General features: G+C 35.9%; 6 protein-coding genes and 1 long non-coding RNA gene across 7 annotated transcripts in view; 4 read left to right on the top strand and 3 right to left on the bottom strand.

Moving 5' to 3' along the window:
- LOC100252113 (probable methyltransferase PMT7) overlaps window positions 1-1,270 on the top strand; it is a 16,199-nt gene extending 14,929 nt beyond the window's left edge. Inside the window, exons 5-7 of the mRNA XM_002274247.5 lie at window positions 128-374; window positions 513-651; window positions 803-1,270. Of these exons, the coding sequence (XP_002274283.2) occupies window positions 128-374; window positions 513-651; window positions 803-961 (545 nt within the window). The 3' untranslated portion in view covers window positions 962-1,270. The remainder of the gene's footprint in view (window positions 1-127; window positions 375-512; window positions 652-802) is intronic.
- Window positions 1,271-14,633: 13,363 nt separating this feature from the next.
- LOC100241869 (BTB/POZ domain and ankyrin repeat-containing protein NOOT2) lies at window positions 14,634-17,401 on the top strand. The gene is made up of 2 exons (XM_002275944.4): window positions 14,634-15,431; window positions 16,294-17,401. Exons 1-2 carry the CDS (start codon window positions 14,949-14,951, stop codon window positions 17,281-17,283), a joined length of 1,473 nt encoding a protein of 490 aa, XP_002275980.1. The 5' UTR covers window positions 14,634-14,948; the 3' UTR covers window positions 17,284-17,401.
- A 7,645-nt stretch (window positions 17,402-25,046) lies between these two features.
- LOC100855149 (uncharacterized) lies at window positions 25,047-26,073 on the top strand. Its single transcript, XR_786463.3, has 3 exons — window positions 25,047-25,338; window positions 25,433-25,517; window positions 25,765-26,073. It is a non-coding gene; the product is annotated as an uncharacterized LOC100855149 (long non-coding RNA).
- A 712-nt stretch (window positions 26,074-26,785) lies between these two features.
- LOC100233005 (L-galactono-1,4-lactone dehydrogenase, mitochondrial) lies at window positions 26,786-40,170 on the bottom strand. The gene is made up of 6 exons (NM_001423320.1): window positions 39,138-40,170; window positions 38,330-38,580; window positions 36,629-36,814; window positions 35,590-36,010; window positions 27,631-27,771; window positions 26,786-27,162 (listed from the first exon to the last, which is right to left on the bottom strand). Exons 1-6 carry the CDS (start codon window positions 39,807-39,809, stop codon window positions 27,004-27,006), a joined length of 1,830 nt encoding a protein of 609 aa, NP_001410249.1. The 5' UTR covers window positions 39,810-40,170; the 3' UTR covers window positions 26,786-27,003.
- Window positions 40,171-40,679: 509 nt separating this feature from the next.
- On the bottom strand, window positions 40,680-50,339 carry LOC100246998 (uncharacterized). Its single transcript, XM_002275757.5, has 3 exons — window positions 49,835-50,339; window positions 41,949-42,213; window positions 40,680-41,118 (listed from the first exon to the last, which is right to left on the bottom strand). The coding sequence occupies exons 1-3, from the start codon at window positions 50,076-50,078 to the stop codon at window positions 40,884-40,886; spliced, it is 744 nt and encodes a 247-aa protein (XP_002275793.1). The 5' UTR covers window positions 50,079-50,339; the 3' UTR covers window positions 40,680-40,883.
- A 4,630-nt stretch (window positions 50,340-54,969) lies between these two features.
- LOC100252133 (lycopene beta cyclase, chloroplastic) lies at window positions 54,970-57,072 on the top strand. Its single transcript, XM_002275733.4, has 2 exons — window positions 54,970-55,153; window positions 55,308-57,072. Exon 2 carries the CDS (start codon window positions 55,453-55,455, stop codon window positions 56,965-56,967), a length of 1,515 nt encoding a protein of 504 aa, XP_002275769.1. The 5' UTR covers window positions 54,970-55,153; window positions 55,308-55,452; the 3' UTR covers window positions 56,968-57,072.
- An 8,981-nt stretch (window positions 57,073-66,053) lies between these two features.
- LOC104880179 (UPF0481 protein At3g47200-like) lies at window positions 66,054-69,252 on the bottom strand. The gene is made up of 3 exons (XM_010656025.2): window positions 68,987-69,252; window positions 66,304-67,672; window positions 66,054-66,212 (listed from the first exon to the last, which is right to left on the bottom strand). Exons 1-2 carry the CDS (start codon window positions 69,250-69,252, stop codon window positions 66,340-66,342), a joined length of 1,599 nt encoding a protein of 532 aa, XP_010654327.2. The 3' UTR covers window positions 66,054-66,212; window positions 66,304-66,339.
- Between the last annotated feature and the right edge of the window lie 2,676 nt (window positions 69,253-71,928).

Here is a 71,928-nt window from a genome sequence, read left to right as displayed (position 1 = left end):
TCTATCACTAGTATTGCTTAGAAATATGCAAATTATGTTAGTTTTTGTCAGTTTGGTTTGTCAACTCAATAATATTTTTAGTTTTTGTCAGTTTGGTTTGTCAACTCAATAATATTTTTTATGACAGGTATCGATCAAGAGAGATTTATTTCGGATACCATCTTTTGGCAAGATCAAGTTAGCCATTACTACAGGTTGATGAATGTTAATAAAACTGATATACGAAATGTCATGGACATGAATGCCTTGATTGGGGGATTCGCTGTGGCTTTGAATACATTTCCTGTTTGGGTGATGAATGTCGTTCCTGCAAGCATGAACAATTCCTTGTCTGCTATTTATGATCGGGGTCTTATTGGTTCTTTTCATGACTGGTAAGCAATCAGCAAGCTATTGCATTTGCTTATTGTGTGCTAACTTTACATTGACCAGTATATTATTGATCTTATTACAGTGGTAATTGTACCCAAATAAATATGTTATCCACTATTAATATTAATGCCTTACCTTAGGTGCGAACCATTCTCTACATATCCACGCACATATGATTTGTTACATGCCAACCATCTCTTCTCTCACTATCAAAACCATGGAGAAGGTTGTTTACTTGAAGATATTATGCTGGAGATGGACCGCATTCTGCGACCCCAGGTAATGATTCTTATTAAACTCATCTTTTATGCATGTATACGGTCAAAAACTGAAATTTAATTTCCATGGTCATTGCAAAGCAGAGTCTGTAATTACCTACGAGTGAGTTGCTTTATGAATTCAAGATTTTATTAAGAATATTAATGTGCAGGGATTTATCATCATTAGAGACAATGAACAAATCACATCGAGAATCAGAGATATTGCTCCCAAGTTTCTATGGGAGGTTGAATCACATTTGCTGGAAAATGAACAGAAAAAGATGGATTCTGTGCTAATCGCTAGAAAGAAGTTTTGGGCAATAGTATGAGGCATACTAGGTAGGGTAGTGAGCTTACCGGAGTACATATTTTGTTCCAACCAACCGAGAGGCTGCTTGTATCTTTGAGGCTGGTGGATGTCTGTTTATTTTCGTGGTGTATCTGCATAGATGCTTATTGACCTTGTGCAATGAGACAAGGTTGCAAGTCTTCCTAATTATTCATTTCTCTGGGATCAATTTATTTGTACATGTTTTAGAGAGAATTTTCTTACACTAAGGCACTCGTCTTATATGTTGTAAACAGAGAGTGTTAATACTTTGTTTCTAATATTTCCAACAAAAATTTTAAAATTCCAACTGGTTCTTTGTGTGTGCGTTTTCGCATATGCGTGTGTGCAGGCGTCTGTCTATACATGCAATGAAGTATCTGGGATTTATTCTAGCACGACTCATGGGCGTTATCAGGATAATTATAACGATGTCATAGCTTATATTCTTGATTACACCTTACAACTATTAATTGCAAGTTTTTTGGAAATGGGACTTGTGCATGTACTGCTTAATACCCATAAGCATAAGTCACCTTATCTTGGGGCAGCCTTCTCAGGGTGGGCTTGGCCGATTCTTTATCTGGGTTGGGCCAACTATAGAAAAAGTAATACACGCCCAAGCCAACTATAGAAACCATAGAAAAAGTAGGCCCCATATATATACATACATATCAAAAGATAATAAAAAATAATGGTTTCCACTTAAAACTCCGAGGTCTTTGGGAATTGTTTGATCCTCTTTCTCCGAGGAAGAGGCAGCTAGAAAATACCAATAGAAGAGGAGTTCATCTCTTTTTTGAGAAACAAGTAGGCTATCTGGTTGAGAGAATGGGATTGGAGCAACAAGTGGGGCTATTTCTACACAAAATTGTGCTTTGGGAGCAAGTAATTGAGACATAAAAAAATAATAGAGAAAACACACGTGCCGATTGCAATTAAGGAGAGTGGATGATAGTTGATAGTAATAATGGAGGGGAGCGGCGAACCCCTGGCTGGTGAAAAATGAAATAAGAAAAGAGGAGTGGTGGGGGACAACCTGAAATAGAATAATAAGAGAGAGTAATGGGATGTGGTTATTCAAGCGGGGGTATGATTAAAGTAAAATGGTGTGTCAAGTATTAGGGGAGAACAGTTGAAGTTAAAAAAAATTTGGAATGTAGCAATTGAATCAGAGCCCATGCATGAGGGGATTGGCAACAAAGGACAATGATGTAAATTTAAAGGAAGCACCAGAGAGAAGTCTCTCCCTTGGAATGTGTCAAAAGAGAGAGGCCACTAAAAAGGAAAGACGCTGATATGACAAGACAGCCCCACGCTTGTCGGCCTAGCCCCCACACTCAGAGCCACAGGGCCACCACCACCACCTCCTCCCACCACCACCCCCCACCCCCACCTCCTCCACCTTCCCCACCCACCCATTATTTCATTTGCAGAGAGTTGCTGCACTTCCTGCCCCCACCCGGCCCCCTCATCCCTCTTCCTCCTCCTTCTCCCATTCAATTCAAGCTTTGGATTAGGTCTCTTTTCATGTCCCCTAGTACCATTCGGATTGATATTCGATAAGTTAAAGATTTCTCTCTCTCTCTCTCTCCATATATGTAGATATATTTATTTATTTTACCTAAATTCAAAAGCAAAGATTTACCCTAAATGCATCCCATTTAGTATTTATTTGAAGAATTTGATTAAAAAAAAGTCATATGGTCCTAAGAAAAATTACGATGACAGTGGGTCTTTAGTTCAATTTTCAGCCTCCATGATGTCAAATAATGTCAAGAAAGAAAGGAAAAAAATATACATATAGACAGACCCACTTCCTTTTGAGATGGGATTGAGTCTCTGGCTTGAGCCCACAACCCCCAACAATACATTGAAGACTGATGCACTTTCGATCAGTTGAAGTTAGGGCCATCATGTACACGTAGGTGGGCTCGCATTAATATAACCTTGACACCACTGGGGACAAGTGGATGATGACCCCACGTATGAGCCCAACTGGGCAAGAAAAAAAAAGAGAAAGAGGAAGGATGGCCTTCCCTTCATTGATTAGTATTAAGGTGAATTATATAAAATGACAAATGGTTCACGTGATGGCGGATTTGTAGGAACAAAAAAAAAAAAGAAAAAAGAAAAAAGAAAAAAAAGAAGAGGAATATTGAGGTGTTGGAATATTATGTCATGGTCATAGAAACAGATGTTATCACCATTATTTTGGGAGAATTCCTTACGCTACCAATTGAAGTCTGTGATTGAAACCAACTTCAAAGGAAAAGAAAAGGTTTGAGTGATTGAAACCAAGAACAAAGTTAATAAAACTTACTAGTTTTCAAGACAGGTTTCAATCATTTCCAAAAGAAAAATTAAAAAAATAAAAGACAAATTTCAAGTGGGCATTCATCTATGAAGAAAGTTAGTGTCTATTGGATTTCTAAAATGAAGCAACTCATTCTTCTTTATGCAAACTCACCTTACTGGAAATTTAAAACTGGGAATTCTCTTGGCAGACATAATTATGTAAAGTTGATTAGATGTGTCTGGGTTCTGAAGAAAGTAATTGGAGAATTCAAAAGTAGGGCAGTTTTTCCTCTCATTGCAAGCTGCTAATGCTTCATGAAAGAAACTCCCCATCTCTCTCTCTCTCTCTCTCTCTCCTCTCAAAACACAATTAGTTGTTTTGTTTCTAGAAGATTTTGTATCACTTAATGCCCCTCTGGCTAATAAGTGGGAAGAGTTTGATGTTTTCTGGGTGCTTTTTTAGCAAACCCTAAATATATTCAAAACTTGATAACTAGCTAGTCCTTTTCTCCTTGCTTCTTTGACACTAAATGGCAATGTTTTGACTTATGCTTTCAGCCATAAAAGGTGCGCACTTTCATGAAAGTAAAGGTCGAGATTTCTGGTAAACCATAATTTAGCTTTTTTTGTAGTTGGATTATGCAATACTGGAGGCAATTCAAGAGCTGGTTTTGTAGTGTTTCTGAAAAGAAGTTTTTCAAATCAATTTTTTGTGTTCCAAAAATAAGTTTTTGAAAATCCATTTTGATCTGGTAAATATGTTTTTAAAACCCTAAATGACTTACCCATCCTCCATATTTCGGATTGTAAAGAATATCTGATGGGCCACATGCACTAGCATATATTACTACTGATTCTATATTTTATTAAAATATCTGTACAATAATATAAAAGCATACGTGACAGGAGAAAGCAACATTTACAAAATTTGAAGGGATAAGTATACATATTTAATCTATGGCCCGCTTGACTATAAACATTAACATTATAGATGATAAGCTACCTTGACTATATTATATTTGAATAAAAGCAAAAAAAGAAAGTAGAATAGTGGAGATGATGTGATGACAAGGGCATCCAAAAGTATAAAATATTTGATAAAGTTTTGTCGTCACTGAATATCCATGATTTTTATTAATACATCCTTCTCAAGATGTGGGTTCAAAGGCAAGGTACCATTTTTGTCTAACATGGGTTGCGGACAAGAACATTCCTAGGGGCTGGAGGAGTAGCCCCGTGGGATCTCTCTTATAGAAATTGCAGAAATGGGGTTGCTGTATTCACATGTCTCCATTCACCCTAGCTCACCTCCTTTTTCACCTGTCAGTACCGCCTGTGAGGCTGTGACCAACTCTGTATTTTTGTACCCCAATTCAATTTTACTTTGAATTTGAACACCCATCAAGCATATGGGGCTATTTATTTATTTTTAAATCAAAATGTGGTGCTCTATTTAAAAACAAAAAATACAAATTCGACTGCAGTGGAACTGGTAAAGGTGTTAAAGAGGGCAGAGTTGAGGAAGAAAGACGGATCAATGCGAAAAAGAGGGCAAAAGGAATGAGAGAGACTGAAAGAAGCGACGTAAGAGATCTGAGAGAGAGAGAGATGGGGGGAGACTGGTGACTGGTGAGGTGTGTCAGAAGGGGGTCACGGATGGCACGTGGGAGTCAGTGCCCAATACACACCTGGAACCTTCTCAGTCCAAGAACCTCAGTGTACACACCACACATGTGGGTGTGTAAGAGGAAGAGGAAGGGGAGGAGTCACTGATGGAAAAATCATGGGTCACCGACACGTGTCGGGTTGGATGGACTCTTGATGGGGACCGTTTCTACGTGATCGTACGGTTGATAACCCATTTTATTTTTATGGGAAAAAAGGCTGAGGCTTGGTGATGATACTGAGAAGGAAAGGTCAGTTCATATGTCTATATCACATCCCTCACATGCACTGCCTGTCTTGTCACATCACTTAAGAATCAAAACATCCATCACCATTACCGCTCTCTGCATTTCTCATACGGATTTTACTGTATTTTCAACTGTATACACCTATACTTTTCTACTTTTTGACTTCCAATTTTTAATAATCGCATCTCACAACTCCCCTCTCTTTTATCTCTTGCTTTTTTTATTCAAAATTATTTCTTCAAACCTTATATAACCACATCTACCCTAGTGGGTTCCTGTTTAGTTATGAACTATACTCCTACTTCATTAGGTCGATTAGGGCTTCTAAAATTTTAGTTCTAAATTTAGTTTAAGATTAAGTTTCGGCCACATTTGAATCAGTCTAATGCTGCTTCAAATAGACTGTTAAGCACACAAAGAATGGAGTTCATTAAGCAAAGCTTTATGAACAATACATAATATACAGCTGCAGATCATGGTTCTTGTCGGCTTTGTCAGGTTCATGGCTAGTCACAGGCGCCCTAGTTATTCTTGCTAATCATCCCAATTGCGGGCTAAATTTATATGCAAAAGCTTTAATGGTGGAGGACTAAAGAGGGTCGATCCATAGCTTAATATGCCCCATTTATATAAAAAAAACCATTATAACTGTCCCCTTTTGTGGAGAGTAGTGGTATATGTGGAACATAATTACTTTAGCAGTCATCCAAAGGCATAGCCTCTTTAATATCTTTATGGCTTTATATTATATTCATCGGCCTGTTTTTGGCTAGTGAACTACCTTAAATAAGCTCACCAATTCACTGTTTCCAGCAATTTCATGCCCAAACTCAATATAATCTACTTGTTTTTATTTTTTTAATATGGAAAGCGAGGTGGAGTACTGCATGCAAAGACAAGCCTTTACCGTCCAATCCATCCATATACATAAAAAGAAGAAGTAAAGAAAAGCAAAGAAAAGAAAGAAGATAGAATCATATAACACAAACAATAAGGAGGTGGGTCACTAGCTTTATCTCTAAAGCACAAGGTTGATTATTCTCCTGAGGTAGGATGATAGATAGCTATGTAAACCACATTCAGTAGACTACCCCTTCTTGCCAAAAAGAAGGGAAGGCAAATGATGCAAGCCAATTAATGGATCTTATGCATGCATGCATGGATGTATAATGTACATATAAAAGCAAGGGAAGGGTGGGGGGGAACCATATAACATAACGGTATGTGTGAGGAAGCTTTTAGTAATAAAAAAGATTCTGGATTCAAAAGATGTGTAATGCTGGTGCAAGTGAAACCTTAACTGAAAGTCACTGTACTTAATGAGAGTCTGATATAAAAACAAAGTCGATTGATTGGTGGAAAAGCAAAGGGTTTGAAAAGCATGCTTTAAGTGGTTGGAGACAGCCTTTCTAAACCAGATTTTTTAGAATGATAACATGTTGAGGCAATCTCATAAAGCGTGTACAGTTTCCACACAACTTTAGCTGCCATCCTTAACAAACACTGCTGTAATGGACTGAGAGTAGTAGTTACATCGGCTGATTGGCATGGGATCCTTTAAGGGGCAGTTTGGGAAAGGCAAAAGAACATGACCCAGTGCAGTGACCGTAGCTGAGCAGTGGGGTCTTAGTTTTTTTGGGGTCCCTTTGCCTATTTAGGTTTTTGAGTTTTTCATCTCCAAGGAGCAGCTGGTTACATGCCGATTCTTCAGAGAGATCTTTTTTTGGAATCCCCCAAACAGATCTTTAGCATATGGTTTGGCTTTCAAACTTAGATTGTGTGACAAATAAGGTGAGTCAAGGGGACAACTCACCAGCCTGGAGTGAGAGATGGGTCCCTCAAAAACAAAGGTGGGAGAGAGGAGGAATGCGGCAATCAAATTTCCATCAACTTCCCACTCAAAGCAAGTGTTGTGCCCATCTCATTATGGTAGGGCTGCCCCAATTTGTGGAGGTCAAAGGGGTTTAGGAAAGTGGATTTTTTGCTAGGATCCCTCCTTTGCTTTTATATTTATGGGTAGTGGTCTCCTAAAGGCATGCAGGGTCATTCAAGCTTTAATATTTCCTTCCTTTTCTTTCCTTTTTTTTTTCTTTTTTTTTTATTGTTATCTTCAAAATACGTACAATTCTACTCCCTAATTACCAATGAGACTACCCATGCAAACATGCATGCATGCAAGCAAACTAATGTTGAAATAATTTCGTGATACCTCAATTAATTGATATATGGAAAAGGCTTAAATTAATCAACAATTGATAGCTGTTAAACATGTAGAGAGATATATATGATTATGCCAGTTAGCCAACACCTTGCTTATAGATAGTCAACGAATCAAGGGGACATGCAAGGTGGGCCCTGTAAATCACTCCCATCCATGGCGAATAAAGTTAATTCATACAACACTTAAAGGTTGTGGAATGGGACCCCTCATCCTCATCTATCTCAAAGCCTCAAGATTATGTGCCAAAACACTCTTTCTGGCAGTTGCTTCTCCTTGTTAGGTCCCTTTCTTATAGTGGATGTGATTCACCTTCAAACGAAACAAAATTGAAGAAAGTGACAGGGATAACACAATCTGCCCTTTGGCCAATAAACCTTTTACACACCTAGAAACTATTCCTAATAATTTCCTTTGGTTCTTCTCACTTTTCAGAGCTCTTACCCAAGAGTTCAAACCACAACATCTTCCTTCTCTTCACCATCTCTTTTTACAAACTATGTGTTAATGCTTGGAACTCAAAGAGCATTAATTGTCCCTTGGTCACGTGAAAAAGTTAAAAAAAGCGGTTTGCATTTTGTACCTTCTCACCATGGGGCAAAACTGGCTGGGGCAAATCTAATGGTGCTATTGTTTTTAATATATGATAATATTTGACGCCTCTTATAATTAATAATATAGGTATTGGTCGATCTGGATCCATTTGGTGGCCCTTCCATGCCCTCCATAATTGTTGTCATCAACATAAGGACAAGTTTTGTCCTCTCGTCCTCAATTGGCCTATACGTGTAATTAATTCCATACATAAAGTATTGAATATTTATTGTTCACTGATGTGTTGAATAGAAATTATATAATCTTTGAAAGTAGGAATTTTTCCAACTATAAAAAGCTAAAATAAACTACATCCTTATTGACTTGGGTGCATCATCCAACTTGTACTCATTTCTTATGCAAAAAATTGGGTATCTTGTGGTGTTTAAGAACATTTCAAAGTGACACCTTGCATTTCCTCATACCATTAGCTAGTTTGAGATCGGAGTGTTATACGTATGGTTCAAACCCTAATGATTTCAGGGAAGACCTGCGGACACATGGCACCTTTAAGTAAATACATGTGTAATACTAAAACTTGTCAAACCCTAGTGTTTGTCACCTTTTATCTGTCATCTCAACAAGTCAAAACTGGCCGACCCTCCACTGGAAACAGAATGTGTCTCCTCCAAAACCCTAGAGGTTGAGGGGGAGGGGGAGCATTGGGGAGTCTTAAGAGCTGAGAGCCTTCATTGGTGGATTGTGCAGTCGAGGATTCCCTAATGAATGGGAAGGGAAGGCTTTGAGCTGACTCAAATCACCACCACAAATGGAAAATTAATTGTGGGGGATTTGACCCCATACCCGCCACAAAATCTTAATATGATACATACCCACTTCCCATATATGGAATTGTCATCCTCTCCCAATAGCCTAATATCTAATCACCCACTCACCACCAAACATCAAAGTTTTATCGAGGAGGACCTACATTCCAGTGGGTTCCATCTAAGAGTCCAAGTCAAAAGTCAAGCTTTTCTTATCATTGTAACCATTCAATCCACATTATGTTGTTGTACAACCTCTTCTAGATCTCTCCCCTACAACCCTACACCTTCGACTTTCCAACCTTCTAGGTCAAGCTCTTCCCTCTCCGACACTCCATCATAAATGCTAAAGCATCTCAACTACGTCTTATTGCAATTCCTTGAAATTTGAAAGAAAAAAAAAAGGTATTCCAGCTGTTTTCAAATTCCTCGGTTGATCAATTCGAGATTCTTATTACTCAATTAGGCCTTCAAAGGAAAAAAAAATATCAATATTCAATGACTATGCTCGAGTGTAATATGACAAAGATACTTTTAGGGTTTAGAATTTAAGTTAGTTACCAATGATCATTTATTAAAACTATACAAAATAATTGTTGACTTTAAAACATCATAATTATTTTCACCATTAATTTCAAAATATACAATTGATTTTGGGTTGGCCCCAACGGTCATGTGTGTTTCTTATGTGCACATGGAAGCTAATTAATCCCCTGATGTATTATTTAGCCATAATTAATAATTAATCATGAGTCACCATTTAATGACAACTAATAACATATTGTCTTAGTACATAACCAATCATATTCATTTCATAACTCCTCTGCAGTATGTTTGTTTGGTTGAAGGAAAATACTAAAAAAAAAGAGAAAAAAAAAGACTTTTCATATTTAATTTTATTAAGAAAATTAAATATAATTAAAAATTTATACATCTTCTATATTATTTTTCCTTCTTTTTTTTTTTTTGTCAAGTTTTTCAAAAATCTAATATAGCCTAAGGTTGTGACATATTCATTGATTGATTTTTGGTAAAAAGACCAGAAACCATGTCGTGGTTGAGTCAATTGACATATGACATTACGGATAACAGAAGCTGTGTCTCAAGCATGTTACCTTTCCGGCATACGTGCACGCACACGCATCCCTTTATATCCAAACATCACCGTAACATTAGTATTGTGAAATTGATCCATGCACGAAAACGTCGATACCAAATGTCTATGGAAATCAAGGGATGTCTGGTTTGTCCCCCCGAAGAACTTGACCGCACACCACTTGTTCTAAAATGGTGCATGTGTCTACTACTCACCACCACTAGATATGAATATACAAGGAAATGAATAATGCTTGTGCCATTCTACTTTGACCATGCTTCCCCACTGTTGCCTCGCCCACATTTGGTGACCTTGATCAACGCATGTGCCACTCCTTTATCTTCACCTTTTTAATTTAGTAGATATGCCTGTTACTGGTTGGTGGCATCCTCCTCCTCTCCCCATGTATTCACACCAAATGGTGAATGGAATAGGGTCATACACCCTTCTCCATCTCTAGGAACCAGAAAAAGGAAACAAAAAAAAGGGGGGGTGTAATGAATTGTTAGGATTTATAATTAATTCATTAGGAGTGCCCAAAAACTGGGTTTTTGAAAAAAAGAAAAAAAAAAAAAGAAGAGATTGAAACGACTCCTCAGAGAACAAAAAGGACCAGATTACATCTCCTTTTTGGGATGCCTATGGATTTTCACAACCCCACTTTGGATTTAAGCGTATAAAGAACGTGTATATTAACTTGCTTCCACCATTTCCCACGCGCTGAAGCCACGCAGTGAAGGCATATTTGGGTGCATCAAGGCCAATCTGGTGTGTAGAGTTTGTATATATGGGTATTTTAGCATTTTGTTTTTACAGTGGAAAAGAATTTCCCGGAAAAAGAAAAATGTGTAGAAAGTTTAAGCAGATACTTTAAAAGGTGTAAAAGGATGGGTATTAATGGACACCCATTTTAGAAGCTGTGGGAGTGTGATGGCAATGGCATTACCAAGTACCAACTAGTTGGGTAGAGCAGAAGGGAAGGGCACACCATTGGGGGATGTTCACACGCAGTACTGCTTCCAACTTCCTTTTTTTTCTTTTTTTCTTTTTCAATAACATACTATTCTCTCACATGACAGTGAAAGGGAAAAAGCAATTCTTCTTTTCTAAAAAATATTTAAGGAAATTACTGTACTTAGTTTTAGGTGTGAATTAACTCATTTTCTTCACAGGAATTTTTAGAGTTAATATATATATATATATATTATATCATAAACGCCTAGTGGACCTTTACTAATTTTTTATTGATTCTTTATATATAAACATTTTGGTTGCATGTAACATTTTTCTACATTCATATCATTTATCAATATTTTAAGATTTCAAATGGCTCAATTCCAAATTTCCTTGCAAATTGGTGGTTTTCGATAAAATCAAATTATTTAATATTCATGTAAATTTTGATTAATAGCGTTGTAGTGAAATTCCAATTATCTTTTTAGAATATTCTCAAGTATTTATACTACATAAAGTTTTCACATGTTATTCTTTGACTAAATTAATTGACAACTATCTATAATAAAAAAAATGCACATGTGTGGACACGTCATCCATGTGTATTTATATAGGTGCTGACATGACTATTAAAGGTATCCATGTGTATTTATATAGGTACTAACATGACTATTAGAGATATCTTTCTAAGCGTGTGATTCGTACTGATACGATATAATATCAATTGTGGTACCACAATCGGGGATATTTCATTATGACCATTTCACACTAAAATATATGGTACCATGTAAAACATTATGTAAATAATTTTTAAAATATTGTTTAAACTTGTGTCCAAATCAGCAAGACTCATATATCAGGATAGTGATTTTCTATTAAATCAGTTCAATGCATATATGATGTAGCATTTTTGTGTTTTGTCTTTTACAAGTTTATAAATTGGAAAATTCTGACACCATACAAAAACATAGAAAAGCCACAAATACCGCAACTTGCATATTTTTATGTTATTTTAATTATTTATAGTTGATTAGGTTTATGGTATGCCATGTTGGATGCCTTGAGATTTTACAGATGTAAGTTACTTTTATTTTGAGAACGAATATTCCATAATTCAACCTTTTCCTTTTCTTGTTGGTAATCATGATACATAAAATCTAGGAATGCTAAACACATTGCTTTTAAAAGTACTATATTTACAATAGGAAAATGGCTTTTATCAAAAGAGAAATATCCTTAAATTGAGTGTGTGTGTGTGTGTTAATGTAGAATAATGGGCGTCGCTGAATGTTTGTGATTCTATCAACTTGTCCGGGTGAGAGAATAAATTCCCATTTACTCAGAAAAGAGTGGGAAGTTCTGTAGAGTCATTTCAAGTGAGATTTTCAGATTGGTACATGTGCATTAAGGGATCGTCCTCATCTGAGCAAACTCATTTCAGCCTCCTGTACGCCAATTCCTTTTAATGAAGTTTGCTATTGTAAATTAAGTTCATTTCCAGTTCCTTCATCTGAAAATGAAATTAGCCTAAAAAGTGCCCAAATCATTGTGGTATTATTTGTCTATCATGGTGGTAGAGTAGCGTTTAGCGTTTGCGCGCACTCTTCATGGGAGGACCAAATCGGGAGAACCAAGCCATTCCAGTTTTCCATGGTACCACCATATCTAGATGGGCGGTATTGAGAAATGGGGGAGCTTGGAAGGAGTACGTCGGGGGACGATGAGACCAGAGACATGTAGAAAGAGAGAGAAAAAAAGAAAGAAGGGAGTATAGAGTACGGAGGGAGAATAAATGGGAGAGGGGGAGAGGGGGAAGGGGGAGAGGTGGGGGGGTGAAAAGACAAGTCAAATGTCAAATCGGAGGTCTTGAAATCATAAGACAGTCAGTGATGTGTTGTCAATCGATGGGATTTTGTAATGAGAGAGAGAGGGGGGCAAAACAACAGCTTCTTTCACTCTCCTTCACACTCTCACTCACTCACTACCCTACTATAAATACTGCCCACTAACAGTTACAATCACTCCCACTTTACACGTGCCAAGTGTTAGTCTCACGTGCACCTCCACACACTGTTCCTCTCTATTCACTCAGAGTGGCACCACTCCCCATGTCTCCCCCCAAGACCCGCCCCACACGCTTCCCCACGCCCACCTCTTTTCTTCCCCCCTCTTAATTTTCTCTTCCATCTAATCTCTTCCAATTTTTGTCTACTTATTTTCCCTTTTGAATTTGGAAGTTTATAACAGTCTGTTGGGGCTTGGCAGTGAAGATCTTCTTTCCATATGTCCTGCCTCCTGCCTTAGAAAATTAAATTCTATTACTGTTCAATTAATCATAAAGTGGAACTATTCTGTGTAAGAAAATAAGTTATGGGGTGTCGACTGCATCAAGTTAAAGTGGCCGGGCACGGCTTCTCCCACGACCTTTCTTTCCCACTTTCCAACTGCACCTTCTTAATTATCTCAAAATCACAGTCCAGGTACAGTATTTTAAGCTTTTTTTTCTTTTCAAATACAAGTCAAAGTCGATGCATGACCTTCAATGAATGAAAATTGGATCCTTTTCCTTACAATACCAGTTTTGAATTCAAAACTTTAAGCTATAGCCTATTGCTAAATAGTTTATTAGTACAAATGTTAATTAATAGGAGTTCAGCTGCAGTTTTCCAATATTTTTATCTAAATAGAGAATCAAACATATGCCTCTTTTGATCAGGTAATAAAGCAGCAACAGATATTAAATCTATTTGGGGAAAAATTCTTAACACTATTACATTTCTTTATTAATCAAATCTTCTTACTATCTTTAATTATCTGGATTTAATAATCATACATCACATCAACAAATCATAAATAGCATCTTCCCTGAACAAATTCAAATTCTCAACTGAGTTGTTCTACATTAAAATGGATCATTTTCATGATTGGAACTATTTGACCGCTTTTCAGTGATCTTATCCAAAAAGATGGTGCTTCGGAACCATTTTTCCTTTTGGGAGATTCACTGTAACCATTTTTTGACTAATTATAATTGGTCACTACCCTTTTTTTTTTTTTCCGAGGATTGACTGATCAGAAAGAAGAGAAAATGCCCAGAGGGCCAAAATTTGAATCCAAAACCTAATTGCACTGCATCTCAACCTTTTGAGCTCCGTTTTCACATCACTGCTTGTAACAACAAGATCTAAAACAAAAAAAATATTAGAACATGTCTTTAAAAAAAGATTGTCCCTAACTGTAGTAGGTGTAAGTTAGGATCTTTTTTTGGGCTCCAAGAGGTAGAGAGGCCAGAAGGTTATCATCATCATCATCATCAATATTATTATTATTATTATTTTTCGTGGTCCAAGGCACCCTATACTTGCTGTGATGCTCTAAAAATATCACCTAGGAGCTACAGTGGGAAGAGTCCAGCAAAACCTACTTCCACATATATGAGTATGATTCATGAACGAGGGTTATCTATCTGTATCCTGTACATGTTAGCAAGAGGTTAGAAAAGTAGAACCATGAAGAGCTGACTGACGGTCTTAACAGGAGGGGAATTTTATACTTTTTTTTTAGTTAAAAAAAAGTTAATGATTTTCTGAAATAAAAACTATAATTGTTTTGAAGAACGACTGTAAATTTTGGAATTGTGTATAGTTTCCAATAAAGACAAAGTGCAGCACTGATTATGATGAATAAAAATTTTCATTTCCTGATTCTTTACCCATCAATTTATTTATTTATTTATTTTGCATTCTCCATTTTTAATTAATTATTATATCTTGTTTTTTATTTTTTTCTTTTTTTTTAAATACCACAGCCGCATAGAATGGCCACCCAAATTGCTCTCTCTCACCCTCTCTCTCTTTCTCTCTCCCTCTTTTCCCTCTCTCAAAATATCTCACTACAATACACCACACCACACCACACCACTCCATCGAGAGAATCTCACAAGAAATAACAGTACATCGTCAAAGAGTAGAGAGAAAGAGATGAAAGCACCGAGCTTTTCTCTATCTCTCTCCATCTCCATCCCTATCTGGGCCTGTGCTTTCTCATCTTAAGCTTCATCGCCTTCTAGCGCATCAACCCCACAACCATACACATCTTTCTCTCTGTCTTTTTCCTCCATCTACATCTGCAAATCATCAACCCTAGCCATGACCCTTGAAGACTCCTTAAGATCTCTGTCTCTGGACTATCTAAACCTGCTCATCAATGGCCAAGCCTTCAGCGATGTAACTTTCAATGTGGAGGGTCGATTGGTACATGCCCACCGGTGCATCTTGGCAGCGAGAAGCCTCTTTTTCAGGAAATTCTTTTGCGGACCAGACCCACCGGCGGGGCTGGACCCGGGGGGTTCCAGGATGGGCTCGGCGGCGGCGGCGTTGGCGACGTCGCCCAGGGGCGGGAATTCGCACGTGATACCTGTGAATTCAGTGGGGTATGAAGTGTTTTTGTTGGTGTTGCAGTTCTTGTACAGTGGACAAGTCTCTATTGTGCCCCAGAAGCATGAGCCCAGGCCTAATTGTGGCGAGAGAGGGTGTTGGCACACGCATTGCACTTCAGCCGTTGATCTTGCTCTCGATACTCTGGCTGCTGCTAGATCTTTCGGCGTCGAACAGCTTGCATTGCTCACTCAGGTTTCTCTTCTTTTGATCCATGGCTGATCATCGCTTGTTTGTTTTCTTTGTGCTCTCTCTCTCTTGATTACTGTGTCCAACTAAGCGTTTATGGGTTTTGGTTATTTCAACATATACCGGGTTTGGTTTTGGGAAGTGGGATGGGATTTTCAGGTGGGTTTTTGCCCTTTATTTTTCGAATTTCATCTTCGTCTGACGAAGTGGGTCGGTGGGTGCCGTGGGTTCGTTTTTGGGCAGCAAATTTTGTTTTATTTATTAACTTATAATTATCTTCTCCCTTGGAAGCTGTTGTGCTTGATCATAGAGACATAGTACCTTTTCTTTTCTGCAACTGCATATCTCCTTTTCAGTTTCTTTTAAAGCCTTCGTTCCAACAATTGTTTCAATTTTCGTATGTCATGTTCATGGGTTCTTATTCTTCTTCTTTAATCCTCTTCTCTCTTCTTCTCTTCACTTGAGATACAAACCAGATTTGCTCCCTTTGGCCATATTTTTTCTTATACTTTTTATGGGGGTAAGGTGTTCTTGTCGCTGTTGGTGTCACATACAAGTCTATCTTGATTTCATGTGCCATTCTGAGTCTCTTAATCGAGTTTCTTTTATCTTTATGCTGCATACCCAATACTTTCTATATATAGTTGTTCATCTCTAGTCTTGTCTTCCACAGTGAGCACACCAAATCTTTCCCAAATATTCAACTTTCCCCATTTGGTTTCAGATTGGAAAGAAATAAAGGACCAGTTAGAAGTTAATTTCGCACAAACAACCCACATTTTTTCCAGTGCAAAAACTTCCAAAACATCATTTTGGTTTGAATAATTCCATTCACGAATATTTGTTTATTGCTTTTTACGGGTTGCAGAAGCAATTGGCAAGCATGGTGGAGAAGGCCTCGATTGAAGATGTAATGAAAGTACTAATAGCTTCAAGAAAGCAAGACATGCACCAGCTTTGGACTACCTGTTCCCACCTTGTTGCCAAATCTGGCCTACCACCAGAAGTCCTAGCCAAGCACCTTCCCATCGATGTGGTTGCCAAGATCGAAGAGCTTCGACTTAAGTCCTCTCTTGCTCGCCGTTCCCTAATGCCCCATCACCACCACCACCAAGATATTGGTGCTGCGGCTGATCTCGAGGACCAGAAAATTCGTCGAATGAGAAGAGCTCTCGACTCATCTGATGTGGAGCTGGTCAAGCTTATGGTCATGGGTGAGGGCCTCAATCTCGATGAAGCATTAGCTCTACATTATGCTGTTGAGAATTGTAGCCGGGAAGTGGTTAAAGCTTTGCTCGAGCTTGGTGCAGCCGATGTGAACTACCCCGCTGGACCAGCTGGGAAAACTCCACTCCACATTGCGGCCGAGATGGTATCCCCCGATATGGTGGCAGTTCTTCTGGATCACCACGCCGACCCGAATGTCCGAACTGTGGATGGTGTCACACCTCTCGACGTACTTCGAACCCTAACTTCTGATTTCCTCTTCAAAGGGGCTGTTCCGGGGCTAACACACATTGAACCAAATAAGCTAAGGCTCTGCCTTGAGCTAGTTCAATCCGCAGCTCTGGTTCTTTCTCGGGAAGAAGGCAGTGCAAACGCTCCTTCTTCTACTACAATTTACCCACCAATGAGCGATGATCATCACAGTAGCAGCAGCAGCAGCAACATGGCTAGCCTAAACCTGGATTCAAGGTTGGTTTATCTCAATCTCGGTGCGACGGGTTCGGGTCAAATGGGGTCTAGAATGGATAGAGAAGATGATGTTAGCCACAATAACCAGAGGGAAGCCATGAATCGACATGGATCGCAAGGTGGCTGTGACACATCAATGTACCACCACTCCCATGAGTACTAGCTAGCTCATGAACTAAATATTTCTATATTATTCATGGATGGTGAAAGACGAGCAAAAGTTCACTAAAACTCATGGAGATTATTGGATTATATCATCTTCTTAATTTGTCATTTCTTCACTTGCTTTTGTTTTCTCTTCTTTGCTCTCTTTGCTCGCTCGCTCGCTTTCTCTCTCTCTCTCTTATATACAAATATAAATATATAAATATATATGTTGTATGCTGGTGTTTTGTGATATTTGTTTTGTAGGCTTTCAATGATCATGGATCATATGCAGTGGCAGTGAGCAACGGAGATGGGAAGAGAGAAGGAGAATCTGAGTTTTGCTCTGTGATGAAGAGACGCAGGTCAATCTTTTCAACCCGGCCTGTCAACTCCTTTTGTATTTATTGATATCTAATATCATGGCCCATTTATTGTGACCTTTTATTTTCTTGTCCCCCTACCCACTTTCCCATTTATTATATATTTGTATATCATATACATGAACATATTTAAGAAGTGATGTTTTTGGTGTCTTATGATGGTGGGGTTTCCTAGTTTTTTGAGGCTTTGTTTGGACATGGTTACTTGTTATTCTAATGAGGGAAATGAGCTGTCTCTTCCCTTTCTCCTGATTTCTTTTCTTCCATCCATGGGCTTTGAAAGAGTCTTGATTGGCTTTAGCTGTGTCTAATTATTTTAAAAGAAACGATTGGTCCATGGACAAATTGATTGGTTGTCTTGCATGAAGGCAACATTGAGTGTGACCCGTCGACAGCTTAATATATTGGTAATATCTAAATCTGGATTCCCTCCATGTAATCCTCTTTTTTGTCCCCTCACCTTTTTGAGACGCTTACAGTCTTCTACTTCCCCATAAACTTATTTCCAAACCCTAGGTTTTGGGTTTACCTTTCGCTGTACCACCGGGTAGTATGTTTATCTCCTTATTCTTGTGATCCTCTATTTTGCTCCATAGACTGATTTCCTCCCGTTTCTTTCTTCTCTTTTGTTCTTCCTCTTCAATTGTTTCTTGTCTCGTTAACCCAAAAGTCAAATGAGAATGTCCTTCAAGGGCATTGATGCTACATAATTTGTACTTACTATATTAAACTCTTCTATTTATTTTCCATACCTCGTGACTTTTCTTTCTATGCAGTTTCCCAAACATACATTGACTGCACATAATTGATAGACCCACTTCCAAGTGACCTTTTACTAATTAATCCTACCTCTATTAGGAACTGAAAAAAGCACAGTTCTAATTTTAGTTTAAATTAAAACTGAAATCAATGACTGTATTTTTCTTTATAAATCTTGTACTCTATTGTCATTCATGGATAAATCATAACTCCTCAAGTTTTGTTGAGCTAATGTTTCTTTCTTTAGCTATACATATCACATGTACATGTACAGTTAGTGACTTTCTCAATTTTAAAATCTTCAACATTAGGAGTGATGAGTACAACTTTATTTCTAATGGTTGAATGCGCTATATAAAAATCCCAACGAGGATTTCTATTTTGGTTTAATGCTAATCAAAATCAAATCATAACTCTTGTATTCTACTAGTGAGTCACATGCATTAGATAGTGTTTAGTTGGCATTGTTTCCCTTCATACTCTCATTGGCTATCATCAGCCTGGCTTGCCTTGGAAGTCTCTGACTATTAGGAGACACCCTAGTTGGAATCTGAGCAAAAAGAAAGAAAAGCATCACGTCATTTCCCTTCTGGGGCAGTTGCATTTGTTCATGGTTGTTATTTCAATTTGTAGTGTTAGTTTTTGTATTTGTTAAATTATCTTAGATTCAGGCAGTAGCCGTGGCAGCAGTCTGGCACTATCTATGTCCAACGTCTAGGTAACTGAAAAAGTAGTTATATATCTTTACTTTATGGGCAGAACTTATCCATTAATTAAAATGAAATAATGGTTCTGAGAATGACAGTAATTGGCCTTTGCTGGATATGTACAAATAACAGTAAGTTCATTATTGAAACTCATGCAACTAGCATTTAATGCTCTGTTTGGTTGCACATGCATAGAATAATAATATACTGTAATATATGAAAAATGGGATTCTCTCAAAGCCCTACCTGATTTTTAGCTAAAATAGCTGTTCCATGTTTTTAATCTCTAGGGTTAAAGAAAATCGGTGCTGAATCTAAATAAAGGAATCACTTAATAAACAATGTGTTGTTGTGTAATATATATACTTCCATTTCCTCACAACAATGCCGTGTGTTAATGCCATGGCGCTGAGTTTACTTGATTTGATGGGCGTCATTTGTTTCTAGTCAGTAAGGTCTGTCATGGCAATGTCCTTTGAAATGGCATCAGGTTATCTGATTGTCCTTAGAAATTTGTGTTCATGAATGGCAATTTTGTCTTGGCTAGCAGGAAGACCTTGCATTCTTACAGGCATCTTATGCATATGTGAATGAGTAATAGTACATATGATCCAGTTTTTGTTACTATATGAGATTGATAATCTCAACTTAGGGTTCCCAAGGTTAATGTGGCTAATTAGAGTCCCTGGGTCACGGAAATTAATTAAGAAGACAACCCTTCATGTATCTCATCTATATATACAAGTAATGCTAGAACTATAATTAGAAAAAAGAATCTTTTTGAGGAATTTATTATTATTGTCAGTATAAAAAATTAAACAGTTGCAATGCCAACCACCAAATTACAGATATGCATTCAAAATCTATTAGTTCGCATCATAAATCATTTACAACTTGTTATTCATTTCATTAAGTTTTTTCGATATTGCAGTTTGGACAATTTATATGGGAAGTTTTTACTGGTTTTCATTTCATAAATATTTGGACAATTTTATTTTAGAAAATTCCAGTTGCATGTAGTAATTGAAACTATAAGTTGATCAACTTCTTCCTTAATTTTTTTTTTTTGTTTTCTAGTTTTATTTTTGGTGCATGATCAATATCATTAGTTGCCCTAGATACCATTGCCAACAGCAATTGCACCATGTTTTGAATCCCTGGCCTCTTGTCAGGCACTGGCTCCTTTACCAACCTCGATATGTAATATTTTCCCCGTAGCATTTGCAGAGACAATTTAGATGTTATGAGAAGACTTGGACATCCATGGCATATGATCATATAATTAACAACCAGGAGGATGCATGGCTCTCACCCAGGGTTTACCACCTTGAACAATCCATCAGTTATTAGGGGGGTTGTTCAATGTAGTAAACTCTGGGTGAATTTTCCATTCTCCAAGTGTAGTTGTGGTTTCTTCCTTCAACTCTCAAGTACACAGAAAGGGAAAGGAAACTAAGAAGCCAGAACCTTACAGAAATCCACTCCTAAACCATCATTGCTCCTTGAAGCTCATGTACATTCTAGTTTGTCTCCTTGAACTGATCGACTTCCATTTGAGCAGACTAAACAAATGTTCGTTCACCTTCACCACAGCGAATGTTACTGCAGACTTGCAGTTTCTTCTCTTATTTATTTTTTCTCAAAATGCAAATTTGAAATATGAAGATGCTTTAAATGATCGCCATGCAGTAGTTAAGTGATGATAAGTCTGCCTGCTCATGTTCCTTGTTTGGTTAACTGGGATAGAATTTAGCACTACCCGATAACACAATGACGACGAAAAAGAGTAAAAGCAAGTTGAACATTGTCCTGTTTAGACCTTTTGGCATCTTCCTCAATCATCGACTCAGCAGGACAATTATACTCGAAACGCAGCAAAGTTGAGTGCATAACTGAATAGGTTTTCCATGCCCTAGAACATTTCCATGGATGAAACCTTAGTAACTTTCAATATCCACAAATTAATTCCCTAAAGAATGGCTTAACGAAGTTAGTTTTTGGTAGAGAGAGAGGCTACTATTCCTGGGAACCCTTTCCCAACCATAAATCCCATGTCTGATGTCAATGGGAATTACTTCCCATAATCATGTTGGAAACCCTATCTTGTTTGGAACCTGTCAAAAAATTTCTAGTTTGACATTTATCTCTTTCACCGAAAAAAAGAAAAAAAAAAAATCTTTAAAACAAGTGAGAAACGAATATTTCCCACTGTCTTTTGACATTCACAAAAAATCCCATAAATTCAGCTTCTTATGTATCCTAGCTAACACCTGTAAATTCTGAGTTGACTATCCTATTATATTTTCTTAAAATTCTCATTCATCTTCAAACTGTTTTCCACGATATTTAATCAGAAATAATTGTTTTTTTAAAACAGTTATATAATTTTTTTATTAAAAACATTTATTTATTTTTTGAATAAGGTAGAAGTATTTTTTTGGTTAGTCTTCATAAAGTGTTGAGAATATTTTAGGAACTTATGTAATATTCATGTACATATCTTGATAGAGAATAGGATAAGGAAACTCGAGTTTCTGAATTAAATTCTATTTCCAAAAACAATTAAGAACTATTTTTAAGAATTATTCTTGAAAACTTTTTTCTGAACTATTTTCAAAAACATTGTCCATCAGTTGCTAAGTTTCTCCATTACAACTGTTAATTAATGCCACTGTGTGAAACATGTGCTTGATGGGATCAAATTAATTTGTCAGGCACATTTCTTCTTAATACTAGATTAATCTGATTCAGTTATAATCAATTTCAGAACTACTATTTCTCATCTTAACTTGCGGAAAAAGTCCCTTGAGTTAATTTGGATTTGTCTGCACCTGAACAATGAATATACTGAATGATTTATGTAACATAAAGATTGTGACCATGATTAATGTTCCAAAGCATCATCTTGAGCCCTCCAGGATATTAAACCCTTTTGTTGAGCAAACTAGATGTCACCATCTTGACCTCAATAGGAGAGGGAAATTAATAAACTGGAAATAGTTTCCCTTGTGGAAATGAATTTCCCTCCCCATCTTTACTTAGTTTGTTGGTTACATAAATGCGGTAAATAAATGCCCTTCAGGATCATAATGGTGGGTGAATTCATAAGGACTTTGTGCAGTGTACAACTGGAGAAAATGATATCAGGTGCTTTAGGTTCTTGGACTCAAATTTCAAATTGATCATTAATAAATCAAATGGTTTAGAGAGAAAATATCCTATCAGATGGAATTTTAATTTTTCTGCATGTCTTCCTTGCAAATGAAGCTGTTTGGGGTATGTCTGCTTCCAGGTCCGTGCATTAAAATGATGCTGTTGCTGTTTAGCTTGTCCATATTTCAAAAGGATCATTTGGTTTTCCTTATATTCCCCTCTGTGATGGTCCCTTTATTACTATTTAGAGCAGAAGCGCAAAATAATTCCTCTGTTTAAGATAAAGAATTGAAAGAGACCATGCAATCGTGTAGAGAACCTGCAATTGCAGGTGTTTGCTTTGGCATCTTCCCACTGGGCGGCTTCTTCATGGTCTTTTCTGAAAGCATCAGAGTATAGCCAATGGCACAAAACAAGGTAGGGGTCTTGTTTACTAAACTAAGAACTGAAAATTCATCAATGAAAACAACTACCCAATAGAATACTCTAATCTTAGTGTGAAAATGTTGACTGTGTTGAAGAAAATGTTAGAAGACAAGCCTCTTGTTCTTCGTCTCATTTTAAAATTTGGCCTAATAGTTTAGGATTAAATGCATGCGCAATAGAGACAGCATCCAAAAACCAAGAGTGAAAGAAATGGGGAAGCTCAGCATTGAAGAAATGCGTGACTTCAGCCACTTCAGTCATGAGCACCCATTGGAACTCACCAACCTTTGGCCACAAGGGCACACTGTATGTTCAGGTTGCAAGATGAGTATAGTTGCTGGCAAGGATTACTATACTTGCAAACCCTGCAGCTACTATCTCCACTCTACTTGTTACAATCTACCAAGATTAATCCAGCACCCAGCTGACCCTAACCATGATTTGAACCTGGTCCCTTCAGCCTCCTTTGATTGCAAGGCTTGTGGCCTAAGAGGCTCGGGTTTCTCCTACAACTGCAGTTTCTGCCTTGTTCACTGCCATACCTATGTTCCTCAATGCCACTCACAGAAACACACCGTTTTCATCCTCACGCACTAAAACTTGAATTTGCCCCTCCATATTCCAACTCCAAAGGCTTTCGGTGTGACATATGTGGAAACCTTGGTTCTGATCATTGGCTCTATCGTTGCAGTGGGTGTGACTGTGACACACACCTCGCATGTGCCACTGCTAATCTAAATCCACAATTTATGGTAAGTGCTGATCCTCTAACCAAATCAAGCATAACTCTATGAAAATTATTGGAACCAATTCCATGGTCAGAATCGTTCAAACAACACCACTATGAGTTCTACACAAACTGGCACATAATTCATCCCAAATTCTACCTATGTTAATTCTGGTGATGTCATGCAGCCTAGGGAAATCAATTTGAGCCAAAATAGAAGCGATGAATTAAATGAAGCGGTTGTAATAGAAATGGGTGTCCCTCAAGGGAACCAAGGCAGCGGATCTTCCACTCAGGAAGGTGTTGATGTTGATGGTGCACCTAGTGCTAAAGAGGCTCTTGGGCCTAGAAAAACTGTGCTTGTGATAACAGCGGGTCTATTTGTTGGAGCGGCTGGGTTCATAGCAGGAGGACTTACACATGCTATATGCCAGCAAGCAGTAGTAGGTCAAGACATTTTCCAGGGTTTTTGGGGTGACAGAGCGGCTGGGAGCATAGCAGGAGGGCTTGCACATGGTATGTGCCAGCAAGTAGTAGCAGGTCAAGACATTATCCAGGGTTTTTTGGGTGACCTAGACAGTGAGGAGCCAGGTTCTCAGGATCTAACTAGCAGCCACTGAAGTTTTGTCTGCTAAATTCTTGTATGGTCTGTAATATTCAGTGAACATTATGCCATTTAATCGAATAAAGGCCAGTTCAATAGATACACAATTAGTGATGGATGTAATTGGTGACGTGTATGGACTAAATTCAGTGAATTTACCACGCAAATGAAATTGTTCAATCAAGAAATGTAGCCCATCTTTACAGGAAAGGACCATTTACAATTTCTGGTCCCTGTTTAATTTACTCAGGAATAAATTGACGAACCGAAAGCAAAAACGGATTTCTGGATAGGTTGATAAAGAAACTTTCCCAAGTAAAGACCAAAGGAAAAACGAGGGTATATTAAGTGATAAGGCAGGTCCAAGGGCTGCAGTCAGCATCATTGCAGTTGCAACCCGGGCATGGTGGTGGTTCAGAGGAATAACTCTAGTTTTGCATTGGAGTTTATCTAAAGAATCAACATATTGAACCCTTGTCCCGAATCAATCAAAAAGTTCCACTATCATTCTGATCTCTGATTATTTTAATACAATTTATTAGAGAGAGTATCGTAATCTCCACTGGTTGGGTGCAGACACAGGGATAATGGTTGTTCAATCAATCCAGAACTCAAATGAAATGAAGCAACTGAAAAGCTTGTCCTTCACAAAAGCTGGTTTCTGCTTTATTATGATGGCTGCTTCCAATATTTTCCGTAAGATGTATATGAACGAGTCTAGAGGATGGTCGGTCATGCGTCCATTCCGTGTTTATCTTAGACATTATGGAACTGAAGCATATATTCTTTGGAAAAAGTAGACGACCAAAGCAAAGGCTACAACTTTCTTATTATTCTTGTGATCTCGCACTATTTTTCATGCTTTCCCCTTCCATAAGTAAAGAATCCAAATCAAAGACAATGTCACACTCGGAACCTCTATAATCATCCTTTGCTTTTGTTCCCCCTTTTTGTTTGCTTTTCCAATCTTAGGAGGCGGTGGCGTCTAATCTTGGATGCTCTTATCCTTTCATATAGCATGCGATTATAGAATACAAGTGTGAACATTGCAGAGGCTAGGCCTTGCAGGTCAAACCCATTCAAAAGATTAGGTGGGCCAATACGAACCGACTTAACAGCACACACCCTCATATCAAATTCCTTAATTCCATCAAATGTAATCCATACTACTATATATACAAACAATGACAGAGCCCCATAAGTATTTTTAGACAGATACAACAGTTGCTCAAAGAAACAACAGTATCTTATACCCGGTGCTCCTCTAGTTCCATAATGCCGAAATCCAATCCACAAGAGAATCAGCCCCCACAAGGTCTGCCTCCCACACAGACAAATGTACACATTCCTGCAACGCCTTTCATTAGAAAACCAATGAGAAATAACTTTTATCCAATTTTTGTTGACAGGGTACCCACCGGCTAATCCCCCTACTGGGAAGAATTGCTGTCCTCGTTCAAAGAGTAAAGGAGACAGGGGCTTCATTGAGGGATGGTAAGTTGGTTCTCTTCTTCTATCAATACTCGAGCCAAAACGTTCATGTGTCATGGATTTTGTTCCAGTTGAAAACACAAACAGAAATACAACATGCCCCGAGCACAATATTTTGTCTAGCACCTTTATTTCCTTCTAAATATGGGAATCTAGAAGGCAGTGAAATGGCTTTTAGAAGCTTTTTTTTTCCAAAACCAACTCCCTTCCAGATGCTAATCCTTTGCTTTTCTTGTTTTCACTGCTGCAGCCTCTTCGCTCTATGTTGCTGCTGGATTTGTGAAGCTTGCTTCTGAATGATGATTTCAAATGGCGGAGCCTTGCTACAAATAAATAGTGTTGTTTATCCTACTACTGAATTCTCTTCATGACAGGATCATATATTCTAATAAAATGTAACTATTTGTGAGATATCAACAAAAGAACCTAGTAGATGTTTATTTTCTGCCTTAGATCAGGTCCTTTCTCCTTACCATTACTTTAATCTTCTAGTTTGCTAATAATATGTAACTGTTTCTGAGATTATTAGCCAAAGAATCTATAAAGCCATCTTAGATAAGGTCGCTCTTTTCTTTCTGTTGCTTTTTCTGTTCATCAAATTTCCAAGCTCTCAGAAGTGTGTTATTCTGTTAATTATGGTGGTTGAATAGATATTCAACATAATCCTGCACAGCTCATTTCTGAATCCAAAATCTGGCATATTGTGCTAAGTAAGGTACAGGTCAGTACATATTTAAATCAAATTGAGCTCAGTTGTTGGTTTATACCTGCATTCACATTTCTAAAAGCCATTATTTGGATATTTGTCTGAATAGGTTTTTATATCAGAGACTGCAAATTTAACATCAAAATAGCAAATTAGGTTGCCAGAGATGAGCTCTTGGGACAGATAGTGCAAGAGCTAGTCTTTAGCAGATCAAACCTGAACTGCAGTTCTACCTATGAGATTGTATAGATGAACCTGATTGATCGATCTTGTGGCATCAGGTTTTTAAATATATCCAACACCTAGTGTCCAACTGTTATGAAGCAAAAACCAGACAGCCCTGGATCATCAAACAACCTAATTCATATGCCTCCTGGCTGAATCCAATAGTTTTTGTTCCTGATCCCAGGTAACAATCCAAAAGAATGTCTGAAAAATGCCTAAGGGTCTGAGAGACTAGGTACTAAGGTCAAGACCTATCTTCTTTTTCTTTGTTTTATTTTTATTTTGGCCTTCTAACTACTCAGAGCAATAGGATTGTAAGGCATCATTCAATAAAAGAAAGTGGCCTTAAATCATTACAGAGGCTTTATTGAATAATAAGCTTAATGATACACTCCATGTCCTCAAATCACAACATTCCTCTTCATGTAGTGTATAATCTAGATCTTATTGCTAAAGATGCCAGAAGCAGATTTAGCAGAAGAATAAGAGACAAGATCTGTTTAAATCAAATGAAACGACAAATCAATAAACAAATAACTAACCAAAAAGTGAAGCTTCTCAAATGGTATCCGATGATGGGAACAGCTTCCCCAGCATGTTATTAGAAAGGATCCTGTTTGGATCCAGTTCTTTCCGTGCTTTGTTGTATTCATCCACTGGAAAACGCTTTCTTAGCCTTGCCTGAAGAGCTGCAAGCTCATCCTTATCCTTCGGAACCTATGCAAAATTCATGTATATAATTAAAAATCCAGGAAATATAGTTTAATATCTTTTTGTTTGTCATTTCAGAGACCAAATTGGGCAATTCCAGTAGAAAATCAGTTTGTGAGTTCACATATCAACCAGAGCGCTGTCAATAAGGAGAGAGTTCATAGAATAGTCTAGGCACTCATTATGCAACAAGATTAGATATTACTCATGGAATATCTCCAAATAGAATAAAGGTTTTATATTCACATTGAGGACATCAACATCATATTTCATCTAAGCAACAAATTTTGTTCTGAATTTAGTTGAGATAAATTTCAAGAAATTTTAAATGAAAGTAAACCAGTGCACAACTTAATATTTTTCAATATATCATATGGAATAATTAGTTTCAAGATAGATGCTTCTTATATTAAAAAAAAAAGAAAAAAGAAAAAAAAGTCTAAAGGACTAGCATAACTAGAACCTGGTAAATACCTCAATCTTAGCCCAATGTTCATAAGCAGAATACAGATCCCATAGTTGTGTTTGACTCAGACGTCTGTAATGGAAGAACTCTTCTGTTATTTCCTTTCTCTGGCGGGCATCCATTGTCGGAAGATACATTATTATGCCAACCTGAGACACAATCAAAGGACGTTGTTATTAATAGAACAATTTCCATTTGCCACAACCGGCTGAACCACCAACCAAATGAGTCCAAGAATCTTAATAAAGAAATCAAACATTATTCACTACAATAGGCCTAACCGCCAACCTGCCCCCCTTTATACATTAAGTCCATTAGGTAATCCTAGCAGATATCATGGACCTAATGTTTGTTCAATTGACCTTTATCCAGAAAATTTTAAATTCATTTAGTAGTGATAAATGATGAAAATGGACATGCCCCATCATGCGCATTCAAAAGCAGGTCTAAACACAAGTATGCAATCAAACAATTAATGTAATTTTCCAAGCTTCAGGTCTAGGAGGAGGGGTTGCAAGGGAGCAAAGGTGTCTCACATGTAGTTTGCAAATGATACTTTGGTTTTCTATGAGGATTCTCAAAACCAAATGGTTTATTTAAGTTGGCTGTTGTGGTTTGAAAGCAATCTCGAGGCTAAAAATGAAGTGATCCCTGCAGGGGGAGGTGGCCGCTCACCTGGAGAAGTTGGTGATGGGATTGGGTTGCAAGGTGGGAGAACTTCCTTCTACTTAGGTCTACCCTTGGTGCTCTTTTCAGATCAGTATTATTGGTATAGGGTGGAAGAGAGGTTCAATAGAACACTATCAATTTGGAAAAGGCAATATATTTCAAAAGGGGGAAGGTTCATGTTGATTCAAAGCACCTTATTCAATCTACCTATCCAGTATATGTCCTTATTTGCAATTCCTAGAAGGTCAAGTTGAGGCTTGAGCAGATTGAAGATTCAAAGAGATTTTCTATAGGGAGATGGGCACTAGAGAAAAAGCTGCATTTACTGAAATGGATAGCTATTTGCAAAGATAGGAGTAAGGGAGGATTAGGCATTAGAAGCATTCCATCACTTAATCAGGCTTTCCTTGATAAGTAGAGCAGGAGATCACTTTTGAAGGGGAAGTTTTCTGGCAACAGATCATAAAGAGGAAGTACGGGTTTGGCATTCTTGTGAGGTGAGAAATGGGTATGGGGTTGGGGTGTGAAAAGCTATCAAGGATGAGACCTCTTCAAGTAGGGCGTCCTTTGAAGTGAGTAATGAAAGGAGAGTGAAGTTTTGGACGAATAAATGTTGTAGGGAGGAGCCCTTGTGTGTGCCCTTTCCCTATTTGTATGTTTTAGCCTTGTCCAACGAGGCTTGGGTGGGTGACGAAATTATAGGATGAGACAGCTGTGAGGGATTATTAGAATTCATGTTTCTTTAAACACTTCAACGATTGGGAGTTAGGTACTATTGAGACTTTTTTCTCAAGATTGCAAAATAAGTTGGTGAAGAGGAAAGAAAATGATAAAGTGGTCTAAAAAGATGCACAAAAAAAAAAAAAAGGAGTTTTTATCTATCAAATCTCTCAATTATGATTTGGAGCTAGGGAGACCAATTCCCCTCCTAATATGACATAATTTTAATTCATGGATCCCATCTAAAGCGAGCTTTTTTGCTTGGGAAGCTAATTGGTGAAAGGCATTTGACATTGGATCAACTTTAAAGGAAAGAATGGTCATTGATGAATAGATGTTTTCTTTGTAAAGACAAAAACAAATCAATTGATCATATTCACCTTCATTGTGCCAAATAAAAGGTTTTATGGCCCTTTTTTTTTTAAGTAAAGAAAATATGTATATAAAGAAAAGAGGGGACACCAAAAACAGTGTCCTCAAAGTATACAAGAAGTATACAAAAGAAGCCAAAAGGCTCAAACCAAAGGGGAAGGGATATAAACAAAAAACAACACATGCCCTTTACTTAGAGCCTAACCAATCAATGAAGCTTAAAAGTGAAAAGGGGCTCAAATCTACAAACACTCTAGACTAAGACCACAAGTTACATACAAAATAATTTTTCAATCTTTGGAGCGAAAACTCCTCATTTCCAAACGCTAACAAATTCCTTTCCTTCCATATTGTCCAAAATATACATAAGGGGCCACTTGCCTAACCTTTTTACAAGCTTTACCCACAAACGACCCATGCCACCCAAGAAAAGTTTCCTTCATTGAACAAGAAAGAATCCAAGACACACTTAAGAGGGAGAAAAGAAGATTCCAAAGAACCTGAGTCTTTACACAGTGAAGAAGAAGGTGACCAACCGTCTCTACTTTAGAGAGGCAAAGAAAACTCCTATTTGCCAAAAAGTGCCCCCTCCTTTGAAGTTGGTTCAGAGTTAAGACTTTTCCCTAAGAAGCCTCCCAAGCAAAGAAAGCCACCTTAGGAGGTGCGCTCAATCTCCAAACACTACCACTAGGAAACAAAAGAGAATCTCTGGATTCCAAGATAGAATAAAGAGATTTGACCGAAAAGGTCCCACACCTCGAAGCTGTCCAAATCACTCTATCTTCTACATCCCTGTGAACCCTAAAAGCTTGGATCTTTTGCAGAAAACGCTCTACCCACTCTAACTCCCAATCATTAAAGGCCCTTGAGAAAAGAGGGGTCCATCCACCCCCATCACCTTCAAGGTTCCAAACATCCGCCACCCAAGCTTTCTTAGATGAAGAAAGGGCAAACAAGGAAGGAAATGACTTACAAACTGGCTCATCTCCACACCACTTGTCCATCCAGAATCTCACTCTCTGCCCATTACCCACTTGGTAGGCCAACTTGCCATTCAAATAATTCCACTCCTTCCTAATAGCTTTCCACAACCCCATACCATATCTCTCACTCACCTCGTGGGAGTGCCACTCCCCATCATCTTTACCATACATTTGATTGATGACTTGCTTCCAAAGGGCCTCTTTCATTGGCATACCGCCAATTCCACTTGCATGAGAGCTATATTAATCAGAGAAAGATTTCTCACATCCAAACCACCTTTCTTTTCCTCCAAACAAACCGTGTTCCACCTAACAAGAACCAAGTTCTACACAAAAACTTCACCAACCCAAAGAAAATCTCTCTAAATCTTTTCCAATCTCAACCTCACTTTTCTTGGCATGCAAAAAAGGGATATGAAATATATGGGCATGCTAGACAAAATGCTTCGAATTAGAGTGAGTTTTCCTTCTTTTGAGATATACTGTCTCTTCCACATGGTTAGCCTTTTTCGAAATCTCTCTTTAACACCATCCCACACCGCCACTGATTTGAAGAGGACCCCCAACAGAAGACCCAATTAAATAGTAAGAAGGGAGACCGCCCACTTTACACCCTAACTCCAAGGCCAAGTCCTTTATATTATGCACCCTGCCCACTGGAATTAACTCACTTTTCTCCAAATTGATTCTCAAATCTTAGCAAGCCTCGAACCACATAAGAAGACAACTTAAATAAGTCATCTGGTCTTGAGACGCCTTACAAAACACCAAAGTATCATCAACAAATAACAAGTGCGAGATCAAAATCCCCTCACCATTCCTACCTCTTACCCTCCAACCAGATAAGTAGCCCCCACTAATAGCCCTCCTCAAAAGACAACTAAATACCTCCATGACTATCACAAATAAATAAGGGGAGAAGGGATCTCCTTGTCTCAATCCCCTCGAACTTTGGAAAAAACCAGAAGGAGATCCATTTACTAAAACAGAAAATTTCACAATAGAGATGCACCATTCTACCCATTTAATCCATTTCTCCCCAAAGCCCATCTTTCTAAGCATTGCAAACAAAAACTTCCAATTCACATGATCATACACCTTCTCTATATCCAACTTCCAAAACCTTACTTAAAAGGCTTTATGGCTATTGCTATTCTTCTTATTTAGAATAGTTTGTGTATTCCCTTCCACATTCAAATAGACTCTTTTCAATTGTTATGGCTCCTTTGTAGGAAGGAAACAAAAGAAGGTGTGGAAAACTATTCCTTTATGCATTTTTTAGATAAATTGGAAGGAAATAAATCAAAGAGTATTTAAAAACGAGGAAGAGTCGGATCAAAATCTGAAATGGCTAGTCCTAAAAGAAGGTTTTAAACCTTTGATTGATTTTCTCGATTGATTAGGACTGTGTAGAGAGAGAGAGAGAGTTATTTTTTATGCTTTTTTTTTTTTGGTATTGTCATTGGTTCCCATTGTATACATAATGTGTACTTTGGTGTATATATTTTTGCCATATCTATAAATTTTATTGCCTATCAAAAGGGAAACAAAAAAAGGAAAAGAGAAAAATCAAATGTATTAAGGAATTGTAATAGAAGTACAAAACAACCACAAATTTGCTATAACAAGCTTAACCATCAACTCCCATTTATGTACACCCACTTGGTAAAACTAGTTGACCCCATGGACCTACTGCTCAATTTGCTTTATCTAAAAAGCCTTAAGTCTATTTAGTAGTGCCAAATTACAAGGCCATCAACATGATGAATTTGGTTCTATTTTTGGAGACCCAATAAGTGGCCTCCAGGTTTTGACATGGTTCTAAGTTTTGAATAATTTTTTGATAGGCAAAGATCAATTATATTAATAAGGCCCAACAAAAGGGATCACAAAGGCAAACATGTTTTATACAAGGCGCCAAAAGGTCAAACATGGCTAAGGGTTACACCAAAAATAACACTCTAGCCTTACTTAAAGCTTAACCAATTAATATAGTCTATCATGGAAAATGAACAATCTTCTATGCATGCTCTAACTCGCTTCAAAAAATGGAACACGATTGATTGTTTAATTACTTAATCCTCGTTTTCAATATTTTCGGACGATCTCATATTTTTCTTCTTCCATATGGTCTAACATAAACACAAAGTAACTATTCTCCAAACTTTCTTCCTCTCCTTCCCAACAAAATATCTATGCCAACAATAAGGACATCTCCGACCGAGGATAACATCACCCACTATACTCGATAGAACATAAATTAACTACCATAGCATGATTGCTCTCGAGCAATGAAGGAGGATGTGATTAGTCATTTCTTCTTTTTTTTTTACACAAGAAACATCTATTCAGCATCCTCCAACCTCTCCTTTTAAGCTGATCCAATTCAACCTCACATTACTTCCCACGCAAAAAGGTCAACCCTCACTAGAACCAAAAACACAGGAGGGGAACACCTCCATTTTTCCACTTGATAAAGAATAATATAGGAGTTCAACTATGAATATACCGCACTTCAAATTCATCCAAATCACATTATCCTTTATATTCCTAGTAATTGTCTATACTTGCAATCTCCTAAAAAAAGCTTCCACCTCACCCAACTCTCTATCATGAACATGTCTTGTGAACTTGTGGTTCTAATAACCTCCCTTCCCACTTTGCTACCACAACTTTGTTATCCATACATTTTTTGTGGTGGCTAGTGAGAACAATGCAGGAAATGCTTCTCCTAGGGGTTTGTCACCAAACCACCTATCCCTTCAAATTTCACCCTCCAACCATTTATCAACCGAAATCCAATTTTAGGGTTCAAACCTCCCACCCACTTTGCCTTTCACAACCCTACCCCCTATCCTTACCTCACTTTTTTAAAACACCATTCCCCCTCTTTCTCCCTATGTTTTCCTGTAATCACTAGCTTCCAAAGGGATTCATTTTGTGAATCCCCAACACCATTTACCAAAAGGACCCTTGTTTAGAATGAACAAACTTCTAGTGCTCAAGCCTCCACTCCTTTTCTTTGAAATTGTTAACCAATTCCCTAGATGCAACTTTCTCTCAAGTACTCCTCAACCCCAAAGGAAATCCTTTTGAATTTTTTCCAAACTTAAACTTACCTTTCTCGACATGACAAATAATGACATGTAGTGAATTGGTAGGCTAAATAGAACATTTTTTTATCAAAGTTAATCTTTCACCTTTTCCTGGAAGCTTGTGTAGTTCCCCCACATACTTCCCAGTTTGAAATCTGTTAGATCTGTTGCACTCCTTTTCATGATTAACACTAAAAACACAATATTTAAATTTATTTAGAAAGAGCCTAGTTCATAGAACTATGCCAAAAGGACACGTCACCTCACTTTTCACAAAGTCCCAACTAAATTGCCAAAAGACATGTCATCGAACCCGGGACTTTATTTCCACACAAACTAGAGAGGGCTAAAAAGACCTCCTCCTCAATAAACAGTCTCTCCAAAGAATCTAAATCTTTACCCACCCTCCTCCTCTCCCTTGAGCCTAACCTAGTCAATTTTTTATTGGCCTTTATCTTGACAAAGCCCAACTTCTCAATTAAGCGTCTATCATTCATTTAGCTCCGCACAAGAAATGTCACACTTCATGTGGTAGTCTTCTACCACATCCCTTCCCTCTGACACTTGGTTTCCCTTTTGCTGCTTGCCACCAAAAGCGTCAGCCTCCTTTGTACTTGTTACAACTCCTATCACTCAATGGGCCGACACATAATCTTCCCTTCTTTTTTTTCCTACTACAGGCCTGCTAATCCCAATCTCACCACAGCATGTGTGTCTCCCTCCAAATCTTCCCTACCCTCCAGCCCCTTCCTAATCACATGGCTCCACTAGCAAAAACCATGGCATGATCTCCCATCATAATTCAATGGAGTAACATAGCTTTTTTACCACAACTTGCAAACTTCCCAGCACCTTCCCTTTGACTTGATTGATCAAGATCTCAAAAGTAAAGAGACTGAAATGTTGTATGGGCAAACTCCAAATTTACAAATGTCAGAGTGGCTCTAGGACAAAGCATAATATCAAAATGTTGTTGTACTTTATTAGCTTTAGGAGTAAATTACATGTCACTCATCAACAATCCATAACAAGGTATTCATAAAAAAAAACAATCCATACAAGGTAAACCATAATGACTCAAATCAATATTTTTTAAATCAACCACAACAAATGAACAAAGCCTTGTATTGCCAATTTATGCATCATTAATTCAAAAAAAAAAAAAAAGTCACTAGCACAATGTCTTCTTTATACAGTAGGCGCTCTAAGCAGTAACCATTGTATGCTTGACACCAGAACTTGAAATCAAAACGCTGGATGGGTGCTTGCATAAATTCAGTTGTAAATTGACTGCAAAAGCTACTGATATACGTACTCTGTGACAAGCTTCTGTTTATACTTAACATCCATACAAATTGGTTGTGTATAGGATACCAGAAAATTCATGCATATTTACTTATCATTGAAAACAACACTCTGAATGGAGTAAAGTTCTACAGAGAACTAAAAATGGAGTCGAATAAAAGGAAGCTAAGACCTCATTTGAGATAGCTTCTTACTTTTGGCTTTAGCTAGAAGCTACGATAAAACTAAAGTTATAATTTAAGAAGCTAATCTTGGTATTATGAAAGTTCCATTAAACATAAAATAACTTCCTAATAAGCTAAAAAATGGCTTGCACAAAAAACAACATTGTCTTTGCCTTCCTGTGATGCTCTTTCTTAAGCCATAAATTTGTTTAATAAAATCACTCAACCATGTATAGAAGCTCCCATTGTGCTTAAGAAAGAGTTTTTGCTCCAAAATTCAATCCAAACAAGGTCTAAGATGTAGTAATATGTCCTAACAGAATTTTCAATTTTGGATTTTGACACACTTTGTGTACATATCGAAATCAAAACAAGATCCAACACCTCAGATTGGTTAAAGAATTGTCAAAATACTATAAGAGTTTGCTTTAAGAGTCAAAAAATTATTGAGATTTCAAAAATTGCTTAATACCAATATCAAATATTTAAAACAAAATTAAAATTCTAGCATATTCAACATAGGATATTTGTAAATATTAATTTCTGTTTAAATTGATACTTTTTCACAGGCAAAATTTATTAATTACTTAATACTTGAAATGAAAAGGTCCTTTCATCACAATTAATATGGAATAAAATAATAGATGCAGTGAAATTACCCATGAAAATATATCATCCTCTGCTGAACTTGAAGCTGGACTCATGGGGCTCTTGCTGGATTGTGTCCAGCGCTGCTCTATAGGAGCAGGTGCAGGTATCTCTTCCTTCTCTATGAGTTTCTTCAGATCCTCTATATATTCAAGGTCTTTCATGCTTGGCTTTGCTAAGGTTCCTGCTGGAAAACAGGTTTCTGAGACCCACTGTTGGCCACCACAATCAAATCCCAAGATTTCATCACTCCAGCCCACTCTGTATCCCTCTGACTTTCTCCAGAACTCTGCTTCAGCTTGATTAACCTGTATGACATGGTCTTTGTTCAGGGGATCAAGGGCAAGTAACTTGTCTCTTAGTTCTGTGAACGAAAGCTCATTGATGTCAGGCTCACTGTTGTCTGAAGATTTAGCGGTGATGGCTTCAGGGCTGCAAGTAACTAATAAAGCAGTTAGTTGACTATAATAAACATCTAAAGCAATGAGAAACAACAATCTAAACATAAAAACAATCAACTAAAAATGAGAAGAAACAGATATAAAAAAATTGAAGATTTTTAGCTGCAGCATGCAGAAATCGGGGAAACCAATACCAGAAACAATGATGGAAAAGCAACAATGCACTTTTGGGCACATAATTATAACCAGGAACTCAAGATACAATAATCATTGATAAAAGATAAGAAAATTGAAAGGCAAGGAATTAAAATAAAGAAAAGGAAAGCAAAAGTGCAACTCATGTAGACTATTTTCTAAGAATTCTCATATTTGATCTCTCATTATACTAGGAAGGTTAGAGCTGAGGACTATTTTGATGCCCTCCACTCTGGCAAAGCTTTTGCCAACAAATTAAGGATGGAACACAGAAAAAAAGAAAGATAAAAAGGGAACAGAAACGGAGAAAAGAAGTGTAAAATACTTTCAACCAATACAGTTTTTACATAAAACCAAAAAGCAAGGATGATGAGTTTCTTCTTGTGCCTCAGACTTAACAAGGTAATAAATGGCTAAATTACACAACGGGAATGGTAACAGACAATAACTTTACCTATACTTCTTTAGTGATTCCTGATAGAGGTCACGAACATGCTGTATAGCTTCATCACGGCTATACTTGGGTTTGAACTTGGGTGGACCCTTCCATTTTGAAACAGGGTTGCACGTCACAACCACAACAGTGTCGGTGTAAGGAATATACAGGTACTTCACATGCTTATTCTCAGAAAGCAATTTCCTGCAAAAAGAAAAAAGGATACTAACTTCAAGTCACACGATACAAATGAGTCCACTACCATGCATTATTTGACTTAAAACCATGCCACAGCATACAGAGAGACATCACCAAAGTCCAAATCAGATATTTGTTCCCAACAGAGAATAATGATAAAGGAATGGGGGCATCATTTGATATATGGGTTCTTATACTTAAATTAACTACTGCTCCAATATAAAAGCTGAGCACAATCTGCCACCAGATGAGGCCCAGTTACAACAGAATTTATACTAAATTTTGGTGAGAGTTCATGGGAAAACATAGGCTAGATGGACATTGGGAGGGACTCTAAGGCACCATATCAGAACCATGACTCAGGTTTTTTCTAAGCCGGATAGGATCCATTGGTGATTAGGCAGAGATTTTATCTTTGTTGGAGGGCTTGGGTGAGGTTTATTCCATGGGACCAGGAATCTCCCACTGAAGAGGATTCTCTGTGCTTATATGCAAGGCCACCTTCCAGAGAAAAGACCCCAGGTGATATGATAATTGAGTTAGAGAGATATCAAATCTATCTACAGGCATGAATGCTTCTTTCATTAGGAAACCCAGATCAACTAATCAAGAAAAGCTAACTGGCAATACCAGAATATTGGTTTCCATTACCAATGCCAGGGTATTATCCCCTTCCTTGAATTAAAGACTAGGGTGTTAGACATTGTTTGCTATAGTGTTTTATTTAATATTGCTACCTGATGCTGCACATCTCCTACTATGTAATGCCTGCAATGTTTTTAATAAAATCAAGTCTCAGATTTAAAATATAAAAATAAGAATAAAAAGATCCTGGACCAACTATTTGAAGATTTTGCAAAATCAAATAAAAAAGGTTTCCAGTCCACCATCCAACAAATCATGGTAACCCCTTAAATTTTTATATGCAAATACAAGATCCATATTCTGGCAGGGATATAGGGTTCGAACATGGAAACTATCGAAAATCTAGGCACAGGAACACAACTAAGGATGTGTACTTTCATATTCTTGTGAATCATCATTATGAAAATCTTTATGTTCACCCCAGTTGAGTTCCTATATAAAAGAACCACAGAAAATAAGTCACAAACTCTGTAAGTGTCCCAACAAATCTAAGACATGAATGTCAAGTCGATAACTGCCAGACATGCCAATTAGCAATAGGTTGAATGGTCCAACATAGTCTGGGGTAAAATGAAATAGTCCATGATCATCTATTGAATTAAATAATATTGACGGAAGATGTTAATTAAATGATCTTGATCATTAGTTGCAAGCTATGTGTAGGATGAATGAGGTGCTCATGCTTTTTGTAGTACTCAGATTCAAGATTTTCCATAAATAACTTGATTTACAGAAAAGGGACAAACAATTACTCAGGGTATTTCTTGATTGTTGCAAGCTATGCGCAGGATGGATAAGGTGCTCACACTGTTTGCAGTGCTCAGAGTCAAGATTTTATATAAATAGCTTGATTTATTGAAAAGGATAAATAATTACTTGTGGTTTTTCTTGATCTCTTTCATGTTTGAAACAACCGTGTGCTCCACAAGCTCTTGTCTCTCAACACATTGGAGGGTGACTTCAGCAACCACTCCAAGCCCACCAAGGCCACAGCGAGCAAGATAAAACAGCTCCGGATCTCTCTCTTTTGAAACCTCTATTGTTCCCTTGGCAGGAGTAACCAGTTTCATGCTGATGACCTGCTCATCAATGGGAGGCAATCTTGCACCAGTGCCATGTGCACCAACCTAAAAACCGATGCATGAAGAAATCAAAGCCAAGATCTAAGGTACAAAGTCAAAAAAGGCATACCTTTATACAAGATGATACTCTAGTACTCTAGCTTCTTTTTTTTACCATTTATTGTCATTTCCAGCACAACTGAAATCCGCCTGTATCATTCAAATGTTCTCAGACTCCATTCTTTATAATATGACGGAAAACCAATACTTATACAGGGAAAATTTTCTATTACATTTATATAAGAAACTCAGCAGTCAGCCCATCTAGCCTCCAACTCCACTAATGTCATTAATGCCCATAAAGGGCTTTATCATCTGGAACATCTATCCATAAAACTGAACCACTGGGATATGACTTATGAGTAACGCTACTTTTCCCCCACACAAAAAGGTTAACAACTGTTATCCATTTATATTAGAAAATTTTGAAGAACTCAATTCACGTGGTTTGACTTCCTATTTCCATAAGTTTATGGTTTTGACTCTCTAGGTTTAAATGAAATTTTTGCAAATCTGTCATGTAATTAATCAAAACAAACTGCACACGAACCAACAAAACAAACCTGAACAATACCGCCAATTTGTTGTTCCCTAATGGACGCGAAATTCTGCAGGGTAATACCATAATCTTTGATAGCATCAACGAGCTGCTGAACCCGAATCCCAGCCTGGACCCGAACCCTCTTTTTCTCCACATCCACGTCCAACACATTATCCATGAGGGCCAAATTCACCATGCCAGCCCTAGTTAACCCAATCCCATTCGGCGACAACCCCGATCCCACGGGTCGAATCTTTTGCTTCTTCTCATTGGCCTCCTTAACAATCTGTTCCAATTCTTCAAGGGACTCGGGTTGGTGAAAAACCCTGGTTTGGACTTCATGGGTTCCACTCCAGTTACTGACAGTGTGGAGATCGTCGGGTAATGGAGCGTAGCGGAACAACTGGGCTTTCTTGTGCTTGGCAGAATCGGAGAAAGGGAAGGAGTAGTAGGTGGCGATGCCGCATCCAAGGAGAAGAGCGAAGTAGCCCAAGTACTTGCGGAACTCGGCCTCCGAAGAAGGAGATGATGAGAGAGAAGAGAAGGGGCGGGTGAGATTAGGGTTAGGGTTTGGGGAAGTGGTGGAGGAGAGGGCTTTCAGGAGGTTGGAATGTGGGTTGGTGGGCTGGTGGTGGTGGTGGTGGTAATGGTGGAAGGCTCGGAGGGAACGCCTGAGACTCAGAGCTCTCAACATTGTGAGTGGGTGCGTGGTGTTTGACTGCTGAGGCGTGGGAGGCTCCTCGGCCTTTTTACCATTCGTTCGGATTCCATCAAATCTTATATTTTGATACTGAGAATGTTATCAAATGTATAATTTTCCTTGGAATAAATATAAAAAATGCAAGCAGTTCTCAATTTCATCTCCATCATGGTTGGCATAACACCAAAATGGAATTATGAAAATTTGACGTCATTAGAGATTACAAAGAGAGGAGAAAACAGAGGATAGCTCCACCATTCCTCAACTTCTGTTCCAAACTTCCATTGGAATTTGAAGGACATTTGATGACAAAGTCGGGGAAAAGGAAAAAAGTTCGTCTGTTTATTTAGCTAAGGACCTCTTTATGTTGCTTCACGTGGCCACGCTTCATTATTAGTGCGTGAAATCCTATGCCCCAATTTCATTTTCGTGGAAATAACTCATTTCTATCAATCCACATCATGATTTTCCACGGCCAGAAAGACGCCAAATGCTCTCAACTTCAAAGAGTACATCAGATCAGCGAATACAAATTGCAGGCCATCGATAATACACTTTGATTGACATACTGATATTTCATTCAAGAATTCAGTGAAGAAACCAAGCTCCTTCAACTGCTTGCGTTCACTGATCCGCAGTCCAATGGTTTTGCCAGTTCCAGCTTTCAAATGAACTCGCTGTGTATGCCCATCAACCAGAACGTACCCATGCAATAAAGGCTATAAAAATCTTAACAAGGAAACCCATTCCAGTCAACTCATAGTCTGAGGCGCAACAGAACTGGTGGAACATCCAAACAGAAGCTGCAGAGGAGAAAAGATAAAAAAGGATGATTGTCTACTTTGTGGTGCATACATCAGAGTATAGCTGCAAACGATTATATAACATTTCATGAAAACAGCCTGCTATGAAATATTTTAAGAGTGAGTAGTGGGCAACATCTGTGTATATACATAAATATTGCTCGAATTAGTTTACAAGAAACACCTAGATGTTATCAAAAGCAGGAGGTACGAAATGTTCCCATTATCTTGTACAAAGCATGGGTGTCTTACTACATAACCACACTTACGACATACACTCCCTCGATGTCCATCTCTCCTCGTACCTTCCAAACGAGTAGGCAGTGGAAGGCATCTCGGTTAAGTGGAGGGGATCAGGTTCAATTCCATAATCCGTCAGTGGTCTATGCTCAAGAACATCATCATGGCTTTGCACAAATTCAGGAATCTCGACCTCTCCCTTCTTTACATCTTCCCAAAGGTACTGCAGGCGGCTGACATACTTGATTTTCCAGTATAAGCTGCACAGAGAAGGCAACACATCTTGATCATGACACAGACTTGTTAACTCAATAATGCAAATAAGAGAATGGGTTTATCACTTATCACCAGGAACTATTCAAAGTCATGGATTTGAAAACACATAATCAAGGAGGCCTTTTTCTTCCTTGGAGGTTTACATGTTAGGAGTATGGATCCCTCCCCGCCTCCGTGTGTGGGGAGAGTGCTGGAGGGGGTTTTTGCATGCATAAGAACAACTTCTAATGGGCACAAAAACAATTTCCAAATATTACTTGGGCGCTTGTATTCCGCAGAATTTCATCATTCTTGCAGTATCCATATCAAGCTTTTAGGACTCAAATTTGTGCATGTGTATGCACACAAACCCCATAAGACTTTTGACAGGCACAAAAATGTTTTCCAACATCTTACTTGGTTTTGTGTTCTGTAGCACTCCATAATTCTTGAAGCACAAATATGCAATTTTAGAGTGTGTATGCACTTGCATGTGCGTAAGAGATTATTTTAAGCATAATAGTCAAGGTCAATATATAATGACTGTCACTGAAATAGTTAACTCAATCCTCAGAAATGGGCAAATGTAAAGGAAAAGCAGTTGCACACAGCAAAATGTCAGCCAGGCTAATCTCGTCCTCACCAAGCAAACTGCATATTTTAACTGTAGTGAAAACTGAAAGCCATTATTCCTGATCCTACCTAACAACCTAATTATAACTGTGGTGGTGGGGGGTGATTTGTTTCTTCAAACGTGTGGATGATTTTTGTCAAAATGTTTATGGTAATATCTCATACATCACACCTCCATTTTTGTTATCAAGAAACTACTCACCCTCCACTTAAGAAGAATCGTCCAAGAGTGGCAAAGAGAAGCCTTGAACGTAACCCAGGGTGAACAAAGTACACAGTTTGAAGCCTATCCTTAAAGTCAGAGGGAAGTTCTTCATAAATCCATCTCAAGATGGTTAGGCCAGGGGAATTGTCCTCCTTCTGCACGGTACTATGCATGTAAACAATGCAGAATGGTCCTTCTGGCAGTTCACTCACTATCTTGTGAAAGACATACTTCTTCAGGCGTTCCCCACTTACCACTGGAGCTGAATAATTCATAGATGTGTTAAATTAATCCAAAAATTCATTAGAAACAAAAACAAATTTCTTAAAGAGGTCAAAACAAGGAACAAAAAGTCAGCAGACAACTTAAAAATGAAAAATTTTATATTTGTATCAACTACAAAACATTCTGGATCATAAAAGAAGTGATTTTATTAATTAGCAGCTTACCTCATTGCTATGGTAGAGGATGGTAATGGTACAATTGTTCCTCTTTGATTATGTTTTAAACATAAATACCACTGAATAAATACAGGCTAACATTAATAATCTCAAAATAAAGCAACTAAGGGACCATATCACCACCATTAAATTCAAACACATCTAAATGGCTAGAAAGCCACCAATGGGCATCACACCATTGTGAAACTTTCATATCAGAGTTTAGGTCTTAGATCAAGATGGAACAGTGAAACCCAATTTACCAGTGAGCCAAGAAGAAGAAAGAGACCCAGTTTTACAGACAAACTGTAGCTACAAATTCTGTAGAAAGACGCTATTTTTTCCCACCAATATATCCAGATGAGTGAAAGCAAACAATCTTTTCAAGAATGATTAAACCCTGGGAAGCCATATATTTCAAAAAAATTTCCCTATGGGAAATATTTTCTTCGAAATAAGTTTGAAAAAACTCGAAAATTTTACGAGTTTATTCTAGTTGACACAAATTCTATAGAAATTTCTCATATCCAAAACAAAACCTCTACAGATATTTGTTTTTCAAGACGCAAAATTTGCAAAATTACTTCTCAATATGTTTTCTCCTGATACTCATAAAATGTTTTCTCAAACTTTTAGGTCAAAGTCATATGATTATATTGACACTCGGTATTATATTTTTTTCTTTAAACCATTTGATCACTCTTGGTTTTACCATTAGGGTAATGAAATAAAAAATCAAATTGATTTTCCAAATTGGTTCCAAGAATGGTGGTTATTTTTTAGCTCCATTAAGGATATCTTTTATCCTTAAATTCTTGAAGGATACAAATACTTTGTGGAATATGAAAGTAATTTGATTCCTACTTCTTGTTTACAAGTATTATTCTTTCTTTCAAGATTTCAAATTCCTTAGATTCTGTGTCGGGACTGTCCAATCACATATGATTCCAACTCCCTTTCCCGCGCATTTGGCGAGGGAATTCAAAGTCAAATGGTGGTCCAATTTCTCTCCTTGTACTACACAACAAATTTCTCATATGACAATTTGGATTTTCTCCAAAAACTCTCTTTCAAAGCCTCCAAAGGCCCCCTTTCAAATCATTCTTGATAACTTTCTGTTATCACGATCTTCTTTCGCCTATGACAAAGATTTCAAAATGCATCTCAAAATACTCAGACAAAAAGCTTCAAAAACACTATCTCAGTTTTCTGATTCCGATTCTGATGATGACATTGCATCCTCTGCTTTCCTAAAGGATCACAATGAAGATATGTGTTATGACTTGTTATACATGCCCTTGGAGTAATGCCTCCAAATCTTCTTCAAAGTCACTATGTGAAGTTCTTCAAAAGAGAATTGGGACTCTGTGTCAAACAACATGTAAATGTTCTCTCGTTTGACTATGTCTTCCAAAGAGTCTTTGATCATCATGACAAGCTCTCAAATGATCTAAATCTCCTCAAAGAATCAACAACTTGTTGATGTTTTACTGTTGCGGATTCCAGTATTTTCAAAACCAAGTGAATCGATGAAATATCAAAACCACTCTTCAAATATGTGGTTCAAAACGATAGGCTACAAACCACTCTTCAATCCGGTGGACAGCTTGCACAAAGGACAAGTTACATTCGATGGATTTCAAAACTCTTCAAATCCACGGATTTCAAAGGATATCAAATTCGTCTTCAAAACCTATATAAGGCATCCATTTCTCATTGTAAGGTATCAACATTTTTAGTAGGAAAGTTTGAGAGAAAACAAGTGAGAAACCCTATGAGTGAATAGCCTTGTAATCGAGAAAGCTCAAAGCTCTCAAAACATTTGAAAATCTTTCTTCAAAGATTGTAAGTTTTATCTTTCAAAGTTCCTTGTAATTATTTTATGTTTTAAATGAAATTTCAAGTTTCAAATTCAACTGTGTTTTAAGTTTTTTGTACTGCATCAAAAAGAACCTCTTTGAAAGTCTATGAACTTTCTTGAAGCTCTGTCAAAGTTATTTGGGTTTTAAGCGAGACCATTGTGATTCCTCCAAATTAAATGGGGAGACTTCATCAAATTCATACTGATATTCAAATAGAAGTGTTCTTCTTCATTTCATTTTATATCATCCATCGATCCTGCATTTATTGGTATCAAAGCCATAATAGCTAGTTTTCAAATTTAAGTTGTCATTTTATTTTATGATTATCTGTTTTAAATTCAAAACGGTTAGCATTAGTTAGCCATTTGTATCCGTTGGTCAGCTGTGTTAGCCATGTAGGCGTTATGTGGTCCCGATGATGGTCTCACTAATTGTTAGGAATAAAAATAGAGAACCCATAAAATCAAAATGTCAAAGTTTGTTTGGAAAACTTTCTAGAAGTAGCTCTCATAGTAATATGAGTAGGATGGAAAATGATCTCAAAATGGTAGAAGAAAATACTTCAAAATTCGAAAAATCAATTGAATGTATCAATTGATGTTTTAGAACAATATATAAAAAATTGGAAAATGTCAAGACAAAATATCAAAGAAATTTACAAAATAGGAAAGGGTTTGTACCCAAAAGAAGGTCTTGGACAAGAAGAAATTCTACTACTGGAAGTAGAAATTTGGCTACTAGATTCTTAAGCAAATGTTGGTTTGGATTGGTTTGAAGGAATAGATCCAAGAACTTGGAATTTATTTTAGGTTTGAACATTGGGCTTTTCTTGTTTGACAGGGTGCATAACATAAGAGGCTTTTGTAGTTCGAGTATTGGTGTTGGGCTTTTGAGAACTTATTGTCCCTATAGAAACTCACGTGATTAGAAAATGTGAACTTTACTCCAAACATTCTTCAACCTAGGTATGTTGCTCAAAAGTCACCACCAATCTCTCCAACACATTCTCAAATGATGCCTGAAGAGCCCAACCAATTATTTGTCATCGACAATCTAGAACCCTTCGAAATAGATAAGGATTATCTAAGGAATTAGGTTAAACTTTCAATAGATACAAGATCGATGGATGATATAAAATGAAATGAAGAAATCTATCAAAAATAAAAAATGAAATGAAGAAGAACACTTCTAGAAAGTTTTCCAAACAAACTTGACATTTTGATTTTATGGGTTCTCTATTTTTAATCCTAATAATTAATGGGACCACCTAACACCCACATGACTAACACAATTGACCAACGGATACAAAGAATTGACTAATGCTAACTGTTTTGAATTTAAAACAGATAATCATAAAATAAAATGACAACTTAAATTTGAAAGCTAGCTATCATGACTCTGATACCAATAAATGCAAGATCGATGGATGATATAAAATGCAATGAAGAAGAACACTTCTATTTGAATATCAATATGAACTTTGATGGAATCTCCCAGTTTAATATGGAGGAGTCACAATGGTCTCGCTTGAAACCCAGATATAGCTTTGACAGAGCTTCAAGAAAGTTCATAGACTTTCCAAAGAGGTTCATTTTGATGCAGTACGAGAAACTTAAAGCACAATTGAATTTGAAACTTGAAAGTTCATTCAAAATATAAAATAATTACAAGAAACTTTGAAAGATAAAACTTACAATCTTTGAAGAGAGTTTTTCAAATGCTTTGAAAGCTTTGAACTTTTTCAATTACAAGGCTATTCACTCAAAAGGTTTCTCTCTTGTTTTCTCTCAAACTTTCCTATTGAAAATGTTGATCCCTTACAATGAGAAATGGAGGACTTATATAGGCTTTGAAGACAAATTTGAAATCTTTTGAAGTTCGCGGATTTGAAGAGCTTTGAAATCCACCGAAAGTAGTTTGTCCTTTGTGCAAATTGTCCATCGGATTCGAAGAGTGGTTTGTAGCCTACCGCTTTGAATCACAGATTTGAAGAGTGGTTTTGATATTCCGTTAGCCCACCCAGTCTTGAAAATGTTGAAATCCACAACAGTAAAACATCAACAAGTCGTTGATTCTTTGAGAAGATTTAGATCCTTTGAGAACTTGTCACGATGACCCAAGACTCTTTGGAAGACGTAGTCAAGCGAGAGGACACTCACATATTGTTTGACGTGGAGTCCCAATTGTCTCTTTTGAAGAACTTCACACAATGACTTTGAAGAGGGTTTGGAGGCGTTACTCCAAGGACGTGTATGACAAGCCATAACACATGTTTTCGTTGTGATCCCCTAAGAAAGCAGAAGATGCAGTGTCATCATCAAAACTGAAACAGAGTTTCTGAAACTTTTTGTCTGAGCATTTTGAGATGCATTTTGAAATCTTCATCAGAGGCAAAAGAAGATCGTGATAATAAAAAGTTATTAGGAATGATTTGAAAGGTGGCCTTTTGAGGCTTTGAATGAGAGTTTTTGGAGGAAATCTAATTTCCGATACGAGGAATTTGTTGTGTAGCAGAAAGAGAGAAATTGGACCACCATTTGACTTTGAATTCCCTCACCAAATCTGTGGGAAAGGGAATTGGAATCATCTATGATTGGACAAAGTCCCAACACATGATCCAAGGAATTTGAAATCTTGAAAGAAAGAATAATATTTGTGAACAAGAAGTAGGAATCAAGTTGCTTCCATGTTCCACAAAACATTTGTATCCTTCAAGAATTTGAGGATAAAAGATATCCTTAATGGCACCAAAAAAATAGTCATCATTCTTGAAACCAATTTGAAAAATCAATTTGATTTTTCATTTCATCACCCTAGTGGAAAAACCAAGAATGATTAAATGGTCTAAAGAAAAAAGTATAGTACCAAGCGTCAATATAATCATAATAATCATATGACTTTGGCCTAAAAGTTTGAGAAAACATTTTGTGAGTATCAGGAGATTGACCTTACAACTTTTGAGAAACAATTTTGCAAATTTTGCATTTTGAATAACAAATATCTGTAGAGGTTTTGTTTTGAATATAAGAAATTTCTACAAAATCTGTGTCAACTAAAATAAACTCATAAAATTTTCAAGTTTTTTGAAAATTATTTTGAAGAAAATATTTCCCATGGGGAAAATTTTTTGAAATATCTAGCTTCCTAGAGTTTGCAAAATAGAAAGGTTCAAGAATTTGTACTTTCATAACATGGGCCTTAGCCATATATTGTGAATTTTGACTTGATGAAGCAGTTTGAGCAAATGTTGGTTTGGACTGGTTTGAAGGAATAGATCCAAGAACTTGGAATCTATTTTGGGTTTGAACATTGGGTTTTTCTTGTTTGACAGGGTTCATAGCATAAGAGGGTTTTGTAGTTCGGGTATTGGTGTTGGGCTTTTGAGAGTTCATTGTCCCTGTAGAAACTCACGTGAGAGAAAATCAAGGAGAGAGTTTGAATCACCTTTTATAAATTCAATTTCAAAATCAAAAACAAATAAAATTGCCCGCCGCCTAACAAAAATTTGTTTTGAAACAATATTTTGAACATCTTTTTGAAGAATTTCTTTTGCACCTTTACAATCAACACGAAGAAGAAATTTTTTGTTAAAAGTATCTTCTTGAAATTTTTGAATGCATGAGACAATGACTAACATTTCTTTTTTGATAGTTGAATAGTTTTCTTGGGGTCCTTGAATGAAAACGGACAATGGAGATTTGATTTTGAAATTCTTGTTCGAGAATACCATCATAACCTATATTAGAGGCATTTGTCTCTATAATAGGAAAGACTAAAGGGTTAAGGATTCCTAAACAAGGAAGACTCTTAACCTGTTCTTTGACAAGTTGACTGTGTTTGTATGTTCCTGTGTTCAAGGCTTCGGATTTTGTCTAAACCTAAGGCACAAAGGTTTGATAATAGTTCTAAGATTTGAATAGAAGTTTGATACATGGTTTAGACTTCCTAAAAATCTTTGAAGTTGGGTTTTTTCCAAATCTCGTCAAGGAATTTGCTAGAGAACTCTATTGACCTTTGAATAGGTTTAATCATTCCTTGATAGATTTCAAATCCTAGAAATCTAATCTTAGTTTGTAATATTTTGATCTTAGGGACTGACACAACTAGGCTGTTTTCCCTAACAATTTTTTGAAAAATTTCTAAGTGTTTGAAGTAATGTTCAATAGAATTTGAAAATATAAGTACATCATCAATATATACTAAGGAGAAACTAGTATAGGGATTGAAGATATCATTCATTATATTTTGAAATTCTAAATGAGCATTCTTCAAACCAAAAGACATCATATTCCACTCATAATGCCCAAATGAAACAGTGAATGCAGTTTTATATGTCCTTTTCATGAAGTTGAATTTGCCAAAATCCAAACTTCATATCAAATTTTGAAAAAATTGAAGCATTATGAAGATGTCCAATAAGGTCTCGCTTGTTAGGAATTGGATACCTTATCCATTTGAGAACCTTATTCAAAGGTTTGTAATTCAAACACATCTAAATGGCTAGAAAGCCACCAATGGGCTTCACGCCATTGTGAAACTTTCATATCAGAGTTTAGGTCTTAGATCAAGATGGAACAGTGAAACCCAATTTACCAGTGAGCCAAGAAAAAGAAAGAGACCCAGTTTTACAGACAAACTGTAGCTACAAATTCTGTAGAAAGACGCTATTTTTTCCCACCAATATATCCAGATGAGTTAAAGCAGACAATCTTTTCAGGAATGATTAAAGTTTAATGGGCCTCCCTTGAATCCTGTATAAAGTACTTCAAACTTCCAAGTTCCTAAAGCAGCTTCCACCATCAATGAAACAATTGATGGGATGGAAGTAATTGGGATTCCAAGTCCTTTGAGCCCTAGACTGACTTAAATCATTCAACAATACAAAATGAATAGAAATCATTCCAAGTCCTTCTAGTTTTCAAAATAACTAGAAATAAGTTCCAGAACAAGTACATTTGTGTAGCAAAAGAATAAAAAGGAGGCATATGAAAAACGAGCTACTTAAACAATACAAAAAGCTGACAACAGGTCCATATGCTTGCGGAAACTGACGGACACATTCAGACTCAAACAAAACAATACGAATCCATTTGAACCCAATCATTGCACTACACCCATAAAATTAGACAAGTAAAGGCAGATTGGTTTTTATTTATTTATTTATTCTTCTACTTCATCAAAAGTTCGTTTTCCTTCGGCTGTGGGATTTCTGCATTTTTGTGGCCCTTATTCCCATTTTAATTTTTAAAGAGCTCACGAGCATCAACAACGTTTGCGTATTTTGAAAAACACGTCGGGATTCTAAAATTTCAAATGTTTGGAACTCATGTATGTATGAAAGAAATATTTGATAATCCCAAATTGTAAATCTAACCCTTCCCGTTTTTTCTTGAAAAATATCTCTTTTTTTTTTACATAAATATCATTTACTATTTATGTCAGGCCTTTCAAATCAAAGATTATTTTTACAAGAAAATAGCGGGCATTTTTGTCAAAATAAGAAAAAAAAAAGGGGAATCAACAAATACAACAAAATCAAACCCTAAAAAAGCGAAAGCGTAAAGAATAAAAGAATAATTACCGGGAAGGTACTTTCCGACGATGCGTAGAATACGATTACCAGATTTATCGGAGCCTTGGATGCGGATGAATTGCAAAAGATCAAGATCGGAGAAATCTTCGTCGGAGAGGTACTGAGAACAATCGTGCCAGTTCTCGTCTTGTTCTTCTATCTGGGCTTGTGCGTCTAAGAAGGGCCGAGCATCTATACCTAGATCTGATGCCAACACCAACACCGAAAACTCCTCCGGCGATCTACTCCCCATCTTCCTCCCTCCTCTCTCTCTCTCTCTCTCTCTCTCAGAGCCTCAACGGATATGAACCAGCAAGTAGCATGCTTCGCTTTTACGTTTTGGGATCAAAGTGTCACTTGTCGTCAATGTACTTGAGAACCACTCTTGAAACAAGCGCGTGATTTATCCCTAACTGTTTTTTTCTCTTCTTCTCTTCTTTTCCCCATTATTTTTTAACCAATTTGCTAGAAGTTGGCTCATGAAACCGTCCGTGGGTTTAACACAGATGTAGATATTAAAAACTAAAATTTAATTGTATATTTAAAATACGGTTTTAAAATAATTTATAAAAATTTATTATTCCAAGCAATAACTTGTATTTTGTTTGTTCTATCTACAATGGAGACTATTTAATAATTCTAATATTGAGAAATATTGTCCGATCATGTATGAGACCATTACAAAAGGATAACAAAATACTCATTTAACCTTCCGATATAAAAATTGCATTCTTTTCATATACACTAGGGTCAACATTGGGGAGCTATGTGCCCACTATGTCATTTTTTCTTGTCCAACCCATTAAACTTCCATTTGACTAGGAGATTTTTTCTTAAGGAGACTATAAACATCCATTTTTTTGGATGAGATTTTTCATTAAAGTTAGAAATGTTCATTTTCAAGTTAATAATTACTAAAAGAAATATCTATAACTTTTTTGTCCTATCATAATGAATCAAGATGTGAATTATTCACTTTTTTTTTTTTTTTTGTAAAGGTTGTATCTATTGACCAACATCTCTCTCTCTTCATTAGCAAGTATATAACAAATATTTTTCATCATTCCCTTTCCCAAGTGAGAAAGAAAAAAAACATTCTTAGAGGAGCTCAAAAGCACTAAATTTCTTTTGACTTTTAGTTTTAATGTACAAGAAATTATATTATAACTGTACATTGAACCTTACCAATCTCTCCTTATTGCATATAAGATGTCATTGTTTTCTTCTTATTGCAGTCTTATAGGATAAATAAGCTCCAAAAATTGGTTCACCCTCTCCATTTCTTAATCTTGGAAGGGTCTTTTGAATTGCACCAACCACTATCATCCAATGTCCCACTTTCCCACAAATCAACAATTTTAGCACTCGTAATAAAAGTAAGTCTAAACGACAAAGGAAATAATTATTTAAATTGATTCTCCTCACCCATTTGTCATCCACTAAAAATTGGTTCATTTAACATTTCCAACATGGATAGTTATCTTTTGGTTGAAGCCTTCCATCATTTTGTAATGTCTTTCTACCAACTCATAACAAAAGGTTTTCTCACCTCTCATGTATTTCACCCTCATCCAATTCCCTCGATTTTCCTATAATAGTCTTACTTCACAAGCTATTTCAATCAAAGACGGACCTCCATCACTGTTTGATTAAGGACCTCTGATCTTATAATTATCAAACTTCTTTATCCTTAGACAATCTCACTAGATGCATCTTATTACCTTCCTAAAGATTTTTGCACAGAAAATCTCTTTGAAAATTTTCTAAGTTGTTTTTCTCTTTTCAAATCATCAATTGTATTGGTTTAGTATTTGAGTGCAATTAATTCGGAGATTATAAGAGGCAATGTAGCGTAGTAGTATTTACATGCTGAGGAATAGCATCAAAGAAGATCCAATTCTTCTTTTGCATCAAATCAAGAGTTTTTTTATTTATTCAAAGTTTATGTCAACACTTTTTATAACACTAATCTTCCTCCCTTGGACAAGTGTTGCTTATTCTAAGAGCCCAATATCCACAAGATCTGATACAACACAAGACTTATGAGATACTCCCATATCTTGTACTTTTGGTATATCAATTATCATTTCAACCATCAACATCTACCATAATTATATATTTTCTACCCACTATCGTCATAATGTCATCCAAACAAAGATGCTAATAATTTGCCCACTTTTACTAATTCCCTTATTGGAATAAGTTCACCTTTTTGTAAGTTTATTTTCAATTTCAACACAACCTCAAAAACAAAGTATAACCCACATCCACCATTTCAACTAATATGTGTTAGTTTCATTAAAAATACTAAAAAAAAAAAGCATCATCTACAAATATTGGATGAGAGGCATATATTCCTTCTCACGTTCTACCCTCGACCCTAAAACCATTAATGAAAGCTCTTTGTTCGACCTTTGATCTTAGACAACTAAGGACTTCCATAACTATATAAATAGTATCATTCACAAACATTAGGTGAGAGACATACAACTAAGGTCATATGTTTTTTTACTTTCAATTTACAAATTAATCCATTCTTAGAGCTCATTTTCCTCTTATTTGCAATCAAAATTGCATTAAGGATTTTTCTATCCCTCACAAAGATATTCTAACTTTTTAACATCACCTTTCCCATTATCATTTTTAGCCTTATAACCAAAGCTTTTACTTTAAGTTGATAATGACAACCCATAAGGCTAATTAGCCCAAAATCCTTAATGTCTTCCAAATCCCTTGGGCTCTCTATGGAATGAGAACAAAGCATGTAGCATTAACACTACAAACAATATAATATTGCCATGTCACCTCCCTTACCATTATAGGTCACCAAAACTTTCAAAAGGCTAATGAAAAATCCTCTAACCTGATATTTTGTCTTCACCCAATATTGAACAAGCTGACAACACCTCCTCCCCTATTACAAAAGTGTCCTCTAAATTTTCTCTTCAAATATTTTAAAGTACTTGAAGACATCCACTACCAAGTAAGTATTCTCGCACAAGTATCTTGGAACACAGACATAAAATAGGTTGTGTAGGGATCACCCCCAGACGCCCACGTGGCAACCTCTCGCAGCATCCCCTCATGCGACATGTGGCACGTCAGCCCTCTACCCGGGTCCCCTCAGGGGGGCACACGACACTCTCAAATCCTCTACCCGGATGGTGCTCTCCTTTGTCCAGATATGTTGTCCGGACCCTTGGCCGTAAAACGCAGGCCATGCTGAGTTACTTCAGACAGCCTGTTATAGCCCGCATTCCGCCGCCTACAGAGCGAAAGGACAAGAATGACGGCAAGTCATCTCCCACGATTTCTGACAGCCGCCTGCAGAATAATGATGACTCTGCCATCGCCTCAGTGTCATCATGACAAGCTAAAAAGTTTTTCCACCATTAAAGGGGGACAGAGCTTCTAACACTATAAAAGAGCTCTCACGCAAAGAGGGAAGTAAGCTATTTGACTCAGGAAAAAGAGGAGCAGATTGATCATCTAAGCAATGGCTAACAAAACCATCGAAGGGTGTGTCCGGACATCCCGTTCGGATATCTTTTGCAGGGTTGACTGAGCCAGGAATCTTCTTCAGTTGAGAGGGAGCGTCATCTAGTGATCGCGAGGACCCCGGTGACGTGAGGCTTCAACAGGTTGTAATACTAGTCTTAAGCTCCTCCTCATCTTCCATCCTAGCCATATTGCTTTTGAGGTTACTAATGAAATTGTCATTCCACCATGCATTACTCATGTGATGAATAACTATATAGCCCTAGATTTCTGTCTTCACAAGGACACTTAGCTGTGATCATGGTTACCTAACTTCTAAGATGGCTAAGTTACTACACATTTTCTTTTCAAATGACACTCAAATAGCTTTGATGACTCTTCCAATTATATTAAATTTTATATTGTATAATTTTTTTTTTCCAATTTCAATGATTTTTTTTTCCTTCCAATTAGATGGACTTCATTTTTTTACTTTAATTTTTTGTAAGTTTAAATTCTGTAATTAACTAAATTATGATTTGAATTTTTTGATTTTCCTTTATAATATACAAATTAGTTATTTTCTTTATATAATTAAACAAGAAAAATAAATTAATTTTATTCGATTTTCTTGTTAATCATAGGATAGAATCAAGCTTTATGATCCATTGCTTTAATTTTTAACCTTAAATAGATGTAAAGAAAAAATAAATAAAATCATTGATTCAACCTAAATAAGATCCATTCTATAGCATGCTCTTTGATTAATATTTTATAATTAAATGAGAATCGAGAATAATGAGTCACGCCTTTTGAATTCATAAGAGTTCTTGTACACATAATCGCTTTGCTTAGTCTTAAGAAAATCTATTCACATATTTACAGATGATCGGTGTTGAAAACAAGATACAATCTAGTGTTTTCATCCTATTTACAATAAAAAAAAAAGTTAGTATTTGTAAGACAACATACCAAAATATGATTATAGGAATTGTTAGGAGTATTCCTTTAATTTTTGGCATTATTTATTTTTTATTATTCAATTATATTAAAATAAGTTATATTGTGATTTAATAATAATAATGGATTTATAGAAAAAACATTTTTCTAATTTTCTTGTCAAAATACCTCGAATGATAAGATTTAAAATTTTGATTTACTAAGAATATCAAATAAGGGGTTTGGGACTTATTACCCATCTATATATTTTCATCCTCAACCAAAAACTTACCATTATTTTTAAAAAATAAAAAGTTTAATTATAATTTAATTTTTTATATTAAAATAAAAATAGTCTATAATTCATTATGAACTTTTATTCTTATTCATATGAAAAGCAAATTTGTATTTTTATTTCTAGTATGCTTGAAAAGAAAAAAGAAAAAAAAATTAAATTGTATATCTATTTCTAAAAAAAGGCATATCCGATAAGATGTTCTCCAAACCCTTCCTGTTTGGAGATCCTGTGGGAACTCCGCAATTCGGTGAAAGTGAAACCACTGTAACTTACACTAACAATTCATGTTCACCGTTGGATTTTTGGACAAAAAGTCCTTCTCAGCGCATTATTATGATATGGACGGCTGACGAAGGATGTAAGTGGGCCAACACCATGGTATGGCGAGCACTAGATAAGGCGTCCAACAAAGGGCTCTGAAACCTGTTTTCACACGTATTTTCGCATCTTGGTGGACACATGGCTTCCAAATGAAAGAGTGAAGTGCCCCACTTCGGTTTGTCGTTGAGGAAGGTCCACACATGCTTCACCTCTAAATCACATCTCTTGTAAAGTTCCATGGATGCTGCAATTGGCCTTCAAAATGCTCTCTCTATCGGTATCCTTAATCCATGGTAAGTCAGCGTCTTTTTATTTTCTGGTTGTTGATGAATAGATTCTTTGAAAGCCTTGCAAGATTCATAAATCCCATTTCACTTTATATTTTGTTTATTTTTTGTTTTACCTGTAATTTTGGGACTGATTAGTGAATTTTGTGTTTCTCTAAAGACCCAGTCGGGATGATGTGTATTTTTAAGAGGCTGGGTGGTTGAGAATTGGAGGGGGTCTTCAGAAAGGGGTTGTTTTCTTTTGGGATTTGTGGAGACCCAATTTGGATTTTTTGAGTGTTGAGGGAAACCCTTGTTTGAATTTCATGGATACTTTACTCAAGACTCATAATAAGCTTGAATTTCTGCACCCACTTCATGGGTTTGCGGAGAAACTGGGCAATTTGACCTTTCCAAAGCTCCAAAACCAGGAGTTTAGATTTGGTCCGAAGAAGTCCAATCTGAAATGGGGTAGAAATGGGTGTGTTAAGGCCAGTAGTAGTGCCCTTTTGGAGCTTGTTCCAGAAACTAAGAAGGAGAATCTTGAGTTTGAGCTTCCTATGTATGACCCTTCAAAGGGCCTTGTAGTCGACCTTGCAGTTGTGGGAGGTGGCCCTGCCGGGCTTGCCGTCGCGCAGCAAGTTTCAGAGGCAGGGCTTTCAGTCTGCTCGATTGACCCATCTCCCAAATTGATTTGGCCCAATAACTATGGTGTTTGGGTGGATGAGTTTGAGGCCATGGATTTGCTTGATTGTCTTGACACTACTTGGTCTGGTGCCGTTGTTTTCATTGATGATCACTCAAAGAAGGATCTTGGTAGGCCTTATGCAAGGGTTAACAGGAAGCAGCTGAAATCGAAAATGATGCAGAAATGCATATTAAATGGTGTAAAGTTTCATCAAGCTAAGGTTATAAAGGTTATTCATGAGGAATCCAAATCTCTGTTGATTTGCAATGATGGGGTCACAATTCAGGCTGCTGTAGTTCTTGATGCTACGGGTTTTTCTAGATGTCTTGTTCAGTATGATAAGCCCTATAATCCAGGTTACCAAGTTGCTTATGGGATTTTGGCAGAAGTGGAAGAGCACCCATTTGATGTGGATAAGATGGTTTTCATGGACTGGAGAGATTCTCATCTGAACAACAATATGGAACTGAAAAATAGAAATAGTAGGATCCCCACTTTTCTATATGCAATGCCTTTTTCATCTAACCGGATATTTCTTGAAGAAACTTCTCTAGTAGCTCGACCAGGAGTGCCTATGGAAGATATTCAGGAAAGGATGGTAGCTCGGCTGAGGCACTTAGGCATAAAAGTCAAAAGCATTGAAGAGGATGAGCGTTGCATCATTCCAATGGGTGGGCCCCTCCCAGTGCTCCCTCAAAGAGTTGTTGGCATTGGTGGAACAGCTGGAATGGTCCACCCGTCGACTGGGTACATGGTAGCAAGGACTCTAGCAGCAGCTCCAATTGTTGCAAATTCTATAGTTCAGTACCTTGGCTCTGACAGAAGCTTTTTTGGCAATGAATTGTCTTCTGAAGTTTGGAGAGATCTATGGCCAATCGAAAGGAGGCGTCAAAGGGAATTCTTTTGTTTTGGTATGGATATCCTTCTTAAGCTTGATTTACAAGGAACAAGAAGGTTTTTTGATGCATTCTTTGATCTAGAACCTCGTTATTGGCATGGATTCTTGTCATCTCGACTGTTTCTTCCTGAGCTCATATTTTTTGGGCTTTCCCTGTTCTCTCATGCATCTAATACTTCTAGGATAGAGATTATGGCAAAGGGTACTCTTCCTTTGATAAACATGATCAACAACTTAATACAGGACAAGGATTAAGATGATGGAACTTATATGTATACTGTTCAATGTGATGATGCATCATTGCCCATAAGTGTTAGTGTAAACACTATCAGTGATCTATTATGCAATTTTATTCTTGTATGTGCATTCTTGAGGTGAGGATGATTCTTTATGGGAGAGAAGTGCTTTAAACATTTCTTTTATTTGCTGGTGTATCCTTATACCTGTACCATGTCTCTGTCCATTGGTTGTTAATAGGATCAATCAATGGAAGTTTCTTCTCAATTTAATTTGATAAATTGAAATTTTATGCTGACTGCTGTACTGCTGGAACCTCCAGTGGTTATGCCTGAAACAAGTTATTATAGATTATTTTATACATTGAATTCAAATTGAATTTCCCCATCCCATCCCAACCCCCTGCCGCCTAAGCCAGGCCTCAGGAGCTGGTCATGCCTAAGACATGTGTTGGAGGTAATGAAATAGGGAGGTTGGAATGGGATTAAAATCTGTGAAATCGGGACTGTAGATTTCTTGCAGGTTTCATGAATAATTGATAATTTGGAAGACATCAAAATAAGATCAGTGAAACCCAAGTAAAAGAAAACTGTTAGCAAGTAACTGCTTCTTCAGCTTGAAAGACTGCTTCTGCGAGAATAAACTGGTGAAAGCAATCAGTAACTGTTGCCTTGTCTTAAATTAAGTTCCCTGCAGTTATTGGCAGCTTAATACATTAAGCACACAACTTCACTCTTGTTCACAAAGTCAGTACACAAATTAAGCAGGTAGCTAGCTTTATTTGGGAATCCCCTGTGCAATCTTAACACATCATGGTGTCTTGAAAGGAGGGAAGATGGTGAAGTAGTGCTCCTGAATCCCGCTGAAAAAGAATGCAAAAACTGCACCCAGGAATGCCAGGAAAGTCCAGGGGCTACTGAAATGGTTGTGCAGGAACCCTTGAGTCATCCAAGTGCTCACTATGTTGCCATATTGCTTTTGAATTTTCTGTTTTATATCTTTGTAAGCATCATGATTTGGTACCAAGTCATGAGTTATCTCATTGAGAATTTGAGCTACTTCTTCATCAGTGCCTAGAAAGCTCCAGAGTATGCTGGTCCTCCTCGGCTCCGGATGATCTATAGTGGATCGAGAATAAGGAAGCATATGTAAGGGGTGAGCTCTGAGCAGTCGGGCTCGTCTGAACACATTCCATATGCTATCAGGTTCAAGAAAGTTGACTTAGTTGAGTGATCAATGGTTAGTCGTGGAAGTCTCAGGGGTCCAAAGAAGAGGCAGGAACAGAAAGAAATGTCTCTCCCCCCCTTACTAGGCTTAAAGCGGATCCCAGCTGCTGTAAGCTCCTTTCAATTTCAATATGTTTCCAAATGGTGCCTTTCGGACCACGTTCCGCTGTGGAATCTCTTGGTTGGCCAAAGAGTCTTCTTCGCACGAGGTCAAGGAGATGAGAGGGCTAGATTTGACCAATTAGTCCTACAGCTGGTGGCCCGCAACCAATTGTTGATTTCAATATTCTTGATTTGCATCCTTAACCATGATTCCAGGGCCAACTCTAGAACCCCAAATGGAAGTTGATTCTCCAGCAAGAACAACGTTTTTATAGATATTATTCTGTGGAGGTTCAACACGAGCATCATCATTTTCTGTTAGCTTGAAGTAGCAATCGTTCAGTTCTGAGATTTGGATTGCAATCTTGTCTAAGCGAGCAAAAATAAAAATAAAAAGGAGAAAATTGATGATAATACAATTAATTCATGTCCTCGTAGCAAGATCTTAGTCATACTAGATTTGTTGCTATCTGGTAACAAGACATTGGCTGGTGATTCACTATAAGTAGATAAGATGCAAACTTAAATGTGAAAGGATCATCAATTTTTCTAAGGATGGTCCAACATTATAGACAAAAATTTTTAAGTCAATTTTCAAGCCAATTTTTATAAGCAAACGTTAGAGACTGTAATAGTGAGAATTGATGAGAGAAACACATAGACTTTAACGATAGAAATAATGTTTTTATAATTGGATCGATCATTGAATAGGAAAAATTATCAACTTATGATTAATTGATCAAATCGGTGGTTGAATGGATGGTGTCATAATTATTTAATTTATATATTATATAAAATTAAAAATAATTATAAGAAATTTAAATATAATATATATCAAATTAAATTGTAAAGATAAAAATGAATATATTAATATTTTAAATTTTATTAAATAAATCATGTATAATATTTAAGTATGAAGAGAAAATAATAATATTAAATTTTATCTCCATGTTTTTGCATTTTATTATTTTAAATTCATTATATTAGTTATTTATATTATTTTCATAATTATTATAATAAAATTAACCGTGTATGCAAATATTTGCATTTGTTTAAAGGTTTTATAAGACAAAAAATTGGAAAAAAACATTAATCTTGCCATATATTTAATTTTACAACATTAATATACAAAGATAACAACACACGGCTGCAATGGCCTAACTATTAACCTTGCAACACCAACCGTTGCCAAGCTTTGGTATTGGATTGGTCTTTGGTGGCTGTTGAAGTGCTTTTGGGCTTCCACTACAAGTGGGACTCAACCGGTGGTTGCCAACAACTATGGAAGGCCTTAATTCCACATGTAATGATCTCATGGAAATATTGAGGAAAAATAAGAGGGATATCAAAATGATTTGGAGAGAAAAACGATTCCACTTTTGATAAATTTTTAAAAATCATTTTTAAAATTCGAAAAAACCATTTAAAGTGATTCTTAATTAATTATTTAGATTGTGATTCTTTCATAAGTTAATTTTAAAAACATTGCAAATTGAAAATATTTTACTAAAAATCACTTCAAACCAGCTCTTAAATGTAATATTGAAATTCATTTTTCATTTACTTACCTAATATTTTCTCTCTTTGAATTGAATTTATATACTTATTCAAATTTTGGATTCCATATAAAGGGTTTTGTAGACCCCATTCGGGGAGCCAAGGGATCTTAGTTTTTTTTATATAGCATTAGAGGAGCCGAGCAGCACCGGGGATAAGTGGGGGCCCCCTTTTCCCTACGCCCGGGAAATCAGCTGCATGGGCATGCCACAGGCCATGCTGATGGTCAGAGACTCCATCCTTGCTGACGAGAGGAGCAGTGGAGCCGAGGATGGCTTGCTGAGGAAGACGCAAACAGAGGAAAAGAAAAGGAGATATCTGGGGCTTTTCTTCAGGCTGGGGGGAAGAGGAGCAAAAACAGGGTGTATGCTGGAGCTTGAAAGCAAGCTAGGGAGGAAGCTAAAGCAGGGGAGCAGACTTTCAGGTTTGGCTACTACGTTTTTCCCTGTATATTTTATTTTTTTCATATCTCTCATGTTTCATTCTCTATGATTTCTACTCCGTTTGCTGGGTTGCTTCATTTGGTGGTTATTGTTTCATATTTGAAGACCTTGAGTTAATTTCAGGGGTCTCCAACGGGCGGGCCGGGCCGGGCCGTAAATAGGAGGCCCGCGGCCCAGCTCGGGCCGGGCCTATGGGCCCGTTGACTGGTCAACGGGCCGGGCCGGGCCGGGCCAGGGAAAAATCTTCGGCCCGCGGCCCGGCCTATGAGCCCGCGGGCTGGGCGGGCTGGGCTGCGGGCGGGCCGGGCTTTTTTAAATAAGCCAAAAGGCTTTAGAAATGAATGGAGAGGAGGGGATTCGAACCCCTCCCCTCATGGTTCAAAGTAAAGGCTCTAACCAACTGAGCCACATTACTTTTGTGTTAAATGTTAGAGTTAGTTATATATATATAACATAAAGTATATTATTTTTTTAAAAAAAATTAAAGGCTCCAACGGTCATGTGACCGTTGGAGCTCCAACAGTCCAACTCATGCTCCTAGCTGCCATGTGACCGTTGGGCAACGGTCACATGGCCAATTTTTTTTTTTTTTTTTTTTTTTTAAAAAACCTTCCTATAAATACATCTTCTCCCTTTTCATTTTTTCATCAAATTCTCTCTATTTCTCTCACATTCTACAATATTTCAATTTTTTTTATTTTTCCCTCAAATTATACAATATTGTTGGTGGTGCAAAACAAGCATTGGTGGCTCCAAGAGTTCAAATTTGCTAGGAATTTCTGCATCGGTTCTCTAATTGAGTAACATACTTCACCCCTACTACTTTATTTTTTTGTTACATTTTTTTTATATTTATTACTTTATTATTTTTGGCATAATATTTTATCAATAATTATAATATGACAACAAGTGCTTCTTCATCTAGTCCATGTGATGAAATATCATCAAATAAAAAATTTACTTCAAATATATGGAATTTTTTTGATAGAGTAGAAATAATTTTAGAAAATAATAAAAAAGAAATAAAAGCAAAATGTAAAATTTGTAATAAATTTCTTACTGGTGGCTCAAATGCAGGCACAAGTCATTTAAAAAGACATCACGAAAATTGTAAAACTAAAAATAATGTAGATATTAGAAATTATATGCAATTAGGTAAAAATGAAAGTGGAAATTTAAAAACATTTTCTTATGATGAATCTAACTGTCGTGAAGAAATGATTGATTATATAATAAGAGCAGAACAACCTTTCAACATGATGGAAACTCATGATTTTGTAGGAACAATTCAACGAGGTATTAATCCTCAATTTAAAGGTTGGTCTGGAAATACAGTTAAAAGAGATATTATGAAAAAATTTTATACACAAAAAGAAATTTTAAAAATTTTTTTTGCAAATTTTGAAGGAAATATTTGTTTAACATCTGATATTTGGACATCTTTAACTCACACTGGTTTTTTATGTATAACTGCTCATTACATTGATAATGAATGGAAATTAAATAAAAGAATAATTTCATTTAAATTAATAAATGCTCCACATAGTGGTAAAAATATAGCAGCTTTAATAAATGAAGAAATTATAAATTTAGGCCTTCGTGATAAAATATTGACAGTAACATTAGATAATGCTGCTAATAATGATGCAGCAATAAATAGACTAAAACTATATTGGCAAGTAAAAGATGATCATGCTAAAATATTTCATGTGCGTTGTTGTGCACATATTTTAAATTTAATTGTAAAGGATGGATTAAAAAATGTTGATGATACATTGGAAAAAATTAGAGGCATTGCATATAGTATTAATAGTTCTCAAGCAAAACATGAATTATTTTTTTATTGTTGCAAAATGTTAAATATGAAAAGAAAAAATATAAATTTGGATATGGCCATTAGATGGAATTCCACATATAAACTTTTACAAAATATTACAAAATATAGAAAAGTAGTCGAATTATATGAAATACAATTACTTGACAATGATTGTGACGCAGATATTTATGCATTAAGTGATTATGATTGGCATGTTGCAGATCTTTTAAGAGATCTTTTTGAAATTTTTGATACTTCAACAAACATTTTTTGTGGTGTATATTATCCAATTTCAAATCGAGTTATTATGCAAATAACTAATATTTTTATTGTACTTCAAAAATATTTAAGTTTTGAAATATTTAATGATACAATATTTGCAATGATAGAAAAATTTAGAAAATATTGGGGGGAAATACCTTTAATTTTTTATATTGCTTTAATTGTGGACCCTAGATTGAAATTTGAAGCTTTGGATGAATGGTTAACAATTATTTATTTTAATGACCAAATAAAAATTGAAGAAATTAAAAATGAAATAAATTCATTATTACATAATTTATATAACTATTATAAAGAAAAATATGGTAATGATATTAATACTAATAAATTACCACCTACATCTACAAACTCCTCATCTTTTTATAAAGGAGCTCTAGAAATGTTGAAAAGTCGAAAAAAGACAACAAATAGTTCTCCAAATAATACATCTGATTTAGATAAATATCTTAATACTGATATAATTCCATTTGAAGATCAAGAAGATTTTGATATTTTAATATGGTGGAAATCACATCAACACAAATATCCTGTGCTTTCTATAATTGCTCGTGATGTACTAACAGTTCCTGTGAGTACAGTTGCATCAGAAGCTGATTTTAGTGCAGGTGGAAGAGTTATTAGTAAAAAACGATGCAACTTAGCGCCAGACGTTATTGAAGCAGGGATATGTGTAAAAGATTGGGAAATTGCAGAAAAAAGGATGTACGATTCCATTCGAGAAACAGAGATGCTTGTCGATATGGAATCTTTAAAACTATCAAGATCTTCATGGATGCATGATAGTTCGCCATCACCGCCAGAAAATAATGACTAAATGTATATTATATTTTTATTTTTATTTTTTGTGGTTGAAAAATACAAATGATTGACAAATAAATAGGTGCCAACCTAGTTGGGATGTATTTATTTTGTAGTGATGTAAAATTTTCCCACATTTTTAAATGTAATTATACATTCAATGAATAAAATTTTGAAATGAATATTTTTTTTAATACTTTTTATTTTTGTAGTTTTTTTTTTTAAACGAGCGGGCCTACGGGCCGGGCCTAAAGCGGGCCGCGAGCTTTTTGGAGACCCCTAGTTAATTTTATACTATATTCTGGTAAGTATTTTTCCATGTTAACCCACTGATTGGTTAAACTCATGGATAAATTAATGAAATGAGTTCGTCATATTTGATAAAACGCTCCCCACTCAATTCATCCACTGCGTGTCCGCATCTTCATGCATCCTTCATACCCATTTTCTAATCCCACCATCAAACCTATTTCCTTCTTTCCACGATTCATTGTCAATGGCCTAAGCCATCTTGCTCATTCCATCAACCCATAGCCCACCTCTTGCACCGCGCATGGCTACCCAAAGGCTCTCCAAATCACCCACTCATGCGCATGGAGAACCATGCGAACTAGTCCACCCCTCCTATACCCATGCTCTCTCTCTAAACCATCATATACCCATCACCACCTTTTCTCTCTCTACAACCCATCGCACCCATCCCATAATCTTTACCTTCATGCCCCATGAATTACACCACCATAGCCATATCAACACCTATGCTTACCCATTTCTTTTATCCACTCCGTTTTCTCTCTCTACACCACATATTCCCCATGCGTACCCATTCCTCACTCCACTTCTCCCACTCATACCACGGTTCCTCTCCCCATGAATCTCTTTCTTACCCTGTCTCTTGAACATACGACCCATATGCATGACCGTTTGGACGCATGCATGGCCTTCTTGGAAGGATACGAATAGGTTTAGCCTCAACCTAGAGTTTTTTTAAAAAAAGGGTGAAACTTCTTTGATCTTCATGGCTAATATTCTGGGCAGTGGGTCTTGTTGGTGGGCTCCCAAGGTTTTGACTTATGGGCTTAAGTTGGAGCCCAAGCCCGTTTGTGTTGATGAAATGCCCCTTGTTTTGTTTTCCCATCTTAAGTTGGTCCATGCCCATTTGTTTGTTTTCAGTCGGAAATGTGGGCTTAAGTTGGAGCCCAAGCCCGTTTGTGTTGATGAAAGGCCCCTTGTTTTGTTTTTCCCATCTTAAGTTGGGCCATGCCCATTTGTTTGTTTTCAGTTGAAGATATGGGCTTGAAGTGAAGCCCAAGTCCAAACAAGATGATGAAAAGCCTCATGTTTATTTACCCACCTTAGGTTGGGCCATGCCCATTTCAAGTCCATACCCACTTCAAGTTAGTCCACTTGCTTGTTTTCAATTTACATAATTTACTTTTTATTTTATTTTATAAAAGGGCACTAATTCCTCAATAAATTTTCTAAATTCCAACTTCCCAACTCTACTTACAATATATACAATCTTCAAATAATCTCAAAATTCCGATTTCTAAATTAAATCCCAATTTCCGAAATTTTAATTCTCACATCAATTTATTTAATCATCATCATTTTAATTTATTTACTTATTTGTTTATTTATTTTTTTTTAAACTCGACCTTTAAATAATTTCTCAAAATTTCGATTTTTAAACCAAATTCCAATTTCCGAAAATTCTCATACTCACTTTGATTTATTTAATTACTAATATTTCATTCATTTATTTTAAAATTCCATTTTAAACAATTCTTTAAAATTTCCGGCTTCCAAATTAAATTCTCGATTCCAAAAATTCAAATATTCACATTAATTTATTTAATCATTATTACTTTATTTATTTATTTTAAAAATCCAAAAATTTTCAATTCCCAAATTTAATTTTCAATTTAAAAAATTTTCAATATTCATGTTCATTTATTTAATCGTTATTATTTTTCATCCTTATCATTATTCTATTTATTTATTTACTTTAAAATTCCATTTCTTAAACAATTTTTCAAAATTCCAATTTCCGAACTTAATTTCCAATTTCCAAAATTCTAATTTCCTTCTAATTTAATTCCTAAAATTCCAACTCTTAAATTTAATTCCCAATACTCCAATTTTCAAATAAATTTCAAAAATCCAATTTTCTCTCTAATAGTTTTAATTAATTCTCTTTGAGTTTCAAATAATTTTTTGTTTCTCTTGATTTTATATAAGCATAAATGCTATTTTCATAATTCCAAAATAATGGAATTTGTGATATTAATTCATGCAAAATCAATTGGGCTTTGGTGGGGGCCCCACATACGCGATTTTATGATTGATTGATTTATTTATTGATTTGTTTGTCACGCGCGATTGATTTATTCCACTCTATGACATGCATGTGATTATTCTGTGTGTAATTGCTAACATTCGCTTTCATTTAAGTAAACCGGTTCATCACTCAGGTACATTCTTTGCCCCTCCTATTCATTCAATTATTTTGTTTTGAGTAATATTTATCTGGTATCCATGCTCGATTAATTAATTGTCATGATTGCTCCATTTTATTAGTAGAGACCTATTTTTAGGGATTTAGAAGGGTGCTACAGTTTTTACCGTACCTTCCTGATAAGTAACTTGACCCCCGAACCCGATCTGGGTTTTCGCAGACCACCTTTTTCAAAATAAGGAGTCACACTTAGTGTTTTCTTTCTTATTTTGTTTACCTTTTTAAAATAAAACAAAAATAAGTGGCAACTCCAAGTTATTTTTAACCAACAAATCAATTTTTCAAATCAAAATCGAGCTCACCATCGAGTGGGAAACGCATGAGCTGAAATGTGGGGTCCACAGTTTTTTTTTTTATTTTTTTATTTTTTATTCACACAATAATATAAAACACTCCAAATTAAATAAGATAAGTAGCTAGGCATGACAGACTGGCATGCATGAATATGAGTAGTGCAGGAGATGACGCCTGTCAGATCCAACTCTTCAGATAGGCCCTTTGCATCAACAGGTGTGTTTGGGCTGGGTAGAAAGCGGAAAGAAAAGCAATCAATTTTGAGTAGTGCATGTCTATAGACAAGAAAAAAAGTGGGAGTTGGGAGTAATAGGATACCCGGAATTAATATTTACATATTGCATCAGTTGTGGACTAGCCGGAGAAGAGTGAAGTGTAAGCCTGAATGCCAGTAAGCAATAGTCCTATAACTGCAGCAATCAAAGCTATGAAACTCCAGGGGCTACTGAAATATTTTTGCATGCACTGAATATACCACTTGCGCAATCTGCAATTCTGGTGCCTGTCAACATGATTTTGAATCTGTTCTTTTACATCTTTATAAGCAGAAGGATTTGGTACCAATTTGCTGCATACGTTGTTGAAAAATTGGGCCACGTCTCTTTGTTCACCAACAAAGTTACGGATTATTCCCGCTGCCTGAAGCTCCTTCACGCCGTCCCAACGATCAATGAGTGAATCCAGGAAGCATAGGTAAGAGATTACACCAAGGTTGCTGGCGGTATCTGAGGATTCGAAGGCTATCAAGTTTAAGAAAATTATCATAGTGGAGGTGTTCATGGAAAAGGTAGGAAGCTTGAGGCATCCGGTGGTGCCAAAGTGAGGCTTGAAAGAAATGTCTGTCAAATAACTCGTGGGACTGGGCATAAAATGGATGCCCACTTTCCTAAGCTCCTGGACGTTTTTACATGAGCCCCCTTCGAGTCTCCCCCTCCCACGTCCTTTGTCTTCTTCGTCCTGTTTGTGTGTTGGGCTACTTGTTCCCGGTTTGTCTAAAATGATAAATTGCAAATAGTGGAGCAGATGGAAAGGTGGAAGATTCACTTCTGTTACCCGTATTCCTCGAGGAAAGGGGACATGAGATGCAACGAAATTGTTTATCTTTCCTTTCATCGGAATTGAATTTTCTGCGTCCTTTAACAGCAGCTCGAGGACTTCATAGGGAAGTTGGTTCTCCAGCAAGAACAAGTCCTGTTTTATATGAGTCATTTCATGATTTGTAAAACCCAAAAGTTTGGACCCATTCTCCTCGCTGCTGTAGTTGATGAAATGTAGTAAAAAACACCCGTCCAGCAAGAAAATCGTCGCCAGTTTCTGGGCGCTACTGTCCGATATTGTCTGATCATTATGGTAGCGCTTCAGCAGTTCCGGTGTCTCATTTTTTATTCTGAGGTACAAATCATCTTTCTTCTGCTTACTTTCCTCAATGAACTTCATAGCATGCCCAAACTTGAGCTTTTGTGCTTCCTGGTAATCCTTTTGACCATAGTAATAGGGACCAATTGAAATCACGCTTGGTTTAAACCACTGAGGCAACTTTTGATTTTGACTATTTCTCAAAGCGATCGGAATCTTTGGTATACGTGGAGTCCTTTCTCTTGCATTTGACGCTTTATCGGCATCATTCCAAACTTGAGTATCAATATCAATTAGATGCTCACCATTTGGAATTTCGCCGTTTGTAGCGCTGCGAATAAATGGTTCCCGATTACCAAACCCAAAAGAGACTCAGTTCTAACTAATCAACTAATATACATATACAGCCAGATGAAAACACGCCGTCCCTCAAGGCATTCAAACCCTTTAATTATATCTCATGATTTCAAATGCATTTTTGTTAAACTCAACTATCATTTTAAATGAATTATTGCAGTATAATTTTCTAATTGAACTCATCCTACTCAATAGGATCAATGAATTTTGCCATTGAACGAGTATATGTGTCAAAAAGCAAAGCAAAAATCAAATAAGGTTGGAGGCAAATATTACTTAAAAAAAAGAAGAAAAAAAGAGTATATGTGTTGAAAAATATTACTTTTAAAAAATACTATTAGAATGTGTATTCCAATTCAATTAATAAGAAAACAATTTTTAATTATTTTTATTACAAAAAATAACTTTTACAATTTTACTTACAAAACTTATTACTCCAATTCAATTTTTATTTATAACAAATGTTTTTTTCTTAATTTTTATTAAAGAAAATTTATAAAAAAATCTTGAGAACCCAATCACAATAACTCTTCCGTGGAACTCAAAGAATAGTTCAATGTAAGAAATAGTTCTTGATATAAAATATCATTTTTCTTTTCATATTCAATTCCTCTTTATTTTTTTGTGGTAATTTTATAAATATTTTTTATTACACTCTTGCAAAAAGCCTCAAGATTGGTAATTGATCAAACTTGTAAGAGAAAACTTTTAAAAATTTAAAAATGAAAATGAAATCATTATAGGTTTTATTTTATTCTGAGTTTATAATTTTTTTTGAATTTTGAATGTATTAAATCGTTTTTAAAATAAACTTTTTTTAAAAATTTAAATTATCTTTTTATCTTGAAATTTAATTATTTTATTTATAATTTGAAAACCATTTCTAGGTAAAAAGAACAAAAAAAAAAGGAAATAAATTAATTTGTATTTTTAAAATTAATTAATATAAAGTAGCTTTTAAGATAAATTCAAGATTACCTATTCAATTTATTACAAAATAGTATTTATTTTTGTACCCAAAGGTTTTATTTTTTTAATTATAAATAGTTTAAAATAGTGTAATTAAAAAAAACGAGATTATAAAATATAATAGGAATCAAGATAATCTTGACAAAATATTTCTTATCTTTTTAGGTGTGTTACGATAAATATTACAAATTACCCCTTTTAAAAGCCCGTTCAATTCTCCCATTCATAAGTCATCACCACCACAATGGTTGCAAAGTGAAGCAAATAAAGCTAACCTACAGCAATGCCAAACAAAATTAACTCACTCAATCGAACAAACCAAAATGTACGACAATAGAGGGAGTAGTACTTGTTATTGCTCTGTGGCATAGTGGTGCCTGCACTGTTGTTATTGCTCGGGTTCATAGTGGTGCCTGCGATCTTGTTTTTGTTCGGTGGCATAGTGGTGCCTGCACTGTTGTTATTGCTCGGTTTCATAGTGGTGCCTGCGATGTTGTTTTTGTTCGGTGGCATAGTGGTGCCTGCACTGTTTTTATTGCTCGGTTTCATAGTGGTGCCTGCGATGTTGTTTTTGTTCAGTGGCATAGTGGTGCCGGCGATGGCGTTGTTTTCCAAGCAGATAGAGGTGTGTGGTGCTGCGTGGGCTGAGGCGCAGTGGTGCTATGGGCTTTCAGAAGTGATGATTGTGGTGGTGAGGCTGTGAGCTGTATGGGTGTCGTCCCAGAATGGTAATTACGGGCTCTGAGAGGTGATGATGGCGTGGTGTTGGGAAGGCGGTGTTGGAAGAACGTATGATTGTATGGAGCTGTGGAGTTGTACGTGAGGATCGGTGTTTACGGTGCGGTGAAGGCTGGTTCCATATGGGGTGGGTATATATATATATATATATATATGCGTGCAAGGAAGAAGATGATCTGTCGCTGAAGGGGTCTGGCCCCGTGGAGAGGGTGGATGAGAGAGATGAGAGAAGAAAGTTGTAGGGTATGTTTGGTTTGTGGGATAAATCATAATGAAATATTATAATTTATCCCATTTTCAATTAAATATGAAATTTGATATATTAACCATTTTTTTATTATTCGTGATTTCTTATGAAATATATTAATATGAAATATACATATCGTATCAAAATTTTAATTTTTATCAATTTTTATTTCTATTTTTTTTAATATACTCATTTTACACAACTAAATTTTTATTATAAATTAAAATTTAGATTAAAAAAAACTAAAAAAAAATTATAAAATAATATTAATATATGATATATATATATATATATATATATATATATATATATATATATATATATATATATTATTTTTATAAATTAAATATTATAATATAAAAAAATTTATTTACAAAGTTTAAATATTTTAATCGTCAATTATTAAACATAAATAAAATTTTATTTTTTAAAATAAAAATATTTGAATGTACTATAGTTTTCATTTTAAATATTTAAAAATAATATATATATATATAATATTATTTTTTATTTATTTTAATCATTAAATATAATATAATATATATCATTAAATATGTTATTTTAAAAATATGATGCATATATATAAAAAGATATCATATTCATTGGATATGTACATCTAAAAATATATACATTTAAGAATATCATATTTTAAAATTTATATATCCAAAATATAATATCCTATCCATTAACATATATTTTAGGATATATGTATTTTAATTTTTAAGATATACGTATCATGTTCAATTAAACATGGTCTTAGTTTCCAAGTGGATAAGAAAATGTGTGGTATTAAAGTCGTTTTACTGTTCTTCCGTTGGGACAAGCGGCATTGAGGCCGGCTTTACTCGCGGCATTGAGGCCGGCTTTCCTAACGTCATTGAGGAACAACACCTTGCATGCTCCACCTCAATTTTTTTACATTTTTTTTTTATAATAATATTGAAAATTAAAAATTAAAAATTAAAATCAAGAATAAAAATATAGCATATTGATATATTTCGAGTCCACATAAAAAACTTTATAAATTGACAAAATAAGTGTTCCACGGCCATTACTTTATTATGAGTTATATTAAAAAAATAATGAAAATAAAAATAAATATATTTTTAAAAAATTAAGGAGATTAGATATTATTAAATTTGATTGTTTTTATTTATAAAGTTACCAGTCGAAATGTGTTCCTAACCATAATGCTTATGTATGTTCTTGAATGAATTTATCTTCTAAATTATTTTTATTTTTTTGTAATCTACATATCAAATACTAAATGAAAAGAAAATAAAAATAACAAATAGGATTCAAAGTCAAAGAAGAAGCAATGTTTTAAAATTCAGTCGGGGTTAAACTTTGGTCGATGATTTTAAAATATATAAGAATATTCAAGTTTTTTTCTTTTCAAATATAAAACCTTTTCACATCTATTTTTATAATAATTATATAATGATAATTATAAAAATAATATGAATTAATTAATATAATAATTTCAAAAAAAAATATAAAGATATGTAAATAAAATTAAATATTATAATTTTTTTATTTTAAATTTATCCTCATACTTAAATATTATATATATATATATATATATATATGTTCTATTTAATAAAATTTAAAATATTAATACATTTATACTTATTTTCATCATTTAATTTAATATATCAAATATAAAAATAAAATATTTTTAAAATTTTTATTTTTTTATAATCATTTTTAATTTCCTCCTATATGATGTTAAATGATTCTCAATTTATTTCACAAAATAATTTATGAGACACAATGTGAGAAAAAATGCAAGTGGAATTTGTTCTCCACTTTTCCCTTTGTATGGATTTGGAAAGGGTAAAATTCCACGCTTCTTTGCAACTAAATGGTAGGAAGGTGGATTCCAAGTCGTCAACCTCATTGCTCCCATTATTTAAATTTATATTCATTATTATCCTAAAAAAATATAAAATTTAAAGCCAGTAGATGGTGATTGGAGAATTTCCCCATCTTGCCCCACCCCATTTATTTTTAGGAATTTTATTTTATTATATTAATATTAAATATAATTTATAAATAAATAAATAATATCTATTTTTATGATTTATTTTTATAAATGCCATTTTTTTTTATGTGTATTGGATAAGAGAAAATAAAAATGAAATTAATTTCTCTTCTATTTAATTCTATATATAATTGAAGGAAATGCATGAAAGAACCAACCTTACTATCATTCCTAGATATTAGTCTTATTTTATGAGATTTTAAAAAAATTGTCAACAAATTATTTTTAAAGT

Source organism: Vitis vinifera, chromosome 8, assembly GCF_030704535.1.
Source record: "Vitis vinifera cultivar Pinot Noir 40024 chromosome 8, ASM3070453v1".
Taxonomy (NCBI): Eukaryota; Viridiplantae; Streptophyta; class Magnoliopsida; order Vitales; family Vitaceae; genus Vitis; species Vitis vinifera.
This window is presented reverse-complemented; position numbering and strand designations above follow the sequence as displayed.

Excerpts from the sequence above, each read along its gene's own strand:
- LOC100233005 (NM_001423320.1), bottom strand. The coding sequence starts at position 39,809 with ATGTTGAGAGCTCTGAGTCTCAGGCGTTCCCTCCGAGCCTTCCACCAT. Across the intron at positions 38,581-39,137 it reads AAATTGGCGGTATTGTTCAG|GTTGGTGCACATGGCACTGG; the intron begins GTTTGTTTTGTT and ends ATCGGTTTTTAG. Across the intron at positions 27,163-27,630 it reads AACATTGGGCTAAGATTGAG|GTTCCGAAGGATAAGGATGA; the intron begins GTATTTACCAGG and ends AATTTTGCATAG.
- LOC100246998 (XM_002275757.5), bottom strand. The coding sequence starts at position 50,078 with ATGGGGAGTAGATCGCCGGAGGAGTTTTCGGTGTTGGTGTTGGCATCA. Across the intron at positions 42,214-49,834 it reads CGTCGGAAAGTACCTTCCCG|CTCCAGTGGTAAGTGGGGAA; the intron begins GTAATTATTCTT and ends TGAATTATTCAG. Across the intron at positions 41,119-41,948 it reads CGATTCTTCTTAAGTGGAGG|CTTATACTGGAAAATCAAGT; the intron begins GTGAGTAGTTTC and ends TTCTCTGTGCAG.
- LOC100241869 (XM_002275944.4), top strand. The coding sequence starts at position 14,949 with ATGACCCTTGAAGACTCCTTAAGATCTCTGTCTCTGGACTATCTAAAC. Across the intron at positions 15,432-16,293 it reads AGCTTGCATTGCTCACTCAG|AAGCAATTGGCAAGCATGGT; the intron begins GTTTCTCTTCTT and ends TACGGGTTGCAG.
- LOC100252133 (XM_002275733.4), top strand. The coding sequence starts at position 55,453 with ATGGATACTTTACTCAAGACTCATAATAAGCTTGAATTTCTGCACCCA.
- LOC104880179 (XM_010656025.2), bottom strand. The coding sequence starts at position 69,252 with ATGCCACTGAACAAAAACAACATCGCAGGCACCACTATGAAACCGAGC. Across the intron at positions 67,673-68,986 it reads CTCTATTGTCGTACATTTTG|CGCTACAAACGGCGAAATTC; the intron begins GTTTGTTCGATT and ends ATTTATTCGCAG.